Raw genomic sequence first — 72,089 nt, 5'->3', positions numbered from 1 at the left:
TCGATGGTCTGAATGGCCTATTTCCGCACTGTAGGATTCTTTTTGTATAGGGGTAAATTATTTTCAACCCACAGCAATGTGGTTGACTCTTCACTGCCTTCTGAAATGGCCTTGCAAGCCACTCCGTTCAAGGACAATTAAGGATGGGCAATAAATGCTGGTTTTGCCAGTAATGCCTACATCACATGACAGAATAAAAATAAGCGTTACTCACTGAGCCACGGATAACACTGCAGTAGATGCACTGCTACCTTTAGCACATTGACTAATGGCTGAAGATGGACAGAATATTAAACGGCATAAATGAATGTTGCTAATTGTTGGAATTTACAGTGGAAGGATTGTAGATTAGGTATTTCTTTTGATACCAATCAAGTAAACGAACTCAAATTAACTTAGGGATAAATTAAAAGGGGCAGCTCCCCAAAAGAAAGGGGGAACAGCCCGAACCAAAAACAAAGTCGAAAGGAAACTTAAAACGTCAAACCAAAAGGTGATTATCGGGGTCAATAATACACCCCAGCCCCTGCGGTGCCCAGCGGTCGCGGAAGGCGTCAACCGCGCCCGTGGACACCTCATGCTCCCTCTCCAGAGACACCTGGCCGCGAATGTAGCTGCGGTAGAGGGGCAGACAGTCGGGATGGACGGCCTCGTCGATCGCCCGCTGCCTGGACCTATTGATGGCGCGTCTCGCCAGGCCCAGGAGCAGGTTCACGAGGAGGTCAGCATCCTGACCCGCCCCTCTCCGCACCAGGTGCCCGTAGATCAGGAGCGTGGGACTGAAGTGCAAACAAAACATCAGTAAAAGGTGTTTGAGGAAACCAAAAAGGGTGTGCAGCCTAAAACACAGAACGTAGACATGGTCCACGGACTCCACGAGGCCACAGAAAGGGCAGTCTCGGGAGCCCGTGTACCGGAAAAACCTACGGTTGTACGGCACTGCTGCGTGCAGCACCCTCCACCCCAGGTCCCCGAGATAATTGGGGGAGATCCCTCCGCAGAGGGACCTCCACTGGGGACCTTCGCCGCCCGGCGGCAGCAAGGCCCGCCATGGTGTATCCGGGCGACGGGCGAGGACGCGGTAGTGAAAGGTGTGCAGCAGCAGCCCGTACAGGAAACGCCTCCGCGCGGTGGAAAAGGGCACGGAGGACATTTCCGCGAGGCGGCACATGCAGTGGGGCACCTGACCCGGGGGGGGGGAGGTCTCGGCTTCGGGCCAATGTGAAATTCCGTCCGAGCAGGGGAACGCGCGGGCGGGATCCCACCGCACGCCTGCGCCGCCTCCAGACCGCGTGCGCACTCAGGGCCGAGCACGACCGTCCTAAGGTCTTGGATGGCTTTGGCCGAGATTAGGTATGTGGCATTGGCATTTCGTTTTACAATCCACAGTTAACAGGGTGTAACGATTTAATCAGGCAGTTGAGGTGGGCCTGCTTGAATATGAACTGCCTGATTAAGGGCCAAATCGATGGTCCAATCAGGGAGCCCCATTCTCTGTATTTAAACAGGTGTGTCAGTTCCTCTGGCACTCCGGATAGAGACTGCACACGGAGAACATTCTGTATAGTGTTGTCGGATCTTGTAAATAAAGGAATTCTGGTGAAGGGACTTGCGCCTCCGAGGACTTGTCACACAGGGGATTGGGATATATTCCATTAACTAAACCAAAGTCCGGTTGAAAAAAGATGGGCGATAAAAACACTAGCTTAGTCAGCGAAGCCCACATCCCATGAAAGAATAGAAAGATTCTTTATCTGGATAGGCATCAAGACTGTGAAATTACAGCGTAGGTCCTACTTTTACTATTTTTGTTTAAAATTAGCAGCATTTGTGGTTTACTGTTTTTTTCCTTCTAGTTGTGCATTTGTTTGTTCCTAACTATTATGGAGTTCTGACTGATGGATAGTCCGAGTAAGTGATGCATTTGTGTCTAGACAAGACTGATGGTTGACCACAAATGTTAAATTATCGAATGAAGTATTTCCCATTTGACTGTGGAAAGGATGTGTGGAGTTTGATACATAACTCTTCCCTGGCTTCAGACTCACTGATTACCCAGGTATTTGATGTTATGGTGAATGCTGTTAGCTCCCAGGGCCCACATTCATTGCCATGGGGTAAATATAGCAACAATTACAATCTCTCAGTCTCCCAAATCACAAATGGAATCACATCCCAACTCTAATATACTGAAAATGCAAGAAATCTGAAATAAAAACAGAAAATGCTGCAAATACTCAGCAGGCCTGACAGCGCCTGTGGAGAGAGGAACTGTGTTAAGGTTCCAGCTTGACGACCCTCCGTAAAGTAAAGCTTATTTATTTATTAGTGTCACAAGTAGGCTTACATTAACACTGCAATGAAGTTACTGTGCAAATCCCCTAGTCGCCACACTCCGGTGCCTGTTTGGGTACACTGAGGGAGAATTTAGCATGGTCAATGCACCCTAACCAGCATATTTTTCGGATTGTGAGAGGAAACCCACGTGGACACGGGGAGAATGTGCAAACTCCACACAAACAGTGACCCAAGATTCGAACCTGGGTCCCTGGCGTTATGAGGCAGCAGTGCTAACCGCTGTGCCACCGTGCCCTGCAGGAATTTATGTGTCCATCACAGCCATAGGGAATCCCAAAGCACTTTACAGCCAATGAAATACTTATTGAAATGTAGTTTTTTAAAATTAATTTATGGGATGTGGGTGTCACTGGTTAGATCAGCATTTATTGTTCATTCTTAATTGCCCCTTGAGAAGGTGGTGTTGAGCTGCCTTCTTGAACCGCTGCAGTCCCTGAGGTGTACATAAGAACATAAGAAATAGGAGCAGGAGTAGGCCATCTAGCCCCTCGAGCCTGCCCCGCCATTCAATAAGATCATGGCTGATCTGAAGTGGATCAGTGTCGGGAGACCCACAGTGCTGTTAGGGAGGGAGTTCCAGGATTTTGGCCCAGAGACAGTGAAGGAATGACGATATATTTCCAAGATGTGGAGGTGCCAGTGTTGGACTGGGGTAAGCACAGTAAGAAGTCTCACAACACCAGGTTGAAGTCCAACAGGTTTATTTGGCAGCACAAGCTTTCGGAGTCTCGCCCCGTTTTCAGGTGAGTGAAGAGTTGTGTTCACAAACAGGGCATATGTAGACACAAACTCAATTTACAAGATAATGGTTGGAATGCGAGTCTTTACAGGTAATCAAGTCTTAAAGGTACAGACAATGTGAGTGGAGAGAGGGTTAGGCACAGGTTAAAGAGATATGAATTGTCTCCAGCCAGGGCAGTTAGTGAGATTTTGCAAGCCCAGGCAAGTCGTGGGGGCTACAGATAGTGTGACATGAACCCAAGATCCCGGTTGAGGCCATCCTCATGTGTGCGGAACTTGGCTATCAGTTTCTGCTCAGCGATTCTGTGTTGTCGTGTGTTGTTCTCCAAGGCGGCCTTCAGGTGGTGTTCCCAGGTATATGCTGCACTTGTCCTTCTAGATGGTAGTGGTTGTGGATTTGGAAGGCACTGCCTGAGGAGCCTTGGTGAGTTCCTGCAGCCCATCTTGCAGATGGTACACACGGCTACCACTGTGCATCTGTGGTGGGGGGGGTGAATATTTGTGGATGGTGCACCAATCAAGCGGGCTGCTTTGTTTTGGATGGTATCAAGCTTCTTGAGTGTTGTTGGAGCTGTACTCATCCAGGTGAGTGGAGTGTATTCCATCACACTCCTGACTTGTGCCTTGCAGATGGTGGACAGGCTTTGGGGAGTCAGGAAGTGAGTCATTCCTTGCAAAAGAAACATTTAAAAACGTATGGGGTAAAAATTCTGGGAATGTGGCTATGACGGAGTCAGAATAAAGTGGTAAATGCGGGGTCACTTTTAACATTTAAGAAAAACTTGGACGGGTTCATGGATGAGAGGGGTGTGGAGGGATATGGTCCAAGTGCAGGTCAGTGGGACTAGGCATAAAATGGTTCGGCACAGACAAGAAGGGCCAAAAGGCCTGTTTCTGAGCTGTAATTTTCTACGGTTCGATGGTTCTAATAAGCAAGATGGGCCAATTGGCCTCTTTCTGTACTTTAAAATCCCAGGGTTCTAGATTGAATGATTCAATGCTTCATGGGGTGTAAAAGTTACCCCTTACTGTCATTGCTTTTAATCTTTTCTGCTTCTAAGATCAGACCAATTCACATAGCATTCCTGTGTTCTTATGTGTATGTTCTTGGATTTGTTGAGAGATAAATAAAAAATAGATATTTTAGAGTTTAAAATAACTCCCTTTACAGCGGCATTCGTGAAAATAAAAGCAAAATACTGCAGAATTCTGGAAAATTGAAATAAGAACAGAAAATGCTGGGAAGACTCAGCAGGTCTGGCAGCATCTGAGGAGAGAGAAACAACATTAATGTTTCGAGTTCAGAGTTCCGAAGAAGAGTCATAGGGACTTGAAATGTTAACTCTTTTTCTCACTCCTCAGATGCTGCTGGACCTGCTGAATTTTTCCAGCACTTTCTGTTTTTATTTATTAATACAGCAGTATTCTAGAGCTAATTTATAAACTCCATCTTGCAGACTGACTTCAATCTGGACCTGGCTGATTGCTTCATAGCCACATCAGACTAGCACTTACTGCTTTTAAGGGCACAATTCTGGCACACTATCTGATTTACAATTATAGGCTCTCTGGCCAAGAGGAACGCAATTGTTGCCGATGCCTCTATTAAAAGCTGCAATAGCCACTGTCGGCCTGCGAGCTTGCTGCACCTTGACTGATCCTGCAGCCTGCCGCCACAGGGTTATTTTAAAATTTGGAGAGCTGGCAGACATTTATTTTTAGCAGAGTTGTGCAGTGGTGATGTTGCCATGCCAGCAAAACGCTTCTGACTAAATACATGCGAACTGGGTGCTGCAATGGCTTTAGACACAGGCCTTGTACCTCAGGAACTTGGCCGACAGTCCAGCCGAGGCTGATGTGATGTATGTCGGTTATTTGCTGGGTTTTGGAGGTACCGGTGATACAAAGCCGGGGAATGTCAATTCAGATAATAGTGGGAGAGTTGTCCGCAACTTCAAAACTGCCTCCATATTGGCACCTAGCCAACAAATTGCAAATGCAACTTGGACATTTCCAAGAGTGACTCATGTGGGAAACGGGCCCAGAAGAAAGGTCATGAGATTGCAGGAGAGGGTGCTTTTCTAAGGAGGAAGCTTAAGGCACAGAGTAGAGGGAACTTTACTGGCATTTAATTGGGTTCTACTTGACCGGGAAATAGATGGAGAGGCAGATATGGCAAGAGAGAGACAGGCAGACAGACCATGATGGTCATCTCTTTCCTCTTAGTCTTGATTCCAAACTATCTTAATCGAGTGGGCGGCACGGTGGCACAATGGTTAGCACTGCTGCCTGCCAGGGACCCGGGTGCGATTCCTGCCTTGGGTCACTATCTGTGTGGAGTTTGCACATTCTCCTCATGTCTGCGTGGGTGCTCCAGTTTCCTCCAAAAGATGTGCAGGTTAGGTGAATTGGCCATGCTAAATTGCCCCTTAGTGTCAGGGGGACTAGCTAGGGTAAGTGCATGGGGTTATGGGGATAGGGCCTGGGTGGGATTGTGGTCAGTGCGCACTCAATGGGCCGAATGGCCTCCTTCTGCACTGTAGGGATTCTATGACTCATAAAATCATTTAAAAAGAGTTGGGGAAATGGGAGAAGGTGAAGATATTAGTGCAGCTTGATTGTATGTGTTATCTTGTAAGTGATGTTCCTTGTCTATTCCCAGAGCAAGTTTTCTGTATGTCATTTTTCTAACACCTCTAACACCTCCTCTCTGTTCTGTTACCATAGTTGCTCGGCTTAGATTTCATAAATAATATAGAAATGGAAGATTCCACAGTCAGCCTCTTCCAAGCCGACTTTTCTCTTGGAGACCTGTGACCATTCCCAAACTCCCCTTGCCCGGTTCAAGTGAGCACTGATCAATAGATGGGATGGGGCCGAGAGGGGAGCCACAAAATCTGTCTCAAGCTAACGAAGGAGAGAAATCTCTCTGGGATAGTGACAGCTAAACGGTGTTACATCTCAGGCTGTGTGGGATGCCTGAGGGATGACGTCTGCATCATCTATTACAGCTGTAAGCTTACAGCAAGGTGCTAACTAACAATCCAATCCAAATCTTGTTGTCCATCTGCATATTCATTACAGGAACATTGCTTGTCCATTAAAAATCACGTTGAAAAGAATAAGAGAAGAAAAACTACATTGTCACAAAAATTTCACTCTGATTAACTATATATTCAAAACTATTTCCATGCATTACAAATAATCAATGAGACATTAAAGCCTTAGAAATCACATGGATTAAAACATTCCTTAAAATTTCCAAAGATCAGAAAAGCAGTCAGCATAATCAAGGACCCCACGCACCCCGGATATTCTCTCTTCCACCTTCTCCTGTCGGGAAAAAGATACAAAAGTCTGAGGACACGTACCAACCGACTCAAGAACAGCTTCTTCCCTGCTGCCATTAAGCTTTTGAATGGACCTACCTCATATTAACTTGATCTTTCTCTGCACCCTAAATATGACTTCAACACTACATTCTGCACCCTCTCCTTTCCTTCTCCCCTATGTACTCTATGAATGGTATGCTTTGTCTGTATAGCGCACAAGAAACAATACTTTTGACCATATACCAATGCATGTGACAATAATAAATCAAATCAAATCAAATCATCCAGTCTTGGTGCTGGAGGACAGACAGCCTATCCAAAACGTCCTCGATTATGCTGGCTGGTTTTCCGAAGCAGCGGGAAGCGTAGACGGAGTCAATGGATGGGAGGCTGGTTTGCGTGATGGACTGGGCTAAGTTCACAACCCTTGGTAGTTTCTTGCAGTCTTGGTCAGAGCAGGAATCACACCAAGCTGCGATACATCAGAAAGGATGCTTTCTATGGTGCATCTGACATTCAGCCTGTCCAAATCATGCTGAAGCATCTCTGCATCCTCCTCACAGCTCACCCTCCCACCCAACTTTGTATCATCTGCAAATTTGGAGATAATACATTTAGTTCCCTCTTCCAAATCGTTAATATACAATGTGAATAGTTGGGGTCCTAACACAGATCCCTGCGGAACCCCACTAGTCACTGACTGCCAATCAGAAAAAGACCCATTTATGCTGACTCTTTGCTTCCTATCTGCTAACCATCTTTCTATCCATCTCAAGACATTACCTGCAATCCCATGTGCTTTAACTTTGCATAGTAGTCTGTTATGTGAGACCTTGTCGAAAGCCTTCTAAAAGTCTAAATAAACCACATCCACTGGTTCTCCTCGGTCAATTCTACTAGTTACATTCTCAAAAAATTCCAATAGATTCGTCAAGCATGATTTCCCTTTCATAAATCCATGCTGACTTTGTCTGATTATACCACTGCCTTCCAGATGCCGAGTTGTGAAACCCTTGACAATAGTGTCTAGCAAGGTTCCCCAGTACCAACAATAGGCTCACTGGTCTATAGTTCCCTGTTTTCTCTCTACCTCTCTTTTTGAATAGTGGTCTTACATTAATTACCCTAATCTGAAGGAACTATTCCAGAGTCCAAAGAATTTTTGAAAAATAACCACCAGTGAATCTAGTATTTCCAGGGCCACTACCTTATGTACTCTGGGGTGAAGATTATCAGGACCCGGAGATTTATCCACCTTCAATCCCATCAATTTCCCCCAAACAATCTCTCTACTAATGCTGATTTCCTTCAGCTCCTCACTAAAACATGTTTCTCTCAGAACTTCTGGTACATTATTCATGCCTTCCTTTGTGAAGACTGAAGCAAAGTACAAATTTAATTCCTCAATTATTTCTTTATTCCCCATTATGAATTTTCCTGTTTCTGACTGTAAGGGGCCTACATTTGTTTTCGTTAATCTTTTTCTGTTTACATATCTGTAGAAACTTTACAGTCAATTTTTATGTTCCCTGCTAACTTACTTTCACACTCTATTTTTCCCTTCTTAATCAATCCCTTGGTCCTCCTTTGCTGAATTTTAAACTGCTCCCAATCCTCAGGTCTATTGCTTTTTCTTGCCAATTTGTATGCTTCTTCCTTGAATCTGATACAGTCTCTAATTTCCCTTGTAAGCCATGGTTTGCCAAACAGGAATAAACAACTTCTGGAGTTCACCTATTTGTTCTTTAAATGCCTGCCATTGCCTGTCCACTCCCTTTCCTTTCAGTAATGTTTCCCAGTCCATCATGGCCAATTCATGCCTCATACCACCATAGTTACCTTTATTGAGGTTCAGGACCCTGGTCCAGGAATCAACTACATCATTATTCACCTTTACAAAGAATTCGACCATATTATGGTCACTCATCCCCAAGGGTTCTCTCATAACTAGATTGCCAACTAATCCCTCCTCATTGCACAACACCCAGTCCAAGATGGTCTGCTCCATCGTTGGTTCCTCAACGTATTGGTCCAGAAAACCATCCTGTATGCACTCCAGAGATTCCTCCTCTATTGTGCTGTGACTAATTTGACTCTCCCAATCTTTATGCAGATTCAAGTCACCCATAATCACAGATGTTCTTTTAACACATGCATCTCTGATTTCCTGTCTAATGTCTTTCCCAACATTACCACCACAGTTTGGTGGTCTGTATACCACCCCCACTAATGTTTTTTGTCCCTTGTTGTTTCTTAACTCGACCCATACAGATTCCACATCATGTATGCTAATATCTTTCCTTAATATCGTATCAATATCATCTTTAATCAACAATGCAACTCCACCACCTTTTCATTTCCATCTGTCCTTCCTAAACACTGAATAGCCCTCAATATTTAGTTTCCATCCTTTTTCATCTTGGAGCCACGACTCCGTAATGTCAACTATATCAGACCCCTTTAAAACATAGAACATAGAAAGCCACAGCACAAACAGGCCCTTCGGCCCACAAGTTGCGCCGATCACATCCCCACCTCTAGGCCTATCTATAGCCCTCAATCCCAATAGAACATACATCTATCTGTGCAATTAATTCATCCATTTTATTTTGAATGCACCAAGCATTCAGGTACAAAACCTTAAGGTGGGCATTTTTAACATTTCTTTTCCCTTTCCTACTATTTTTTACTCCGTCCTTATCTGACTCTGGCCCTTGATTTCTCTGCCTATCACTTTGCTTATTCTCCTTACTATCTTTTCCTCTTGTTCTTAATTCCCCCACTCTGAATCCTTGCAAAGGTTCCCATTCCCCTTCCATATTAGTTTAAACCCTCCCCAACCACTCTAGCAAGCACCTCCCCAAGGACATCAGTCCAATCCTGCCCAGGTGTAACCCGTCCAGTTTGTACAGGTCCCACCTTCCCCAGAACCGGTCCCAATGCCCTAGGAATCTGAAACCCTCCCCCTCACACCATCTTTTCAGCCACATATTCATCCTATGAATCCTGCTGTTTCTACTGAATAGCATGTGGCACAGGGCAATAATCCTGTGATCGCCACCTTTGAGGTCCTACTTTTCAGCTTGCTTCCTAGCTCCCTATATTCTGCTTTTAGGACCTCATCCCTTTTTTACCTACGTTGTTTGAACAAACATGTACTAAGACCACTGGCTGTTCGCTCTCCCCCTTCAGAATGTCCTGCAACTGCTCCGAGACATCCTTGACCCCAGCACCAGGGAGGCAACATACCATCCTGGAGTCTCGCTTGCAGCCACAGGAGCGCCTACCTATTCCCTTTACAATTGAATCCCCTATAACTATTGCATTCCCACACTTTCTACTCCTCCCCTCTGCAGCAGAACCAACCGTGGTGCAACGGATTTGGATGTTGTGTTTTCCCCTGAAGGGCCGTTCCCCTCAACAGTATCCAAAGTGGTATATCTATTTTGCAGGGGAGTAACCACAGGAGAATCCAGCACTGCCTGCCTAGCTCTCTTGCTTTGTCTGGTGGTCACCCATTCCTTTTCTACCTGTGGAGTCTGAGCCTGCAGTGTGACCGCCTCTTTATACACGCTGTCCACGATACTCTCCACCTCACGGATGCTCCATAGTGTCACCAGCCTCCACTCCAGCTCTGAAACACGGGCATCCAGGAGCTGCAGCTGGAGACACTTCCTGCACACATGCTGACCCCAGACACTGGAAACGTTCCTGGCCTCCCACCTGGAGCACGATGAGCAGACCACGGCTTGGAGCTCTCCCATCATGTCTTACCCCTTTAAATTAAACTTTTGAAAGGTGTTTTATTTCAGATCATATCCAATTCTCTGGAGTCCTTCTTTCCCGCCCCTCGTTACTACTGAACATAACCTTTACAAATTATAAACCACGGAGATTACCTCTGAGACGACAAGTGATAAAATTATTAAATACTTACCCGACCTTTCTACTTACCAATCAGCTCTTTCCCTTGTGTCCTCTACGACAGCAGCAGGGCAAGACCACACCTTGCTTTTACCTTGCTTGTCCTCCTCACAGTGCTCTTTTTGTTGGTTAGAAGAGGTGGGACGGGGGGGGGGGAAACACTAATGTAGTGTTTCGGTTTAACCGCTCCTTGACACCAGTCAGGGTGACTGCGATGACTTCTCCCAGAATGCTCCTTGGTGAAGTCGCTCTGCCCTCTCTGCGGTAATGGGTAAAGTTTTAAAGGAAATGCAGGAGCAGAGGGACCTGGGCCTATTTCTGCATAAGTCACAGGACAGGTTGAACAAAAAAACAAAGAAAAGTACAGCACAGGAACAGGCCCTTCGGCCCTCCAAACCTGTGCTGATCATGATGCCATAACTAAACTAAAAAAAAACCTTCTTCCCTTACTCAGTCCATATCCCTCTATTCCCTCCCTATTCATGGACCCATCCAGATGCCTCTTAAATGTTGCTAATGTACCTGCTTCCACCAACTCCTCTGGCAGCGCGTTCCAGGCACCCACCACTCCTCTGCGTGAAAAACATCCCCTGCACAGCTCCCTTAAACTTTCCCCCTCTCACTTTGAACCTGTGCCCCCTTGTAATTGACACTTCCACCCTGGGGAAAAAGCCTCTGACTATCCATCCTGTCTGTGCCTCTCATAATTTTGTACACCTCTATCAGGTCTCCCCTCAGCCTCCATAATTCCAGTGAAAACAATCGTACTTTATTCAGCCTCTCCTCATAGGCAATACCCTCGAGACCAGGCAACACCCTGGTGAACCTTCTTTGCAATTTCTCCAAAGCTTCCACGTCCTTCTGGTAATGTGGTGACCAGAACTGCACGCAATACTCCAAATATGGCCTAACCAAGGTTTTATACAGCTGCAATATGATTCCCCAACTCTTGTCCTCAATGCCCCGGCTGATGAAGGCAAGCATGCCAAATACTTTCTTAATCATCTTGGCCACCTGTGCTGACACTTTTAGGGAACTGTGGACCTGCACGCCCAAATCCCCCTGGATGTTAATGTTCCGAAGGGTTCTGCCATTTACAGTGTGAGAGCACAGTTAATGAAGCAGATGGCATCCTCAACTTTATCAATAGAGGCATAGGGCACAAAGCTCAGAAGTTATGTTAAACCTGATTAAATTGTGGTTTGATAGCTGGGGAATTGTATCCATTTCTGGACAGCACACTTTAGGAAGGATGTGAAGATATTAGAGAGGTGCAGAAAAGATGCACTAGAATGGTTCCAGGGATGAGAAACTTCTGAAGATAAACAGGAGAAGTTGGGACTATTTTCCTTGGAGAAAAGAAAGATGAGAGGAAATTTGAAGGAGGTATCAAGGACCTGAACATAGGAGATAGGGAGAAACTGTTCCCATTGGTGCAATCATCGAGAACTCTCCCCACTGGTGGAAGAATCAAGGGCCAGAGGGTCGAGGTGAAAGTTAATTAGTAAAAGAAGCAATGGTTACAAGAGAAAAATCTTTTTAATGCAGCAAGTGGTTAAGATCTGCAATGCACAGCCTAAGAGTATGTTGGAGGCAGGGTCAACTGAGGTTTTCAAAAGGGAATTGGATCATTATCTGAAGAGGAAGAATTTGTGGGCCATGGAGGAAAGATGGGGGAGTGAGATTAGGTGAAATGTACCTTCAGAGGGCCAACACTGGCACAATGGGCTGAAAGGCCCTCCTTCTGTGCTGGAACCATTCTATGATAGGTTAAGATGGTTAGGGGTGGCATGGTGATTAGCACTGCTGCCTCACAGCACCAGGGACCTGGGTTCGATTCCCGGCGTGGGTCACTGTCTGTGTGGAGTCTGCACGTTCTCCCCGTGTCTGCATGGATTTCCTCCGGGTTCTCCGGTTACCTCCCACAGTCCAAAGATGTGCGGCTTAGGTGGATTGACCATGCTCAATTGCCCCTCAGTGTCCAGGGGACTAGGCAGGGTAAATACATGGGGTTATGGGGATAGGGCTTGGGTGGGATTGTGGTCGGTGCAGACATGATGGGCCGAAAGGCCTCCTTCTGCACTGTAGGGATTCTCTGACTCATTCTAAGATAGAGTCATAGAATCATAGAGTTTACAGCATGGAAACAGGCCCTTCGGCCCAACTTGTCCATGCCACCCTTTTTTTTTAAACCCCGAAGCTAATCCCAATTGCCTGCATTTGGCCCATATCCCTCTATACCCATCGTACCCATGTAACTGTCTAAATGCTTTTTAAAAGATAAAATTTTCCCCCCCTCTACTACTACCTCTGGCAGCTTGTTCCAGACACTCACCACCCTGTGTGTGAAACAATTGCCCCTCTGGACACTTTTGTATCTCTCCCATCTCACCTTAACCTATGCCCTCTAGTTTTAGACTCCCCTACCTTTGGGAAAAGATATTGACTATCTACCTTGTCTATGCCCCTCATTATTTTATAGACCTCTATAAGGTCACCCCTCAGCCTCCTACGCTCCAGAGAAAAAAGTCCCAGTCTATTCAGCCTCTCCTTATAACTCAATCCATCAAGTCCCGGTAGCATCCTATTAAATCTTTTCTGCACTCTTTCTAGTTTAATAATATCCTTTCTATAATAGGGTGACCAGAATTGCACACAGTATTCCAAGTGTGGCCTTACCAATGTCTTGTACAACTTTAACAAGACGTCCCAACTCTTTATTCAATATTCTGACCGATGAAACCAAGCATGCCAAATGCCTTCTTCACCACTCTGTCCACCTGTGACTCCACTTTCAAGGAGCTATGAACATGTACCCCTAGATCTCTTTGTTCTGTAACTCTCCCCAACGCCCTACCATTAACTGAGTAAGTCCTGCCCTGGTTCAATCTACCGAAATGATCTTGCATTATACCAAGAGAATCCTAACTTATCACCAGTGCAATAATGGAGAAGTATAGTTCGTACATCCAAGGGACAGCTGCCTCTTCGATGTTCTTTCACCCATGGAAAATGTTGGTCCCCACTTAAGGTGACTGAGGTCTGGTGTGTAAGGTGGTAGGTGGAATTTGATTAAGAAGCCTGCATCGCATTACTGCACAATATAATGCAGTGGCACTCCACCACTGCATTACTGTAATCAATTTGCTTTCACTTGCAGGATCAAAGCAATGCACTTCCCACGAGCAACGAGCAGAGACACTGAGCTACATAAAGAGATATCAGGACAAGTGTGCAAAAGCTGAGTGAAAGGGGTAGATTTTAAGAAGACTTATATGGAGACTCATAAGGAGACTCACACGGTGGCACAGTGATTAGCACTGCAGCCTCACAGCACCAGGGACCCGCGTTCAATTCTGGCCTCGGGTGAATGTCTGTGTGGAGTCTGCACGTTCTCCCCGTGTCTGCGTGGGTTTCCTCTGGGTACTCCGGTTTCCTCTCACAGTCCAAAGACATGTGGTTTAGATTGATTAGCCATGATAAATTGACCCTAGTGTCAGGGGGATTAGTCCGGTCAATGTGTGGGGTTACGGAAATAGGGCCTGCGTGGGATTGTGGTCAGTACAGACTCGATGGGCCTAATGGCCTCTTCCTGTACTGTAGGGATTCTATGAATGCTTCAATATAGGGGGAAAGAGCGATTGAGAGGCGGAGAGATTTCAGAGGGAGTCCCAGACCGTAGAGCTTAGGCAAGTGAAGGCACGGTCATTAGTGTGTCAGTAGAAATTGGGGATGTGCAGAAGGCCAGTTTGAGCACAGAGATCCTGGAAGCTTGTAAAGCTGAAGGAGGTTACAGAGACTGGGTCGGGCAAGGTCTCGAGGGGAATTGAAGGATGAGAATTTTAAATTTCAGCTATTGCCGGTCTGGGGGCTAGTGTTGGTCAGAGAGCACAGGGATGGTGGGTGAACCGGACTTGGCGCAAATTAGGGTGTTGGCAGTTGGAAATACAGGTAGATGAGTGGTTGTGGTGACATTGCCATTTCTGGGCATCACCTCAGTTTGGGACCTGTCACCATTAAGGGAGTATAATTCTGGGAAAATGTTGCTTTACAAGGTCACGCAGAGAAATGCTCCGACAGCGAGCTCAGATACACCTGAGCATCATTCGGGAACAGATAGAGCTGTGCCATCCCTGGAGACTCCGGATGGCATGCAGGCTGCTTCTGAGGTGTCAGCAGTTTGAAGCACATATGCATACACACACACACACACACGCACATGCACACGCGCACGCATGCGCACACACACACGCGCACGCATGCACACACACGCGCGCAGACACACACACATGCACAAAAACACACAGACACACAAACATGCAGACACAGACACAAACACGCAGACACACACAAACACACAGACACACACAAGCACACAGACACATACACACACGCAGACACACACACACACGCAGCCACACAAATGCACACACTCGGCACAGTGGCACAGTGGTCCATAGACCACAGACAGTGTCCCAAGCTGGGAATCGAACCTGGTTCCCTGGCGCTGTGAGGCAGCAGTGCTAACCACTGTGCCACCGTGCCACCCACCGCCGTCAACTGAAAACTAGATGCAAAAACAAAATATTGGATATAAAACCGGAAAGTGCTGGAAATGCTCAACAGGTCAGGCAGCATCTGTGGAGAGAGAAACAGAGTTAATGTTTCAGATTGATGACCTTTTGTCAGTAACATGGAAGGCCACAGATTGAGTATTTTCGGTCTGACTTCTGAAGAAGAATCATACGGACTCAGAACAGACTTGACGGGCCGAATGGCCTAATTCTGCTCCTATATCTTATATACATATCTTATTAACTCCACTTCTCTCTCCACAGGTGCTGCTGGACCTGCTGAGTCTTTCCAGCATCTGTAGTATTTTGCTTTTGTGACATTGGATTGCGTGCGTGGGTTTCCTCCGGTTGCTCCGGTTTCCCCCCACAGTCCAAAGATGTGCGGGTTAAATTGTGCTAAATTGACCCTAGTGTCAGGGGGATTAGCAGGGTAACTATGTGAGGTTACGGGAATAGGGCCTGGGTGGGATTGTGGTCGGTGCAGACTCGATGGGGTGAATGGCCTCCTTCTGCACTGTAGAGATTCTATGATTCTATGCACGTTCTCCCCGTGTCTGCGTGGGTTTCCTTCAGATGCTCCAGTTTCCTACCACAGTCCAAAGATGTGCGGATTAGGTGCATTGGCCGTGCTAAATTGACCCTTGGTGTCCCGGGATGAGTAGATTAGAGGAATTAGCGGGGTAAATATGTGGAGTTACAGTGGAAGGGCTGAGGTGGGATTGGCGTTGGTGCAGGCTCGAGGGGCCGAATAGTCTCCTTCTGCACAGTAGGAATTCCATGATACTATGAACATTGGATATATGGTAATATATGACTGCTCTATATTTATCTCCTCAATCTGACAAGTTAAGTTGTAACGCTTGAGGACAAAAGTAAGGCTGCCTCACAGCTTGCGATTTGCATTACAGCAGCTCACTATTTCAGTAGTTGATGTATTTTTGTCACTAACCCCATAAATCTCAACACCACAACAATGGTTATAATTCAGAATTATTTAATTGGATGCGAGATCCTGAGAATGTAGAAAATATCAAATGCAAGTTTTCCCTTAAAGGCTCCAACTTCCAGAATGTGAACCGTACCATGTTCTCTCGATCTAAATTTTGTAAAACAGAATGAACTTATAACAAGGAGTCCTGATGAAAGTTCACTGACTTGAAACTGTTTCTCTCCACAGAGTCCGCCTGACCTGCTGAGTTTTCCCAGCATTTTTTTAAACTATTATTTCCGATTTCCAGCATTTCCACAGTATCTTGCTTTTGAATTTATAACAAGGCTTTAAAGCACTGCTGCCTCACAGCACCAGGGAACCAGGTTTGATTCCCGACTTGGGTCACTGTCTGTGCGGAGTTTGCACATTTTTCCCGTGTCTGCGTGGGTTTCCTCCGGGTGCTCCGATTTCCCCCCACAGTCCGAAAGATGCGCTGGTTAGGTGCATTGACCATGCTAAATTCTCCCTCTGTGTACCTGAACAGGCGCCAGAGTGTGGCGACTAGGAGATTTTCACAGTAACTTCATTGCAGTGTTAATGTGAGCCTACCTGTGATACTAATAAATAAACTAAACTAAACCTATTAGTAGATCACAATCACACATGTCCATGATGCTTTACTTGTTCAATGTGACAAACTAAGGGATTTTCACAGTAACTTCATTGCAGTGTTAATGTAAGCCTACTTGTGACACCAATAAAGAAATTTAAAAGATATATTCCACCTTTAGGGGGAAAAAAAGTGAACAAGTGTTGGATCAGCACAATGAAGCAGAGGGGGATCCAGCTTTCTCACCCATAGTTCACACAGACAAATAGTGTCAAGGATGTGTGAGAGACTAACTTGAACTATAACATGTCAAAACAAGTCGGTTGGTTCAATAGCAACCATGCTAGGATTCATTTGTTTGGTGCTGATGTTTTCCTTGTACGCAAAGGTTTCCGGTCTAGGTTAAATCCGCTTTAAAATGCATCAGTGCAGACGCTCTTGTTACATAGTCTGGCCATGCAGCCCATCTGGTCTAAGCCAGTGTCTCCACAACACCAGGCCTTTTGGCTAAAGTTAAATTTATTTATTAGTCACAAGCAGGCTTACATTAACATTGCAATGAAGTTACTGTGAAAATCCCCTAGTTGCCACACTCCGGCGCCTGTTCGGGTACACCGAGGGAGAATTTAGCATGGCCAGTGCACCTAACCAGCACATTTTTCGGGTTGTTTAAGATCAAACCCGGGATCCGGTGCAATGCCTGGTCTGGTCAGCTTGGATCGCGTTGTCCCTTTTATGGGAACCATAACTTGGATTCAATTTGGATTGGTTTTCGGATCAAACAAGGACATGAATTAGGGGTTTGCCCCATCCACTCTGCGCATTGGCTCTGTAACTCTGGGAAAGGAATAACATTTAATAGAAAAAAACTTGATTTGATTTATTATTGTCACATGTATTAGTACACAGTGAAAAGTATTGTTTCTTGCACGATATGCAGACAAAGCATACCGTTCATAGAGAAGGAAAGGATAGAGTGCAGGATGTAGTGTTACAGACATAGCTAGGGTGTACAGGAAGATCAACTTGGTGCAAGGTAGATCCATTCAAAAGTCTGATGGCAGTCGGGAAGAAGTTGTTCCCTGGTACGTGACCTCAGACATTTGTATCTTTTTCCTGATGGAAGAAGGTGGAAGAGAGAATGTCTGGGGTGCTTAATTATGCTGGCTGCTTTTCCGAGGCAAGTGTAGACAGAGTCAATGGCTGGGAGTCTGGTTTGCATGATGGATTGGGCTACATTCACAACCTTTTGTAGTTTCCTGCAGTCTTGGGCAGAGCAGGAGCCATACTGAGCTGTGATACAAACAGAAAGAATGCTTTCTATGGTGCATCTGTAAAAGTTGGTGAGAGTCACAACTGACATGCCAAATTTCCTTAGTTTTCTGAGAAAGTAGAGGCGTTGGTGGGCTTTCTTAACTATAGTGTCGGCATGGGAGGGACCAGGATAGATTGTTGGTGATCTGGACACCTAAAACTTGAAGCTCTCGACCATTTCTACTTCGTGCCCATTGATGTAGAAAGGGACATGTTCTCCACTACGCTTCCTGAAGTCGATGACAATCTCCTTCGTTCTTTTGACATTGAGGGAGAGATTATTGTTGTCACAACAGTTTACCAGATTCTCTATCTCATGCCTGTATTCTGTGTTGTTATTGTTTGAGATCCGACCCACTACGGTGGTGTCGTCAGCAAACTCGAAAATCGAGTTGGAGGGGAATTTGGCCACAAAACGTTTACACATCACCAGAGCCTCCTTTATCCAGACCCTCACCCCAACCCCTCCCACATCTTCTAATCCTTTCTCATGCATCTATCTAGTTTTGCTTTAAATGCCTAAAATATTCAACGCAACTACTTCCCGTGGTAGCGAGATCCACATTCCACAATGTGACAGTGCATTGGGTGTTGCATTTCACAGTCCCTCCCACTCATCTAAAAGAGCCAGGTGGCTCAGTCAGCCTGTTACACAATTAGAACGATGTACATATGTTCCCTGTAAAATTCTACATTAAAATCCAGCGCTTGCTGCTTCGCACGACCTAACCAAAGCAAAATGTCTTACAATAACTGGTCTTTAACTGCAGAGTAAGAAGTCTCACAACACCAGGTTAAAGTCCAACAGGTTTATTTGGTAGCAAATACCATAAGCTTTCGGAGCTTGCTGCTCCTTCATCAGATGGAGTGGTCTCAGAGAGACGAAGGAGCAGCAAGCTCCGAAAGCTTATGGTATTTGCTACCAAATAAACCTGTTGGACTTTAACCTGGTGTTGTGAGACTTCTTACTGTGCTTACCCCAGTCCAACGCCGGCATCTCCACATCTTTAACTGCAGCACAGGGTCATGCATTAGATATTCAGAGGAAGGAAAAACAGTCTGCATTGATCAGTGATGGGGGGGCCTCATGGACAACCACAGAGACAGAGTCTGGGAACAGCAGTTGCATTGGCGGCTGGTGAGCTTTGCCAAGTTACCATATTCAGGCAGACTGAAGCTGGTCCATCTTTAGATGGTCGGGTGACAGTTGCCAACCTCTGGTTGGATGTATTCCTGGACATTTTATCACAGGGTTGCCTGCCTCCAGTTGGTCCAACAGTTTTTTTGCAAGTAATAAGTGCAAAAAAAACACACCATTTAATAAAAGGATGCCTCTATAACTTTCCCTCATAGGTTGTTTGCAACAGATTAAATTAACCTTTAATTCCTGGGTACTTCAGAGAAATCCTGGAGGGTTGGCAACCCAAGCCTGGATAGAGTGCATAAACCAAAACCCAGTCACTCATAGGTTCAAGAACAGAACAAAACTCTCTTGGCTCCACCTGAGCAGCAAGCTCGGGCTCTGAGGGTGAATTGGTGACTGAACATCTCCCAGCAGTTGCTCATTATTGAGTTATCAGGTTTAGTGTTGGATTCTGCAGAGCACAGAAGGCGATGGCCTAGTTGTATTATCGCTAGACTATCAATCCAGAAACTCAGCTAATGTTCTGGGGACCTGGGTTCGAATCCTGTCATGGCGGATTGTGGAATTTGAATTCAATAAAAAAATATCTGGAATTAAGAATCTACCGATGACCATGAAACCATTGTCGATTGTCAGAAAAACCCATCTGGCTCACTAGTGTCCTTCAGGGAAGGAGTTCTTACCTGGTATGGCCTACATGTGACTCCAGAGCCACAGCAATGTGGCTGACTCTTAACTGCCCTTCAAGGGCAACTAAGGATGGGCAATAAATGCTGGCCAGCCATCAACACACATGACCTATGAATGAATTTTAAAAATGAACATCTTTACGCAGTTGTTCATTATTGAGCGCACAAGAATGTGGGAATCCCCAGGTTTAGTGTTGGGTTCTGCAAAGCACATCAGATCTTCCTGGCAAAATGGATCACCATCCAATCATTTATCTTTTTAATTTATTCATGGAATGTGGTAGTCGCTGGCTGAATCAGCATTTGTTACCCATGCCTGAGAGCATTTAAGAGTCAACCACATTGCTGTGGCTCTGGAGTCACTTGTAGGCCACACCAGGTATGGACAGATTTCATAGATCATAGAATCTACAGTACAGTAGGAGGCCATTTGGCCCATTGAGTCTGCACCGACGCTAATCCCACCCAGGTCCAATCCCCGTAACCCCACATATTCACCCTCCGAGTCCCCCTGACACTATGATGCACTTTAGCATGGCCAATCAACCTAACCCGCACATCTTTGGAGTGTGGGAGGAAACCAGAGCAGCCGGAGGAAACCCACACAGTCACGGGGAGAATGTGCAGACTCCGCATAGACAGTGACCCAAGGCCGGAATCGAATCCAGGTCCCTGGTGCTGTGAGGCAGCAGTGCTAACCATTGTGCACCATGCCACTAAGAGCATTAGTGAACCAAATGAGTTTTTGCAGCAATCGACAATGGTTGCATGGTCATCGTTACACTTTTAATTCCAGATTTTTAAAAAGAAAATTGAATTTAAATTTCACCATCTGCCATGGTGGGATTCGAACTCGGGTCCCTGGAGCGTTACCCTGGGTGTCTGGATTACTAGTCCAGAGCATCCACAACGAGCTCCGAATAAGGACTGGTCACAATAATTTGTTGTTGGCATCGAAAACAATTAATTTATGATAGCGGAACTGTTTACGTTTTAAAGTTTATTTATTAGCGTCACATATAGGTTTACATTAACACTGCAATGAAGTTACTGTGAAAATCCCCTAGTCGCCACACCCCGGCGCCTGTTCAGGTACTGAGGGAGAATTTAGCACGGCCAATGCACCTAACCAGCACATCTCTCGGACTGTGGGGGGAAACCGGAGCACCTGGAGGAAACCCACGCAGACATGGGGAGATCGTGCAGACTCCGCACAGACAGTGACCCAAGCCAATGCTCGAACCCGAGACAGTCCAAAGGTGTGTGGGTTGGGTTAGTTGGCCAAGCTAAATTAGCCCTAGTGTCAGGATATTAGCAGGGTAAATATGAGGGATTACAGGGATAGGGCCTGGGTGGGATTGTGATCAGTGCAGACTGGATGGGCCAAATGGCCTCCTCCTGCACTGTAGGGATTCTACACTTCTATGATACTTTTAAACAATTTTCCATAAGATATTAATATAATTGAAGTGATTTTATGGTGATGCATTCTGGAAACAAGTTACCAAAATAAGATCAGGCACTTTTATTTTCAAACCTTTTATTGCAAATAAATTAATTCCAAACATTTTGTTAAACAACCTAAAATCGGTGTTCATGTTAGTACACCTGTGTCACAAAACCAGCTCAGTCATTCCAAATGGATACAGGAGCAGAGGGAATGGGAGGGAGATGCAGCAATGGTCTGACTTGGGAATTGTTACAAAGAAATTCTTGGTAAAAGCTATTGGAAATTGGGACAAGGGAAAGACGCACATAGGTAGAGGGTGCAACTCAAGGATTGCAATGCATTATCACAGTGTTCTGCTGAATGCTTCAGAACTGTGAGAAAAGCAGAGGTAAGGACTCTCCCACCTGCCCTGGATCCAGCAGATACATCTAGAGTTACCGTATTAAAAAGGTTCTCTGACACGGCCAAATACAGTAGTCTTAACATTTGCCTGTCACTTTTAATGCCTTTTCCCTTTGGATTGTTGCAAATGCTGGAGTGTAGTAAAGCTTTTTAAAGAAAAGTAAAAGTAAAGTTTATTTATTAGTGTCGGCTTACATTCACATTGCAATGAAGTCACAGTGAAAATCCCCTAGTCGCCGCACTCCGGCACTCATGGCCAATGCACGCAACCAGCACGTCTTTGGACTGTGGGAGGGAACCAGAGCACCCGGAGGAAACCCATGCAGACACGGGGAGAACGTGCAAATTCCACACAGACAGTGACCCAAGGGAATCGAACCCCGGTCCCTGGCGCTGTGAGGCAGTAGTGCTAACCACTGTGTTACCGTGCCGTCCACTTGCTAATACATTGCTGATCAAATGTTTTTTCAGATAAAATTGTATGAGATCGCAGCTTGTAGGCACAGACTGCATTTAGTAGTTGGGTCCTTGGCTGGAATGTCTCGAGACATTTCCGTATGAATGCAGTGTCATTGGATTCCATCAAACCAAACCATTCTGGTGCAGTCTACTAGACTCACCAGCCTGCTTATACCCATTGCTTATACCCATCTGTCTGGAGACAATACACATCTCTTTAACCTGTGTTGAATGCTCCCTCCACCCACATTATCTGTACCTTTAAGACCTGGCTGGCTGTAGAGATTTGCATTCTAATTAGTATTCTGTAACTTGATTTCTGTGTCTGTGCACTGTTGGACAACAGATATCCACCCCACCTGACGAAGGAGCTGTGCTCCGAAAGCTTATGGTATTTGCTACCAAATAAACCTGTTGGACTTTAACCTGGTGTTGTGAGACTTCTTACTGTGTATACCCATTGACAGCAGAGACATCTTCTCCTCAATCCCCTGTGACAACCTTTTAAATGGACTGAGCCAGTGAAGCTGCTGAGATTACACAATACAATGAGGCAACTCAGTGTTCCGTCCTGGCCAATACTCCATTCTATCTTTTAAAATAGAATTCTATCATCCAGTAAAACTGCTGGACAATCACAGAATCGTACTTCACAGGAAGTGGCCATTTGACCCATTGTGTTTTCCAGTCTTGTCAAAGGCCAACGAGAGGGGCAGAGCGAGGAGGGGAGAGGGAGGCCGCCGAGGATAAGGCGAGGGGGGTCGGTAAAAGGAGAGAGAGAGAGAAAGGGAGCCGGGGAGGAGAAGAGGGGGTGCTGGGGAGGAGGGGCGGGAAGAAGGGAAGAGAGGGGGGGCACTGGGGAGAAGAGGAGGGGCAGGAAAAAGGGGAGAGAGGGGTGGGGACTGGGCAGAAGGAGAGAAAGTAATGACATGGTGCGTAAAAGCTGGACGGGTGAGAGGGTGGGGGGAGTGGGAGGGGTGCAGGGGTAAATCTAAAACTAGGTAAAACGTCCATTTTTGATTTGAGTTGAATTGCATCATTTACAAATCAGGATAGCCAATAGCTTTTTTTTTAAAGCCCTCTACTATTCACCTCCCCACCCTTACAACCTGAGCAGTCTGCAGGGAACCTGGGTGAGAGTCTGAGAAACGAAGTGGGCTGATTTTCTCAAGGCCATGGCTGAGTGAATGCATTCCACACGGGTACATTCATCAGTCATTAGGTGACTTCCCAGAGCACACGAGATAAAGGTCAGAAGGAGTGGTACCTCCTCAACGCTGGATCTTCTGGTGCCGCTTATCAACAGGAGATTCGACATCTGAGCAATTTGGCCGCCGAATGTGTACTGTCGGCTTCTGGAAGCTGCAGCACCTTCCCGAACTGGAAAGGCTCCAACTGAACCACCAACCTGGCTCTATGACAAGTCAAACTAACTCTCAGAGGAGCTACATGACCTGGAGCTGCTGCTCTGAATCTTGGAGAGTGGCAGTGAAAATGGATGATATACTCTGCTGACATGAATTCTGATGTGGAGTTGCTGGCGTTGGACTGTGGTGGGCACAGTAAGTAGTTTCACAACACCAGGTTAAAGTCCAACAAGTTTAGCTGGTAGCATGAGCTTTCAGAGCGCCGCTCCTTCATCAGGTGAGTGCCACAGCAGTGCCAACCACTGTGCCACTGATATATATTTGCAGAATTAAATATGATACAGAAGAGATGAGAAAGTGCCAATACTGCATCGGAAAGGAACATGGGAACAACTTGCGAAAGCAACACCCATCTGAAGATTGTGGCACAGTGGTTAGTACTGCTGCCTCACAGCGACAGGGATCCGGGTTCAATTCCCGGCTTGGGTCACTGTCTGTGCGGAGTCTGCATGTCCTCCCCGTGTCTGCGTGGGTTTTCTCCGGGTGCTCCAGTTTCCTCCCACAGTCCGAAAGACGTGTGGGTTAGGTGCATTGGCCGTGCTAAATAAGCTTACTTGAGACACTAATGAATAAACTTTAAAAGTTTTAAGCAAGGAATCACGACGGGCTTGGTTTGCCCTGAATCCAATACTGCAGCATCAAGTTTGAATCTTAATTCCCCATAGGAATTCAAAATAAAGCAAATAAAACCAATCCTCTGGTGTGGTCAATGCAATTGTACATTTCACACACATAAAACATATCACTAGTGATTGGGACAAGTGCGAAGAAAGCTCACACAGCATCAATCATTTTTCATAAAATCAGCAAGCGTGGTTACATTTTTCACAGAATCCCACAGTGCAGGAGGCCATTCGGCCCATCGAGTCTGCACTGACAACAATCCCACCTAGGCCCTATCCTATAACCCCATGCATTTGCCTAGCTATTCCCCCTGACACTAAGGGGCAATTTAGCATGGCCAATCCACCTAACCCGCACATCTTTGAACTGTGGGAGGAAACCAGAGCACCTGGAGGAAACCCACACAGACACGGGGAGAACGTGCAAACTCCACACAGACAGTGACCCAAGCTGGGAATTGAACCCGGGTCCCCGGCGCTGTGAGGCAGCAGTGCTAATCACTGTGCCACCCTTAGCCCACTTGCTCCATCTCCAGGTAAAAGATGAGAGAGATGCAGATGACATATAAATATTCAGCACAGTCAGAGAGCACGAAATCAGAGTTAGAAGTGGTTGAAGTTAAACACATTCCGTGAGGGAATGTGGCTCTTCCTGCCTTTACTCAATCAGGATGATAGCTGGAGGCACCACTTTGAAAGTAAGATTGTCAGTCTCTTCACACCTTTTCTATTGAAAAATAAAATCCAAATCAACTCAAGCTTCCACAGACCAAGTCAAACAGTCTTCACTCACTTCAAAACTAAGGTTGCTTCCCATTTAAAATAGCAGAGGCAAAACTATGACTGACACAGAAGGGTGGCACAGTGGCTCACTGACGCCTCACAGCGCCAGGAACTTGGGTTCAATTCCTGGCTCGGGTCTCTGTCTGTGTGGAGTTTGCACATTCTCCCCGTGTCTGCGTGGGTTTTCTCCGGGTGCTCCGGTTTCCTCCCACAGTCCAAAGATGTGCGGCAACTGTTTGGGTCCACAGAGGGAGAATTTAGCATGGCCAACGCACCCAACCAGCACGTCTTGCAGACTGTGGGAGGAAACCAGAGCACCCGGAGGAAACCCACGCAGACATGGGGTGAATGTGCAGACTCCACACAGACACTAACCCAAACTGGGAATTGAATCCGGGTCCCTGGCGCTATGAGGCTAACTCCTGTAAGAGGTGACTCCATTGAAATATACAAAGATCCTGATGGGTCCTGACAGGGTTGATGCAGAGAGAGAATGTTTTCTCTTGTACCAGTATCTTGTATTGGGGGTCACTGTTTAAAAATAAGGGGTCACCCGTTTAGACCCACGCAGTCACGGGGAGAATGTGCAAACTCCGGACAGCGACCCAAGCCGGGAATCGAATCTGGGTCCCTGGCGCTGTGAAGCAGCGGTGCTAACCACTGTGCCACCCAAATCTCAACAATAGATCATTTCCAATGAATCCAGAACAGCTTGAAACTCAATAATCTAGGGAAATTGACTAAAGGTTGCTTTTAGAATTCATACTTCATCCCTTCATTTTATAGACCCTACTGAAAGCGCCAAAGTACAAAGTTCCATAGTGGTTCAGCCAACTAGAATCGCGATTCATACTCAAAATCCCTTGATTGGCTCAGTTAACATGGGTACTTGGAATCATGAGCAGGATTAGCCATTTGAGATATCCTATAACAAAGTGGACTTAATCATTCGGCAAAAACGGAGCTCCAAAGGTACATTTACTCAATCGGTGATCCACAAATCAGGAGGTTTATTTCTATCTGTGGGGCAGCAGAGGGTTGTTATGTAGCGCCTGGGGGTTGGAGTGCTGACGGCAAAATATTGCTAACATGGCAACTGGGTCATAAACAACCAGCACATTGGGAATGTGCATTTCACAAAGCACAGGCCTGGGCCCTGCTGCGTCAAATCAAAAACAGCAAAACTTAGCAAACTCAACTTGCATTTACACAAAACATCTCTCAATCTCAGGGCATCCCAAAACACTTCCCAGGCAATTAGTATCTTTGAAGTGTAAAGTTTTGAAACTTATTTATTAGTGTCACAAGTAGGCTTACATTAACACTGCAATGAAGTTACTGTGAAAATCCCCATGTCGCCACACTCCGGCGCCTGTTCGGGTACACGGAGGGAGAATTTAGCATGGCCAATGCACCTAACCAGCACGTCTTTCGGACTGCGGGAGGAAACCGCAGCACCCGGAGGAAACCCACACAGACATGGGGAGAACGTGCAGACTCCACACAGACAGTGACCCGAGGCTGGAATCGAAGGTCTCTGGTGCCTTGAGGCAGCAGTGCTAACTAGTGTGCCACCATGCCGTATAGTCATTGTTTTAGAAAAAGTGGTGGCCAATTTATGCACATGTAATAATGACTACAGCATCCATTTGGTGTTGTGACAATGCTGAGCATTTAAGAAATGTATTAATCATGTTTCTCTGCTGGTGTTTCAAGCAGGTCCCAGCATTTTATTGGTGCCGTGATGTCTGTTAGCGGTGTCCTCCAATTGTTACTAAACAATATAATGGACATCATGCTGATTTTAATCTGGACTAATGCAGTGTCCTGTGGTTTTATGGTCCTTTGGGGATTGTGGAGTGGAGCTCGATTTGGGGGATGATTGACAGGTCAGGTGTTATGCCTGTGGAGTCTTTTTTCCCCACAAAAAAGTCAAGTTTTTAGTTTCAGTTTAGTTGCTGCTAGCAGCTGGTGCAAGAAGGCAGTGTCTCTGCCTCTCCAGAGGCGTGCTGAGTGTTCCAGGACTGGAAAGCCTCAGAGATTTGTCCCAATAATCAAAGGACCAATTCACTGCAGGTGTTTAAAAAGCTGAAAACCCAGCATCACGGGAGCATACTTGCTTTTTGGGCCAAGTCTAGAAAGGGGTGTATGCCTGTGGAATGGGGTTTGACTTGGAACAGCAGAGATAGCTAGCTATTAAGGTTTATACTATGTTATGTTTAAATCTTGTAAAAGTTATGTTAATTCTTTTCATTGTATTTTAACTGTGTTCTTAAATAAGCTTTGTTTGATAAAAGTTTCCTAGTGGGTCATTTGAATCATATCTGGAGTGAAACACCTTATGCTCACCCTAATCATAGAATCTACAGTGCAGAAAGAGGCCATTTGGCTGAACGAGCCTGCACCGACAACAGTCCCACCCAGGCCCTATCCCGTAACCCCACGCATTTACCCTGCTAATCCCCACTGACACAAAGGGACAATTTATCATGGTCAACCAACCTAACATCATTGCACATCATTGGACTGTGGGAGGAAACCGGAGCACCCGGAGGAAACTCACACAGTCAACCGAGCCTGGAATGGAACCCGGATCCCTGGCGCTGCGGGGCAGCAATGCTAACCACTGCGCCGCCCAATGTAAAACTTAGGGTCTAGGCTAACTTCATAAAATGCCTTGGAGTTTCTGGCTTGGATCTTAACAATGATGCCGGAGTTGAGTCATCAGTATTGTCCAGGGCACCAAGGAAATGTTCCCAACATTCCTTAAGAAGAGCACCATTATTTGCAATGGCAGACAGGACCTTGGTTTGACATCTCCAATAGGGGGCAGCAGTGACGCAAGATAGTATGTCAATGCACACCCTCACCAATGTTAACGTTGTACAAAATGAACAAGACACGGGATATAACCTCGCTTTTGGGAGGCCATTCAATTAATCTCGTTCTTTCTAGCATTAGCATTTGACTAATTGATAACTGCTGTGTCACAGGAACATGAAACAGTGTAAATAAATGTATGAAAATTTAAAAGAAAAATGTGAAGTTTAATTGAAGGGCTGCAGTCCTTCATCCTGGTTGAAGCAACTGGAGGTTCAAGAAGTGACTAGGCAGCAAGTCTGGATTTCAAATGGTACAGGAAAGGTGAAAAGTTACACATTTCAGATCCTGATAAAGAACATGATAAAATTGGAGATGGTTTGAGGAGTCTTCTTTGCAAGGTGACAGGGAAGAGGGGAAGTCATGTTGTAGCTTTATAGAACCTTAGTTAGGCCGCATTTGGAATGTAGTGTTCAATTCTGGTCGCCACACTACCAGAAGGACGTGGAGGCTTTGGAGAGGTACAGAAAAGATTTACTAGGATGTTGCCTGGTATGGAGAGCATTAGCTATGAGGAGAGGTTGGAGAAACTTGGTTTGTTCTCACTGGAACGACGAAGGTGGAGGAGCGACCGGATAGAAATCTACAAGATTATGAGGGGCATGGACAGAGTGGATAGTCAGAAGCCTTTTCCTAGGGTGGAAGAGTCAATTACTACGGGGCATAGGTTTAAGGACGGCACGGTAGCACAGTGGTTAGCACTGCTGCCTCAATTCCTGGCTTGGGTCACTGTCTGTGTGGAGTTTGCACATTCTCCCCGTGTCGGCATGGGTTTCCTCCGGGTGCTCCGGTTCCCTCCCACATTCTGAAAGATGTGCTGGTTAGGTGCATTGACCCGAACAGGCACCGGAATGTGGCGACTAGGGGAATTTCACAGTAACATCATTGCAGTGTTAATGTAAGCCTTACTTGTGACTGATAAATAAACTTTAAGGTACGAGGGGCAAGGTTTAAAGGAGTTGTAAGGGGCAAGGTTTAAAGGAGTTGTACGAGGCAAGTTTTTTTTTTTACACAGAGGGTGGTGGGTGCCTGGAACTTGCTGCCGGGGGAGGTAGTGGAAGCGGATACGACAGTGACTTCTAAGGAGCATCTTGACAAATACATGAATAGTATGGGAATAGGGGGATATGGTCCCTGGAAGGGTAGGGGTTTTAGTTCAGACGGGCAGCATGGTTGGTGCAGGCTTGGAGGGCCGAAGGGCCTGTTCCTGTGCTGTAATTTTCTTTGTTTGTGTACAGGTTGGCATGATTGGAGCTTTGAGGGAACAATCAGATGAACGCTGATCACCGTGGATCCAATAAGACAAAGAAAGGATAAGAAAGGTTGCGAGAGAGAATGTGTAAGTATGAGTAAAGGCTACTTCCATTTTTAGAAAGCACCCAATGTGTTTCCAGCTGCTCCTCCCCTCGGTGCTGCAATCAGACTTTCCACACTTTGTCTCTGTCACTGGATAAATGCACCACTGGCACAATTTTTAAATAACTCTGGACATTAAGATCACATGAGACAGCATGACTGCACACTTTGGCTAAAGACCATTCCATTTAAAATATATCGCTGCGCCTCAATGCAGGGATAAAACTGCATTAATTACCATACCTCAATTAAAATTCCATGCCACTTTCCATCAGAACCAACACTGCAAACAGCCACCTGCCACACTTTCCGGAAAATCAGGTTAAAACAAAATACTCAAAATAAATTTTCCCATTTTCTACACATTCCTACATGGATATGTCATCTATGTTTAAGAGAAAGTGGGAGCAAAAAGGATTTTCCTCAGCGGAACAAATAAATATATATGGTGGTACTGCTGCCTCACAGCACCAGGGGCCTGGGTTCAATTCCAGCCTTGGGTGACTGTGTGGAGTCTGTACGTTCTCCTTATGTCTGCGTGGGTTCCCTCCGGGTGCTCCGGTTTCCTCCCACAGTTCAAAGATGTGCAGGTTAAGTGAATTGACCATGCTAAATTGCCCCTTAGTGTCAGCGGGATTAGCAGAGTAAATAGGAGAGATTGAGGGGATAGAGCCTGGGTGGGATTGTTGTTGGTGCAGGCTCTACTGGCTGAATGGCCTCCTTCTGTACAGTAGGGATTGTGTGTGTGTATGTGTGCGTGTGAGTGTGGGAAGGTGTGATGTAATGTAGGTTTGTGGGGATGGGCTGAATGACCTCATTCACATTTATGGTGGTCAATTCTTACAAATATTTTCAGCTGCAAGATGGGAAGGAAACAAATCAAAGCACAACTAAACAAGCTGAGACTTCGACTGAACCGTCCGCCAACTGGATTAAAGAAAGATCTCCATAAAGGTTAACACAATAGTCTATTCAACTACTTTTGGGGTTTAAATGAAAAAGAGAATCTCAAGTACAAAATGTCGACTCAATGGTAGCACTCGCACTTTGGTCAAAGGGTTGTAGTTTCAAGGATTTCGGCACCTAATTGACGCTGATATGTACTGAAGGAACACTGCATTATTTACAGGTACCTTCTATCAAGCTCGAGTTAAATTGAAACCTTGGCTACCTGTTTAGTGGGATGTAAACAATTCCATAGAACGATGACCATACAAACAAGGAGCAGGCATAGGCCATTCAGCCCCTCGAACCTGCTCCATTATTTAATAAGATCATGGCCCAATAATTTAATAAGATCATGGCCCAATAAGATTGGGGGGCATGGTGGCTAGCACTGCTGCCTCACAGCGCCAGGGTCCCGGGTTCAATTCCCAGCTTGGGTCACTGTGTGTGGAGTTTGCACGTTCTCCCCATGTCTGCATGGGTTTCCACCGGACGCTCCGGTTTCCTCCCACAGACTAAAGATGTGCGCGTTAGGTTGATTGGCCATGCTAAATTGCCACTTAGTGTCTCAGGCTGCGTAGGTTACAGGGATTAGTGGGTTAAATATGTGGGGTTACGGGGATAGGACCGGGTTGGGATTGCTGTCAGTGCAGACTCAATGGGCCGAATGGCCTCCTTCTGCACTGTAGGGATTCTAGTATTCGATAGCTAATCTTACAGTGCAGGAGGTGGCCTTTTGGCCCATCGAGTCTGCACTGACCACATTCCCACCCAAGACCTATCCCCATACATTTACTCTAGCTAGTTACCCTGACATCAAGGGGCAATTTAGCATGGCCAATCCACCTAACCCGCACATCTTTGGATTATGGGAGGAAACCAGAGCATCTTTCTGATGATGAATTGCAGTAAACTGCAGCTCACGCAAGATTTGATGTCAAGCGGCTCCCTTCAGTGCAGCAAATTGTCGACCCTTCAACTCAACGAGAAACCGGCTTCAGCAGGATTGTCGCCAGAAGCCCAAGCTTTTAATCTAATACAAATATTAAATTCAGCATCAAAACTACTAAAATGAACTATAAATTTAAGAAATTCGTTTTTTCTGGTTAGCCCCCTGAACTGCAATCTGAGCCAATCCTGTGTCTGACTAGTCACAGCAAATCGTCTCAAAACACCAAGTTAAAGTCCAACAAGTTTATTTGGTATCACGAGCTTTTGGAGCGCTGCTCCTTCTTCAGGTGGGTTTCAGGATGCCCTCAATGTCGCCAGAGAGATTCTATCACAGGGTCCCATTGCCTGATACGATGGGACAACCGGGTGTGTTGGTTTTGTGTATTTTTGGGGGGCAGTAGAGATCTCCAACTGAGTATGTGGGATAAGAGCACAGAGACTGCTCTGAAGGTCTGGATGAAAGGTCTTGATCAGTCTGTTGAGTTGGCGGGTGTGTTGCTTGGTTGGATCTCCAGCTGTCTGTAGTGTTCCTGGTTGTTCAGTTGTCGGTACACTTCTTTGCAGCATGAGCAATCAAGCAACCTCACCTGAAGGAGCTGCGCTCCGAAAGCTCATGGACTTCGACTTGGTGTTGTGAGAGTTCTTACTGTGCCCACCTCAGTCCAACGCTGGCATCTCCATATCATAACTAGTCATATAACTCAGGTTTTACAGAATTAAATGATAACAGTGCCCACCTAAGAATTGGGGTACTGGCTGAGAGTGCCTGCAACAATTCTGCAGTCTGGTGGTACCAGAAAAACCTTCTGTAATGGTCGAGGGAGATGGTGGGTTAGTGTAAAGTCACTGGGTTAGTATGCCAGAGACCCATCCTGATGCACTGGTTCGAATCCCACCACAGAAGCTGGTAGAATTTAAATTAATTTATCAGTAATGATGACCATGAAACTATCATGGGTTGTCATAAAAATCGACCTGGCTCACTAATGTCCTTTAGGGAAGGAAGACTGCCATTCTTTATTGGTCTGGCTTATATGTGACCCCAGATCCATAAAGTGCGATCGACTCTTAACTACACCTCCAAAATGGTCAGTGGAGAGAGAACTTGACTGGTGGAGGCAAGACGGCAGCACGGTGCCCTGAGTAAGCTACTCAGTTCAGTGACAATTGGGGATGGGTAACCAATGCTGGCCTTGCCACTGATGCCAAATAAAATCTGCCGGTGGTAGTTCAAATTTACTGAACTAAACCAAAACTCACCACCTTTCCTTTCACCCACCCACTCACCTTCCACAAAAGTATCTCGATTAGAAGTAAAATTAATAATTCTGGAAATCAAATGAAAACCAGATCGCATGCGTCAAACATCTGAAAGAGAACAAAAGGTTCACATTCTAAGTTAGCCTGCCTTTCCAGTATGGAGTTACCTTCTGGACATCTGCAGTATCCTCTTCGGTTTATGATGATTAGTCTTAAAAAGGCTGCATTCCTGCAGCAAATTAAATCTGCAATTAGCTCCTGGCAGCAATTTCCAGGACCATAAAGTCGGCATTGTGCGGCCACGAACCAGAATAGGGGTGAGGAGAGGTTAGAAGGTGCGAATTATTAACGTCTTAAAAGATCCATATAAAAACTGCCAATTAGAAATAAAATATTTTATTTGATGGCACTCAATTTGAAAGTTCATAGAATAGATGACACTTTTCACTAAACAATCACTTGGCAAGAGGGGAAAAGTGACACTGCAAAGTTCACAACGGTTTATTTTAACATGACACCACTCTGCTTTGCTTTGTAACGTCTACCTCTGCAATAATAGATCCACACCACTCTATATCTGTTAGCCAAGTACCAGGCTGCACCCAGGCTGAATAAATAATAGATGCCATATTAAGGAACACCATTGTCCAACTCTATATGTTCAGGGAATAGGTCAGGCGAGGTGGGAATAGTAGTTTGCCAAGTCTTTACACAAATGACTTTAGTAGTAACATGCACACAACAGAAATTTATCATTTCGCCCTGCAGATTACAGTAGACTGTGCTGTAGAAAGGGTTGCACATGTCAAAAAGATGTCAGATCGCCTATACCCAGGAGAGACAGCTGTGGAACATTTAATTCTCACTTAGGGAGCAAGTTTCAAATATTCACACATACGCATCTGCCAGAGTGAAGTTTGCTACTTATAACTCACCTGTTTGATGCAGATGACAGAAAAGGGAATATGAAAAATAAAACCACCTGACAATCCATTCCAAAGCTGTAATCTCATCAAAGACCAGCAATGGATATTACTTGTGGAATTGTGAAAGGACTGGATTGCCCTATTTTTCCTGTGTATTTAAAAGATTAACTTTGGAGTGGAGACACAGCAGAGTAGTAAAAACACGCTGGCGTTGTGGAACGGTGGGACGTGGGGTTCGATTTCCCCTGATCAACCAACTGCTAGGGGTAGGGCTCCTCCTGAGGCAAAAAAAAACACTAACAGCACAAATCAAGGATTGCACCAGACTCCTGCTTAATCCGTATGGCTCAGTCCGCTCAAAGAAAATGTCCGTGTACACAGAAACACAAACACACCAACGGTTCAAGGCGAATCCCTGCGATGGTTCAGGAGGTTGACCAAGTGAGGAATGAGTGACGTTTCGAAGACAAAACTGTGGACCCCCCCCCCCCCCTCCTCCCACCCCCAACCTGGCACCTAAATTACCTGCTGATACCCCTTGTTTGGGCTCATACAAGAATGATTGTCACATTGGTGAGATACACAAGGGAATTAGGCACCCTTAAGAGAATGTCTCAAGCGAGGAATTGACATCCCCTGGAAGGAAAGAAGGAAGAAAATTTGGAGAGAGAAAACAGAGTCAATTTGGGACATAACTCAAATTAAGTTGATAGTGGTGGAATGCAGAAAATAATTCAATTTGTGACATCAAGAAGTTGTTCAGTTCCTGAGACACACCAGCATTTTTCTTTTTTTTTAAAAAAAAACATTGCACAACTCTTAGTTAACAATTCTAAGCATCATTTCGAAACTGTGCTTCGGACAATGATCGCTGTCTCCCTGGGTAACAAAGCTGAGGTGGAAGCAATTCGGAAGCAGGCTAGCCGATCTGTTCTTTATGGACAATAACGGTAATGAAACTTCCGAAAGAAACAAACAGTCAGAAATTAAAAGCAAGTCGACCAAATTTCAAAAAGCAGCCAGCTAGTCGCAAGCCTGGCATCTCTCCCTTTAATGCAAAACTTTTGACAATTTTTTTTATAGCTAAAATAAATACTCAAAAAAAAACCTTTCACGCTTGGCCATCTTTTAAAGCATCGCTAGTCTCACACGCCAAAGTACAAACCCAAGAAAGTCTTTCGCCAGATGCTCTGATTACAGTGAAGTAGGCATCATCAGCCTTTAAAATAGTCAGCCCCTGATGGTTTCGGTACAATTCTTTTGTGAAAGGAGAACACTTATAAAACACAAGCAAGCACCTTTGGGGAAGAACTGCTTTCGTCTCCATGCGTTGTGGCATCGTTAGCACTTGCAAGAACAAGCAGCTCACGATTTCACTGCACAGAGGCCAAAGCACTTCTTCCTCCAGGTGTCTTCATTTTGACCGAGTCTTAGTTGCGTTTATTAAAACGCCGCTGCTCTTAGACACTCTGTGCCACCGAAAGGTAAACCTCAGCAACTAACTCACTTTCCTTTAGTATACAGAGCACTCCACCGGTATTCAAACCCTTGAGGCCAGTTTTAGTATCTCACGCATTGCGGTAAAGCAAAAGTTCTTAATTTGCTCAGCGCAATGGTCGATTCCGGTGGACAAATTCTTCATCCCACATATTATCTACCAGGTTTTCACGTTTTCCTCATTTTGCAGACTGTGGGCTGGTACACGAGAACATCTGGGTTGTCACAGGTAAAATTTTATCTGTACATGGTCTCCAAATAGACCATTCTATAAAATCAACATTTATAGATTCTTTATACATGGTGGTAATGAGCATCAAGGTATCATAGCGAGAAGAGTGGCTTTTTTCCAAAGCTGCAAAAGAAACATTGCTTTTCGATACTGAGAGAAAACCTTTTCTTTAAAACAAAGCAAACAGCAGGAGGAGCATTCCGTATATTAAACAGACCCAGTTGGCGCCAAGTCTTTTAAATGAGGAGATCCCACACACTGATGACGTTGGGTGCATCAAATAGCACCCAAACTTGTGTAGTGATGTATAAAGAAAGCCTCATTTACCTCAAGCATGATCTTTTACTTGCAATCACTGCTAGCTTGCAGAACTGCCCCCCTCACTACAAAGCTCATTCCCCTCACGACATAGCTCATTTGTAATAATTCTTGGAGGAGGACAAATGATCTTGACTAATCAAGTATGTCACTGCTCTCCACATTAACGATTTTTCCAAGTTTGCTTTGGTGCAGACGAAGGAACAACTGTTCAACTGTTTACCAAAACGTTGTCCATTCCTTTTTTCCAAGGAGAGGTACAGGGTTCCAAAACTGAGACGCAGTCAAACAATAGTAAACATTTAATTAGTGGACGCCATGTCTTTTACCCTTTATTCTTTGGCTGTTCTTAAAACAAAAGCCCAAATGCCACAAGACACAATTGTTACCTTTTCCCCCAGCAAAGTGGGATGACTTTCTCCTTCTGTATTTTTTTTTTTTATAAGTGTTCTCTTTTGCGTGTCAAACTGTACAATTTACTAACAGCATTTACTTTAAATTAAAAACCTCAAATCAAGGCTGGTTAAGCACTAGATCCAAAGGCAACAGTAGTTAAGTGGATGTAGTTGCAAGCTACCCATAATAGAGTACAAACAGGGCCCACGAGTGAATAATCCATGGACGCTCTTCTCAGGAAATGGCACCCTTTTCTGCCGATGAGCAGCTGGAAGCACCTCTGTCAGAGGCAAACAGTTTCTCTACGTGCGATTCAGAGTCTGGAAGATTCTAGAAATCTGCAACATCACAGGGCCCGTCTCAGGATCATTCATCCACTGAGTGCTGTTCAACGGATTTTCCAGCATATCTTCAAATGCTGCAAGAGAACACATTTAAGGGCTGGTGGTGATTGGGGAATTGCAGAGCAAACATAATGACATCTGACAGCAGACAATTCATAGAATCCCTGCAGTACCATTCGGCCCATCGAATCCGCACCGACTCTGACAGAACATCTGACCCAGGCCCTCTTCCCACTCATTTCCCATGGCTGATCCATCTAACCTACACATCTTTGGACACTAAGGAGCAATTTAGCATGGCCAATCCACCCAATCTGCACATCTTTGGTGTGTGGGAGGAAACACACACGGACACGGGGAGAATGTGCAAACTCCACACAGACAGTCACCCAAGGCAGAATTGAACCTGGGTCCCTGGCGCTGTGAAGCAGCAGTGCTAACCACTGTGCCACCGTGCTGCCCATTGCATAGAATTAGAAGATAACCTGTTCCTGATTGAAAACCACAAACAATTCTGGCGATGAAATGAATTTTTACACTTTTTAGAAAACGAGCTCTTATGATCAAGTATTTTGCAATTCTCAAGCCAAATGAATACAGTATAATCTGCATAATTTACTAAAATACAGCAAATTTAAGATTCACGAAGGCGCATATTCCGTTTGCATTACTCAGCACCAAAGGGAAATTGAGAGACAACTTCTGCTGAGAAGAAACTAAGCAGAATGCGGTCCCTGGAAAAGTCATAGAAACCCTACAGTGCAGAAACAGGCCATTCGGCCCATCGAGTCTGCACTGACCACAATCCCACCCAGGCTCTACTCCCATATCCCTACACATTTACCCGCTAATCCCTCTAACCTACACATGGTCGCTACTTCACTGGAATCTCGCTGCTGGAAGACAACAGGTCTTCTTTAGAAACTGGAGATGGAAAAATGCGAGCAAAGCTTAAGCACCAGAATCCCACCGAGGTTGGTGGGCGCAGGGCTGAGACTACTGACAAATCAAATACCATAAAAGACAAGAGTCAGGTGGCAGATAAAACTCACTCCGATAAAATACAAGCCTTTAATTGTAATATAAACAAGATGAAGTTTTGCATCACCAACAGTACTAAAGGAAAGTGACTGGCTGAGGTCACTCTCCTACTCCTCCAGAAATAGAGGGACTTTTAATCATTGCACATTTATTCAGAAGGCCAGAAGGTATTCGGACATGTTGTTGGTTGCCAAATTCTGCCAATTCTCAGTTGGGCTGCAACACAGTAGCTTGGATGGGGAGGGTTGAGGAGAGGGGAAAAAGGAAGATCAAATTTCTCCCAAGACATATTTTGAGGGAGTATCACGGTCAACAACAATGTGGAAATCCACAGGCCCGAATCTCCCACTGTCCAGACAATAGTACAAAGCAGCAATTCATTTTTACATTTTTTTTTAAAAAAGGGACATCAAAGGGGACACAGTGGTTAGCACTGCCGCCTCACAGCGCGCCCAGCACTGCCGCCTCACAGCGCCCAGCACTGCCGCCTCACAGCGCCAGGGACCCGGGTTCAATCCCAACCGTGGGTGTCTGTGTGGAGTTTGCCATGATGTGGAGATGCCGGCGTTGGGCTGGGGTGGGCACAGTAAAAAGTCTCACAACACCAGGTTAAAGTCCAAATGGTTTATTTGGTATCATGAGCTTTTGGAGCGCTGCCCCTTCACTTACTGTGCCCAAAGATGTGTAGGATTGGGGGATTAGTGAGGTAAATGCTGGGTTATGGGGATAGGGTGGGGGGGGCTGGGTAGGATGCTCTATTGGAAAGTCGGTGTAGACTCAATGGGCCAAGTGGCCTCCTTCTGCACTGTAGGAATTCTACGATTCTATCTCGAAAATTATGCTCCTATGTGCTTGGTATATTTTACTCATCTATTAAATATGGCAAAAAACAAGCTGGCCTGTTCCAAAGGTTGGTTGGTCTGTCAACAACAGCTGCTACGGAGAATCAGCAGGTCCAGCACAGCCGTCATTTTACTGTACACATCCACAGGGCAAGTTATTTCTGTACCCACGTACGGCAGGTTTCTGCACTGAGGTTTCAATCATTCAAAAACATCAGCACTCTTGTTAGCTGAATGATTTAAATAATGTTACAATAGCACAGACATCCACTGCCACAGACTGCTCTCTTAACATTCATGGTTAGCAGCAACGTATTAAGTGTAACATGAGATTGTGACCTTTGAGGGACATTTAAGTTGAAGTGCACATTTAACATCTGAGCTCAGACTTGAGGATCTTACACTTTGATACACAGCAAGACATCCCTGCTTTTGAAATAAACACAATACTCCACTCAGTAAACAACTAGGGAATGCCTGATAGGAAGTCAGAAAATGCTGGAAATAGTCAGAGGGTCTGGCAGTATCTGCGAAGTGAACAGCTGAATGGTCACTGGCCTGAAATGTTAACTCTGCTTCCCTCTCCCCAAGGTAGCACACGGATGCGACCAATGTCCTAGGTTACCGAGGGGAAAATCAGGCACATCAAAAGGAACAAAAGAGCGGCACGGTGGCACAGTGGTTAACACTGCTGCCTCACAGCGCCAGAGACCTGGGTTCAATTCCAGCCTTGGGTGACACTGTGGAGTTTGCACATTCTCCCCGTGTCTGCATGGGTTTCCTCTGGGTGCTTTAGCTTCCTCCCGCACTCCAAAGATGTGTAGGTTAGGTTGATTGGCCATGATAAATTGGCCCTTAGTGTCCAAAGATGTGTAGATTAGGGGGATTAGCGGGGTAAATGCTGGAATCTGCTGCTGACCATTATTCAGCAATCCCTGAGTGCATCAGAAGGACAGGATCAGGGCTGGCTGCTGAATAGTCTGTCAACACTTATTAGATCTTGTATGAAGAATGTGCACTTAGGGGAACTGGAGAGCACAAGCACCTTTGAAAACAATCTCAGGAAGCAACTAACGCCTTAGAGGGAAAAGACTTGGAGAGAGGAGTTACAAAAGAATAATAAAAAGGAAAACTATAATGGAACTCCTAGCCTCACTTGACAGATCAAAGCATTAAGAACACTTACCAAGCAGTGTTTTAGGATTAATCAGTCCCAGCTGTACAACAGGGTTGTCCAGAATGGCTTGAAATAATGGACTCTCGGTGTCAATGCCCCTATCTAACTCCTCAGGGGAGGGCTTTCGATCACCCAGCAACCATTCACACTGAAAAATAAAGGTTGCTCATTACTGATCAGGAATTTGCTCGATCAAACCGGATCTCAGTGTTACAATACAATGAGGGGTTGAGAATAGGGTTACAGCCGCATTGTTGCTTCAGGGATAGTTTTGTTTACAGAATCTACAAAGTAATCTCAGCACGCTAGCCAGAGCAATCCTCTTTAAATTCTTTGTCCCAGCAACCCTTCCTGTAGCTGCTGATTCGCAAATAACTGGGAGGCTCAGAGTGAAAGTAAAAATATTATTCTGGCATAGTAATTCAGTGGGGCATGAAGATTTAGGCAACATACGCAAAGAATTTCACAGTTTACTTAACCATTTCTTAGTTAGGGCTCTTTAATGTCGGGTGAGAATCCCATCAAAACATTATAACCACTTTGTCCTTTGTAGGGTGGGAGTAGAAAATTCAAAGCATCCTAATTTAAATGTTGGGGGGGGGAGGGGGGGGGGGGGGGGGGAAGGAAACCTTTATTCCACGTAAGCACTGCTCTCAGCAGCAGTACAAGGGTTCAAATGCCACAAGAAAGTAATTCATTTTTAATGACCCGTCTATACTTTCACCAATCCTTGCCTACTCAAGTTCCTCCTCTGAGGCTATCAACTCTTGCTGGGATGTAGTTCCACCATTAACGTTTGGTTTGCACGGATATCACATGGAGCGTTACCCATTAAACCGCTCAGGAAGCCACATGGGATTTTTCGAACACAAAACATGCAGCAATCAGCACTTATGACCTCTGCTATTTTTATTCTACATTTATCTTCTATTTTAGTAAAGGTGCTGGGGATTTCGAAGGGAACATCCAGAAATAACACTTGTTCTGGGAGATCAGAAAGAGTAGGATGAGGCCATGGGGACATGAGTGCACTCCTCAGAGAAGGCAACAATATAATTTCCCCATGTTGGCTCACCCATCCCCTCCCTAAATTCATATGGGCCTCATATTTTGCACAAAGATCCTACCTCCCCCTCCTACGCATACAAGCTATATACTATGTGCATGCTGCAGATAAACTCAATGACGCAGATTAGGAATTCAGCAACTCAAAACAAGAACTTTGAATTTCAACACAACATATAAAGATTAGGTTTAAGTAGCTTTCGTCTGATAAAATAATCTGCTCCATTTGTACTTACAGCAGCATCTTGTTGGTTATTGTTGACTCGCAAAGCATCTATTACCTCCTTTTCATCGAATCCCATTTCCATCAGGGCAATCATAGCCTATAATAAAAACCAACCACCAGCTATTCAACCGTGTGCATATTACTTGTATTGGCACTACTGTACATTTAAACTAGTAACTTTTGGAAACTCCCTGTTACTTACAAAAGCATATACAGTCCGTCTAGGATCAGCTTACTTTACATTCAGTGCTCCTTAACAGCACTCTAAGAGTGATCTTGGGAACAAAACACTCTGCTCACCCCACATGTAGCAAAATCATGAACAGATTCTTTCTGAATATACAATGTCACAACACGCAATAACCAGAGGAGGTCTGCCATGACCCACTGCTGCAGATTAACACAATTCAGCATTGTCCTTCAGCCCTCCCCATACATACAGATGTGCTTAGAGACCAGTGCAAGTAACCGTCACCCAGCAGCAGGCCGAGGAAAGCCCGTAGGGATATTTAGAGCAGCAGTTCCCAAGCAGCGATAAGACCCTCAGACTTGGATCACACACCTTTGGCCCATGATGTTGCAGCCAGCATGCGTGCAGCTGACAACTCAGCAAGTGTTGGAATGCAGAACCTTCAACATCAACTCCAGGCTCTTCACCAACTCTACCGCTGCAATCATTTTTCTTGCATCTTACTGCATGCCACTTTAACCCACCCTGTGAAATAAAGAATCCTGGCAAGGTTGGGGAAAATGCCCTTTAATACCATTTTGACTCACTCTTACTGGGATCTTTGGCCACTGTTTGCGTCATTCAAATGTACAGCACCTCTGTATTATAACACCTTTGAGGTACAATGGTTTACATGGGAATGTGTACATTGATTAGAATCAGGGGGATAAACCATCAGTGATCAGCTTGATCATGTAGGAATTAAGAGCTGAAGTCGGCAAATTCAGCCCTTTGAGCCGGCTCCGCCATTCATTCAGATCATGGCTGATCTGTCCCTGGTCTCAAATTCACCTCCCCACTTGTTCCCCAAACCCTCTTACATTTTTTTCATTAGAAATATATCCATCTCCTTCCTGAAACCATTCAACAATTCAGACTCCACCGCGTTATAGGGCAGCGATTTTCACAAATTCACCATCCTTTGCTAGTTCCTCCTGATCTCATTTTAAAATCTACAGTCTCTCAACCTATATCTGTGACCTCTTGTTCGAGATTGCCCCATAAGAGGAAATACTTGGTCTACATTTATTCCATCAATCCCTTTTGAAATTTTATATACTTCGATCAGATCCCCTCTCATCCTTCTAAACTCCAGCGAGTACAAGACCAAACTGTTTAATCTCTCCTCATACGTCAACCCCTTCATCCCCGGGATCAATCTGGTGAACCTTCTCTGAACTGCCTCCACATTGCCGCAACCTCCTTCCTCAAATAAGGAGACCAGAACTGAACTCCAGATGTGGTTTCACCAACCCCCTATACAATTGCAATTGGTCTAATAACAATAGGTGTCTCATGTAACCTAGAGGAAAAAAATGGGAGATTTTGAAGTGAAAAGCAGCAGTTCTCCTCATAACTCAGTAATAATTTATTGATTTTCTGTGAAAGTGTTACACTCTAGTTTTCAATTATGAATAAATGTGGCATTGTGTCAAGCTTCAGAAAGCATCTCAAATTACAGGAAAGGCACTGTTCAGGTAAAAGGAAAATTCCATTCATGCCACATGCATTGAAATGAAATTCATTCGACTCACTCTGGGTTCTGGTCGGAATTCCCGTTTCCGCCGAATTTTCTTAAAGATGTCAGTCAACTCGTCCTGTTTGGCAATTTCACCGACAGCTTCCGGCTTTGCTTCCTTTGCAGCTGCTCTTGACCCTCCGGCAGTCGCATCCCCGGGTAGCGGCGCGTCAATTGTGGGGTCCTCTGCGTGTTCAATCAGCCACTCCATGGCCTGTGTCACAGACATACTGTGGGTAGAAGGGAAAACCTGCAAATTGGAATCTGACAACAAATATTGGTGCAGCTGTATAGATTAGCACTGCACACTCTAGTTACGTCACATTTCCACTGATAACAATTCAGATCTTTAATAAAGTTTAAAGATTTTAGAAGGGGAGTTGAGTTTGGAAAGAGAATTCAACTCTTATTCAAATACCACTGATTTAATTACAATAAGGCACACTCCCCTTTTCATGGAGTCAGAGGGTTACAACCTGGAAACAGGCCCCTCGGCACAATTTCTCCATTCCGCACCCTTTTTTTAAAAAACCACTGAGGTAGTAATCCCAGTTGCTCGTGTTTGGCCCATATCCCTCTACACCAATCTTACCTACGTAATTGTCTAAATGCTTTTAAAAAGACAAAATTGTACCCGCCTCTACTACCACCTCTGGCAGCTTGTTCCAGACACTCACCACCCTCTGTGCGAAAAAATTGCTCCTCTGAACACTTTTGTATCTCTCCCCTCTCATCTTAAACCTATGCCCTCTAGTTTTAGACTCCTCTACTTTTGGGAAAGGATATTGACTATCTAGCTGATCTATGCCCCTCACTATTTTATCGACTTTATTTTAGGTTATAATTTTATTTTAGGTGCAGTAATTAATCTTTAGTCTCTTGGAATATTTTCCTTTGTTCCAGTCTCAAAATAATGATCAATCTCACTTGGACATATAATCAAGATCAGCAAAGCAAACTGGAGGGAGGCAGATTATTCTACAGTTCCGGTACTACATTAAACTTAGCATTTTTTTTTAAATAAAAGATTTGTAACCAGGCTATTTTCTTCTTTAATAGGCAGGGAGGATAGAACCATAGAAAAGTTACAGCAATGAAAGAGGCCATTCATCCTATTGTGTCTGCGCCGACTGAAAAGAACCCGCGCCCATTCTGATCTCACCTTGCAGCACCCAGTCTGTAGTTACAGCACCTCAGGTGTAGATCCAGATACCTTTTAAACGAGTTGAGGGTTTCTGCCTCGATCACCAATCCAGCCAGCAAATTCCAGACACTCACCACCCTCTGGGTGAAAAACTATTTCCTAATATCCCCTCTTATCCTTCTACCAATCACCTTATATCTGTGCTCCCTGGTAACATACCTCTCTGCTATAGGAAACAAATATTTCCTGTCTGCTCTATCTAGGCCCTTCGATTTTGTACACCTCAATCAAGTCACCCCTTAACCTCCTGTGTTCTAAGAAACCGACCTTGGCGTAATCAATCTTTCCACATGACTTCAAGTTTCCAGCCCTGGCAATGTTCTTTTAAATCTTTCTATACTCTCTCTACAGCAATTATGTCCTTCCTATAGCGTGTTGATCAGAACGGTACACAAAATTCCAGCAGTGGCTTACCCAGCATTTTATACAGTTCCAGCACTGCATCCCTGCTTTTGTTTTCTATACCTTGTGCAATAAAGGAAGGCATTCCATTTGCCTTATCCACCTGTCCTGCCACCTTCAGGAACTTGTGGACATGCACTCCAAGGTGTCTCACTTCCTCAAACACTCTCAATATCCTGTTTAGTGAGCACTCCAAAGTGCACAACCACACATTTGTCCGGATTAAATATTATGCCATTGCTATCATTCTGTAGTCGACAGCTATCCTCTTCACTACATCTACATGGCTAAGTTTTGTGTTAGCTGCAAATTTCCCAATCGTGCCTCCCACATTTAAGTGAAAATGATTAATTTATACCAAAAGCAGCAAGGGACCCAACACTAAGCCCTGTAGAACGGGGCGCGGTGACACAGTGGTTAGCACTGCTGCCTCATAGCACCAGGGACCCGGGTTTGATTCCCAGCTTGGGTCACTGTCTGTGCGGAGTCTGTGCTGAGTTCTCCCAGTGTCTGCGTGGGTTTCCTCCAGGTGCTCTGGTTTCCTCCCACAGTCCGAAAGACGTGCGGTTAGTTGCATTGGCCATGGTAAATTCTTCCTCAGTGTACCTGAACAGGTGCCGGAGTGTGGTGACTCAGGGATTTTCACAGTAACTTCATTGCAGTGTTAATGTAAGGCTTACTTGTGACAGTAATAATAAACTTTAAAAGGACACTGGAAACCGCTTTTCATTCACTAAAATATCTGCCAATCATTACCCTTGTTTCCTGTCTGAGCCAATTTTGGATCCAACTCCCCGCACTCCCCTTTATCCCATGGGCTTTCATGGCCCTGATCAGTCTGCCATGTGGGACCTTGTCAAATGCCTTACTAAAATCATATAGACCACATCCACTGCATCACCCTCATCAATCCTCCTTGTTCCTTCCTCAAAAATATCAATGTTAGTAAAACATGACTTTACTTGGACAAAACCATGCTTTCTATCCTTGACTAATCTGTGTCTAAGTGACAGTTTATCCTGGATAGTGGGAAAAGCCCTTTGATTAAATAGTCCACTGGACCATTCTTCTTTCAAGTGCCTTATGATTATGTAAATAAAATATAGGAGGTTTCCCACATAACTCCATCACAAACCTCTCCCCACCAACAATTGTAAGATCCTAACTTGTCAACGCTCCATACCTGGTGCTACCAAAAACTATGCAACCCAAAATCACTATAGTGCGTATGGCACAAAACCTTCAAAAAAAGCATACACACTGTATAATAACTGTAGATATCCAACAGCGATGGCTACCTAAAAAGACCAGTTTACAAAATGATGTCCAAAACAGACTCACTGATTCAGCCGTAGTGCTTTCACTGCTCGACTCTCAGGGAAGCCCATCTCAGTCAACTGGCGCAGTGCTGCCTCGTCTACCCGGTCCTCCTCATCTTCATCCAACATTGCTGCCAAAGGGGCAAAATCCATTAGCAACACTTGCATCTAAATGTTCAGTCCGCTGTTAAATAAATAAAAACAGAAGTGCTGGAATACTCAGCAGGTCCGGTAGCATCTGTGGAGAGAAAAACAGGGTCAACGTTTCAAGCGCAAAATGACTCTTCTTCAAAGAAGTCATAATGGACTCAAAATGTTAACTCTACGACTTGGCAAAAATATACATAACTCAGCCTCCTCTGGAGGCTTCAGCATCAGAGGTGCCAGTCTTCAGCTAATTTGATTCACTCCATGTGACATCAAGAAAAGGCTGGAGACACAGATACTGCAAAAGATCATAACATACCGGCAACAGTACTGAAGATTTGTGCTCCAGAACTTGCCGCACCCCTAGTTAAGCTGCTCCAGTATAGTTACAACATTGGCATCTAGCCGGCAGTGTGGAAAATTGCCCAGGTATGCCCTGTACACAAAAGCAGGACAAATCTAACCCGGCCAATTACCACCCCATCAGTCTACTCTCAATCATCATTGAAGTGATGGGAGGTGTCACCAACAATGCAACCAAGCGGCACTTGCTTAGCAATAACCTACTCACTGACGCTCAGTTTGGATTCTGTCAGAACTACTCAGCGCCTGACCTCTTCATAGCCTTGGTTCAAATATGGACAAAATCACAGAATTGTTTCAGCACAGGAGGCCTTTTGGCCCATCATATTTGCATTGGGTCTCCAAGCAGACATCATGGATTAGTGCCATTCCCGTCTTTTCCCCATACCCCTGCACATTAATTTTATTCAAGTAATCATCTAATACCCTCTTGAATGCCTCGATTGAACCTGCCTCCATCACACTTCCAGGCACTGCATTCCAGACTCGAACCGCATGTGTGAGAAAGGTTATTTTAATCACAGCACATTTGCTTCTTTTGTAAACCACTTTAAATCTATGCCCTCACACTCTTGATCCTTTTCCGAATGGGAACAGTTTATCTCCATCTACTCTGTCCAGTCCCTCATGATTTTGAACATCTATATCAAATTTTCTCTTAGCCTTCTTTACTCCAAGGAGAACAGTTCCAACTTCTCCAATCTCTGGAAACATTCTCGTAAACCTCTTCTTCACTCTCTCCAATGCGTTCACGTCCATCCTATAGTATGGCACCCAGAACCGTACACAATATTCCAGCTGAGGTCTAACTGTCTTCTTTCTGATTATTCATTCATGGGACATGGGCGTCGCTGGCTAGGCCAGCATTTATTGCCCATTCCTAGTTGTCCTGGAGAAGGTAGTGGTGAACTGCCTTCTTGATTCGTTGCAGTCCATGTGCTGTGGTTGACCCATGATGCCATTAGAGAGGCAGTTCCAAGATTTTTATTCAGCAACTGCGAAGGAACAGTGATATGTTTCCAAGTCAGAATTATAAGTGGCTTGGAGGGGAGCTTATAGATGGTGTTCCCATGTCTTGCACAAGTCAAGCTTAACCTCCTTGCTCTTGAACTCTATACCACTATTAATAAAGCCCAGAATACTATATGTTTTATTAACTGCTCTCTCCACCTGTCCTGCAACCTCCAATGATCTATGCAGATACATCAAATCCCCCTGCTCCTGAACCCCTTAAATTTTACCCTTTATTTTTATATTCTCTCTCCATGTTCTTCATACCAAAGTGCATCACCTCAGACTTCTCTGCATTGGACTTCATCTGTCACCTATCCTTGCAACCTTTTTTGAACAAGGGTGATACATTTGCAATTCTCCAGTCCACCGGCATCTCTCTGAGTCTAGAGAAAACTGGAAGATTATGGGCAGTGCCCCTGCAATTTCCATTCTCACTTTGTTCAATATCCTTGGATGCATCTCATCCAGTCCCAGCGCCTTGTCGACTTTAGTGACAATCTATTCAACTTTCCTCCATATCAATTTTGAACCCTTGCAGTGACTTTCCTCATTTGTCACCATGCCCTAGGTAGCATCTACCTCCTTTGTAAAGATGGATGCAAAGTATTAATTTAATACCTCAGCCATGTCACCAGCCTCCATGTCTAAATTCCCTTTTAGGTCCTCAACTGGCCCTACTTCTTTTATTATTTATATGCTTTTAGAAGACTTTGGGATTCCCCTTTATGCTGGCTGCCAGTCCTTTTTCACAGTCCCTCTTCCCTTCTCTAATGTGGTTCCCCACCTCCCCTTTGAATCTTCTGTATTCCTCTTGGTTCTCAACTATATTTTCTATCCAACATGTCGTAAGCACGCTATTTCTTCTTTACCTTAATTTGTCTCCTTTCTCATTCAGGGGAGCACTGGATTGGTTTGCCTTACTTTTCCCTTTTAAGGCAATATACCTTGACTGTACGTGGGCCATTTCTACTTTGAAGGTAGCCCACTGTTCAGCTACAGATTTTCCTGCAAACCTTTCATTCCAGTCTAACCAGTCCAGCTCTGTTCTTACCCCCACTGAACTTATCCTTTTCTATCATTTTAAAACTTACAATACAATGATCACTGCCTCCTAAGTGATCCCCCACTGACACTTGATCTGCTTAATCCACCTCATTTCCAAGAACCAGGTCCAATAGCGCTTCCTTTCTTGTTGGACTGGACACACACTGCTGCAGAAACATTTCCTGAATACAATTTCGGAACATTTTCCCTTCTACCCCCATTACACTATTACTGCCCCAGTCTACATTCAATTGGAGTCCCCCACTATAACTACTCTATAATGTTTACATCGCTCTGTAATTTCCCTGCAGATTGGGCTCCATCGAGGCAGCATTTGACCGAATGTGGCAACAGGGAGTCCCAACAAAACTGGAGTCAATGGGAATCATGGGGAAAACTCGCCACTCGTTGGAGTCATACCAATCACAAAGGAAGATGGTTGTGGAGGTTGGAGGTCAATCATCGCAGTTCCAGGCCATCAGTGCAGAAGTTTCTCAGGGTTAGTGTCCTAAGCCCAACCATCTTCAGCTGTTTCATCAATCACCTTTCTTCAATATTAGTCATAAGTAGGAATGGTCGCTGATTATTGCGAAATGTTCAGCACCATTTGCAATTCTCAGATACTGAAGTAGTCCATGTCCAAATGCAATAAGACCTGGGCCATATCCAGGCTTAGGTTGATAAGTGACAAGTAACATTCGCATCACACAAGTGCCAGGCAAAAACCATCTCCAAGGAGAGACAACATAACCATCACTCTTTGACATTCAATGGCACTACCATCATTGAATCCCCCACTATCAACATCCTGGGGGCTTACCATTGTGTGGAGATGCCGGTGTTGGACTGGGGTAAACACAGTAAGAAGTTTAACAACACCAGGTTAAAGTCCAACAGGTTTATTTGGAGCAAAAGCTTTTGCTACCAAATAAACCTGTTGGACTTTAACCTGGTGTTGTTAAACTTCTTACTGGGCTTACCATTGACCAGAAAGTGAACTGGACTAGCCCTATAAATACTGTGGCCACAAGAATGGGTCAGAAGCTGGGAATCATGCAGCAAGTAACATATCTACTGATTCCCCAAAGCTTGTCGAACATCTACAAGGCACAAGTCAGGATTGTGATGGAATACTCTCCAGTTGCCTGGATGAGTGTAGGTCAAACAACACTCAAGCTTGACCATCTAAGGCAAAGCAACCCATCTGATTGGCACCCCATCCACAAACATTCACTCCCTGCACCATTGCAGCACAGTGGTAGCAGTGTGCATCATCTACAAGATACACTGCAGCAACTCACTAAGGTTCCTTAGACAGCAACCTTCCAAACCCACGACCATTACCAAATAGAAGGGCAAGGGCAGCAGATACATGGGAACACCACCACCTGCAAGTTCCCCTCCAAGCCATGCACCAACCTGACATGGAAATATATCGCCGTTCCTTCACTGTGTCTGGGAGAAAATCCTGGAACCCCCCTCCCTAACAACACTGTGCACCACTGCGGCATTTCAAGAAGTGCTGTGTTCATAGAAGTTCATAGAAATGCTGTGGCATCTCCACAGCATTTGAAGAAGGCAGCTCACCACCACCTTCTCAAGGGCAATTAGGGATGGACAATAAATGCTAGCCTAGCCAACAATCCCCACCCACGTCCCTCGAGTGAGTAAAACTCCTCCACTCAAAAGCAACCATTACTCAGTTAAATAATTTCTTCCTGTCAATTGACCCATTACTTCCTGGCTTAGCTTGGATTTGAATGGAATGATTCAGTGGCAATATTGATGGCAATAGAAATTATGAGCTCTTCAACGTGGTTGAGTTTACATTCCTCTACTTTAAAACCCATTGACTTCTGACACCTTTTGCAGAGCGCATTCTGACTTTTTCCAACTTAAAGGCATTATAGAAATGTAACCCATAAATACACTCCACTTGACAGGTTAAAATCTATTCAAATACTAAGATCTGTTAAAATAGGTGAGCGGATCAATAATTGCAGCATTTCAAAGTTCGACAGTACAAGCACTCGGACAATCAGCACAATATGATAATCAGGGTCAACATTTTGTAAAACACGCATAGAACTTTGTAGACATTCTGAACCGGCTCTGACTGCTTTTGCTACATCAATAAAGGTTAAAAGGGAAAGGATCAATCAGAACTACCCAGAGTTGTATTTCATAAGGGCAGGCAGCTCTACATTTCCTGGGTCAACCTTCTCTCATTTGTTTTGAGTGTGTCTATTACACAGGCAGCCTGGGAACACGCAGTGTGTTACTTTCCTTTGGCACTAACATGACTGGGGAACAGTGCGCTTTGGGTAACACTTTTCTATGGGTCCTATGATCGTATATTCTAGGAAATGCTCTGTTTCATGCGCTGACACTCATCAATATTTTTAACAGGGCAAGAATGAAAGTCAGCAATTTACTGCTTATACCCACAGGCAGAACACAGCGGCAAATGGAACTTAACCCTGAAAAGTGAGGGGTGATGCATTTTGGGAGGACTAACAAGGTAGCAGAATACACAATGAATGATAGGACAGAGGAGCAAAAAGACCTGGGGGTACATGTCCAAAGCAGGGTAGCTAAGTGGTTAAGAAGGCATACAAGATACTTGTCTTTATTAGCCGAGGCATAGAATGTAGGAGCAGGGAGGTTATGATGGAGCTGCATAAAACGCTCATTAGGCCATAGTTAAAGTATTGTGTGTAGTTCTGGTCACCACACTATGGGAAAGATGTGATTTCACTAGAAAGAATGCAAAGGAGATTTACCGGGATGTTACCTGGGCTGAAGTTACCAGCTATGAAGAGAGGCTGGTTAGGCTGGGGTTGTTTTCCTTAGAGCAGATAAAGCTGAGGAGGGAACCTGATGGAGATGTACAAAATTATGAGGGACATAGGTAGGGTGGATAGGAAGAAATTTTGCCCCTAGTAGAGGAGGCAATAACCATGGGGAATAGATTTCGGAAAGGGGCAGGAGATTTGAGGACACAATTTTACACCCAGATGGTGGTGGAAAACTGGAACTCAGTGCCTGAAAGGGTAGGAAACACTGGAACCTTCACAACATTTGAGCATTTAGATGAGCACTTGAAATGCCATAGCATCCAAGGCTATGGACCAAGTGCTGGAAAATGGGATTAGAATGGATAGGTGTTTGATGGCTGGCACAGACACGATAAGCCACAGGGCCTGTTTCTGTGCTGTAAATTCTATGACGAGGAAGAGGACAAATCTCTCCCCTTATAACTTCCCGAATTCTGTTACAATACAGATGACTACACTACCCTTTTGGTTAATTTTACACCTTTTATCACCTCACGTCAGATTCAGCTTTTGTCTCTGGTTTGTACCTCATTCTTTCTCTCAAGGTTAATGACACCTGGTTGAGTAAAATTCAACATGCACCTCACTTCCCCGGAACAACGTCTAAGTGCATATTCATGTAGAAGCATCCACTGGAGTGCTTCTAATGCTAGACAAATAGTTCCCAGTAGCAGGTTCACATCCAAGTCCAGTGCAATCATTCACCTAGTTACCACACATTCACCTCTCGGCAGCTGTTGCTGGCCAACAATCCCCCTCTAGGCCCGAGACATTGGAGGCTGGGTGCACTGCTCTGCCACTGGACAGCTGAACACAAACCATTGCCCTTCCCGATCTACACTTAACCACTGAGGCATCAAGAGTGTGCATAAATAACAAAGTTTATAGTCAGGAAGGTACAGCGATAAGAGCAGAGCCAGACCATAAAAAGCTGCATTGGCCACTCAAGCATTCGATTTGTGTTCTTACCATTTGCCTTTTTAAATAGTTCAACAGCATCTGGATTTAGAGCTAGCAGCTTCTGTGCCACTTCTATTAGGGAAACAAGGATTTTCCTGAGTTCCGTCTGAAACTAGAAATTACATGTCAGTTTACAAATTATTCTCAATTGATGAATTACTGCTATTGCCCACTTCCCTCCCACACATCCAATGTCAGCCCAGTAGCTAATGCTTGCAGTTGATATCATTGCTCTCGTATATCGATATCATTATTCTCCAAGTACCTGGGATTCCAAACATTGTCTACTTCAAACAAACAGTTACTGGCCCCTAACCGGGTCATAACAATTTACCCCTGACCTCAGATGCCGAGTTTGGTGGGGGTGAAGCAGGGGAGTCAGTTGGCCCCCAGCTGATTCCTGCTCCAAATTAAAAATGTATCTACAATAGTTGCAATGACAGTGAAGGAAAACTGAGACACTGTGAAGAAGCATAACCACTTAAGTGAAGCTCAATTACCTTATCCGCATTGCTTAAACCTAGGAAGATAATGAATGACCCATTCCTCAGAACGCATGCATTGGCTGAGTCACAAATTACAATTTAAAGTATTTCACCCCACAACAAAATGGTACAAACACAGGAACAAATTTACACCTTACTGGTATATGGTTATGTAATATTGACACTAAACTAAAACAAATATCAGATAATAGGCACTAATTGGCTGGTATTTTACCAGCAGCTGTTAATTAATCATAGCCTTCTTGCAAGATCTATTGTTCATTTAGTTATTTTGTGTCAATGTCTTTTTAACACTGCAACTGAGCATCCAACAATATTCCCCGCCTCATCTACGCGCCACTGATTCGAACCTTCACCGTATCTAATAACCAGGTATTTCCATATCAATACAATCAGATAACCAGGTATTTCTCCTCACCAGGGGCGGCAAGGTGGCTGGCACTGCTGCCGTACAGCACCAGGTACCTGGGTTTGATTCCCGGCTTGGGTGACCATCTGTGTGGAGTTTGCACATTCTCCCCGTGTCCGGGTGCTCTAGTTTCCCCCCAAAAGATGGGTGGGCCACGTGGATTGGCCATCCTAAATTGCCCCTTAGTGTCAGGCTGGCTAGCTAGGGTAAATGCATGGGGTTATGGGGATAGGGCCTGGATGGGATTGTGGTCAGTGCAGACTCAATGGGTCAAATGGCCTCCTTCTGCACTGTAGGATTCTATGATTCCATATCAATACAATCAGTCCATTCAATAGTTCATTTCTTGGAGCAAAGCACAGTGGCTACCCATGTGATACTGACCAGAGGCAAAAAGTGTTTTAGGTTTTGTTTGTGCAGTCATTTAGCCATCATGAGTTAGCATACAAATCTCTGAATATAGTCAACCTTGCTATTTCACTGAGAGAGGTCATCTCACCAATTTAAACAGAGCTCCGGCTTCTATCAGCATAAGTTATTTATGTCCAAAAATTAACTTTGGGATGACAGGCATGTTTCTAACATGCACTGTATTGCTCCAGTTTCACAATCACTGAGAGACTTTCATTTGGTAGGTCTCCTGCAGCAGTGTATCTGGAGAGCTGGAATCAAACGTAGTCCTTGGGTGAAATCTTAGAAACCCTACAACACAGAAAGAGGCCATTCGGCCCATTGAGTCTGCACCGACCACAATCCTACCCAGGCCCTACCCCCATATCCCTAGATATTTACCCACTAATCCCTCTAACCTACGCATCCCAGGACACTAAGGGCAATTTTTTAGCATGGTCAATCAACCTAACCCGCACATCTTTGGACTGAATGGGTGACTGAATGGCTTTTGCTGTGGCCTGTGTTTAGTACAGCATCCTCATTGCTGTCCTGTGAACACCTAAACCAACTACTGAATCTACCAGTAAAGAATAATTTGACGATGGTGCTCAGGAAGAATTCAAGCTCCATTTAATTCGGTAATACATCCCGTCAATTTTATATTTACATTATAGATTCCTATACCCTATATAAACATGTCACACTCCAAGCCACACAATCATGAGTGTGATGACGCTGAATAGGAAACCGAGAAAAGCTCATCAGAAGTCGATGTAGGAGTACGGGTTTCAATCTATTTTAGCTATGTTGTGAAAGGTGTTAGGCTTTAAGAATAACATTTTTCCAAACATGATGCAAATAAAATGAGTCACGTACATCTCGCAGGTTGTGCTGAGTGACCATCCGATCAGCTTGCCGCGTAACAAGTTGAGCCGTCACCTTCATGATGGCCTCTTTATCTGGTGCCTTTTGCTCCTGTTTCTTCTGGCAGAAAAAGGAAAGGAAAAAAATGAATTAAATGTGTTGATTGTATTTTATGAAAAGTGAGCATGTGTCGCAGGCAACCAGCGATACAGCACTCAACACCGAGTTGAGATAACCAGATTTCAAATACCCAGGGACAGAGAAGCAATCAATCAGTCATTGTTCCATCACCCCCTGGCCCACTTGTCCTTCTGTGGGAAATGTTGACAGCTGTATAGAACTCCTTCAGATTTGGCACCTTCCCAACTTAACAGAGTATCAGAAAGGAGAAATTGGAAGAGTCATAATAAAAAGCACTTGCACGTTCCAGGAACTTTTGTGGCTAATGAAATTCAAGCAACCAGAGGTTACACAGTCCAAAGATATGCGGGTTAGGTGCTTTGGCCATGCTAAATTGCCCCTTAGTGTCCCGGGATGCGTAGGTTAAAGGGATTAGTGGGGTAAATATGTGGGGTTATGGGAATCGTGCTTGGGTGGGATTGTTTTCGGTGCAGACTCAATGTGCCGAATGGCCTCCTTCTGCACTGTAGGGTTTCTATGATTCACAGGGGGCGGCACGGTGGCTAGCACAGCTGTTTCACGGCTCCAGGGACCTGGGTTCGATTCCCGGCTTGCATCACTGTCTGTGTGGAGTCTGCACGTTCTCCCGGTGTCTGCGTGGGTTTCCTCCGGGTGCTTCCCACAGTCTGAAAGACGTACTGGTTAGGTGCATTGACCCGAACAGGCGCCTGAGCATGGCAACTAGGGGAATTTCACAGTAACTTTATTGCAGTGTTAATGTAAGGCTTACTTGTGACTAATAAATAAACTTTGAAGTTTCCTAGATTGGCTGCTTTAATGCAAAAAGGTGGTTTTAGGTAGGTTGAAACAAAAATTCAAAGAGGGGCTTACCTTTTCTTCAGCAGACACGTCAGCCATCTTGGGAGGGGCAGCGGGTGCTCGCTTTTTAATTAACAATAAAACATCTGGAATAAAAGAGGACAATGTGGAAATGGAGTTGGGATAACAGCAACCAATGCTTTCACTGAAGACATTATCCAGTCATCTCACCACTTGAGTATACAAAATAATGGGCTGGGGTTAATTAAGAAACATCACAGTTCAGCATCAAGAATTATCCACAGCATATTAAAATACCCTCATTTGCTAATATTTCACACGGGCACTTTCTGGAGATCAATATTTTACTTTGAGAGATATTGGCTTAGTTTCAAAAGTTGCTGTCCTGGGTGTGAAAAGTCCAATTAGAATAACCTTTTTGCTGTATCATTTGGATTATTCTCCTGTAAATGTTTCCCTCTCATAAATGCCCTACAATGCTAAAAATGTGCTGGTGACTCTTAATCATATGACCACTATGGGCTTTACAACCAACACTGATTCGATTCTCAACACAGCTGACCACAAGACTACCCTTGTAGCTGCCCACACCAGGTATCGGTGAGCAAGAACCCAAGACAATCCCTCCCTAACGCAAGAATGCAGAGACCCATTCTAGCCTCACCAAGACTAAAACCCGAGCTCAGCATCTCACCACCACTCCTTTCTTCACCTGCTCCTTGCAATTTCAATGGTTTGTTTAAGTTTCTCAATACTAATGCCACCTGAAGCTGCCTGGCAAAAACTCAATAACTGCAACAGAAGATTGAAACTCAAAGTTACAAAGGAGAAAAACCCAATAAAATTAAAGACCATCACAAGCATCTTTAAGTCGCAACACATTCTCCACTTCTAGTTGACTGAATCAGTTGCTTAGTTGATCTAAATCACTGAAGCGCATGACCCATTCCAACCATCTGTTACTCTCCATGCAATACACGCCCAGCCATCTGTTACTCTGCAGGTTATTGTAGCAGGAATAAGGCCTAATATAGAGTGGGCCACACAAATGAACTTCTTCCTCGTCCAAAGCAGAGGCTGCATGATTTCAGAAATATAACATGGTAAATGTTTTCCCCCACACACCCTCTCCCTCCATTCACTTGCTCTGACACTCACCTTTGTCCTGGAGGTTCTCCTCAATGACAGTCTTTGTGTCTGACAGGGCCCTCTCTGCGGTAGCATGAAGGAGTTTATGGTGCGTTACCGTCTTTGGATCTTCTAATCCTCCTTGTACACACTGCAAGACATCCCATACATGTTGTTAAAAAGTGACATAAGGGTACAATGCACCGCTGGCTTGGATCAAACCCATTTACCTACCTATTACTGAAGCAATAACCAGTGTTGTTGCTAGGTCCAGTTAGCGCACTGGCAGCAGGGAAAAAGGAAACACAAAATCATACATAAACCTACAATGTTACCCCAATATGCTTCTCATAAATGTTCCCTTCTTTACCAACTAACTCTCCTGCCTTCCTATAAGTACAGTAAGAGTTTTAACAACACCAGGTTAAAGTCCAACAGGTTTATTTGGTAGCAAATGCGATTAGCTTTCGGAGCGTTGCTCCTTCGTCAAATAGAGTGGATTTCCACTCCATCTGACGAAGGAGCAGCGCTCCGAAAGCTAATGGCATTTGCTACCAAATAAACCTGTTGGACTTTAACCTGGTGTTGTTAAAACTCTTACTATGTTTACCCCAGTCCAACGCTGGCACCTCCACATCATTCCTATAAGTAGCCAGTTGTTATCAGACGATAGATGTGTTGTCACTGGGAATCAGGAAAAATCCCACCCTCAGTTGATTACATGCACTTCCTACAAGGATCACTGAAAAGCAGTTGGGTACAAATACCCAACCGGATATTTCACAAGAACGTAAGAAACAGGAGCAGTAGACCACCATACAGCCCGTCGAGCTTACTCCATCATTATGATCCTCCCCCCCCCCCCATATTCCTCAATTCCCTGAGACCAAAAATATCCCTCTCTTGTTCCTGTTCCCTCAATAGCATCCATGCTAATGCCTCAGCTGGAATCTCACAAGTCTGCACTCAGCTATTCATGATTAATCTCAGCAAACCACTCAATAACATTATGCCCAATCCTTTTAACAAAGCATCTTATGTTGTTGCAATGTTTTGTGATAGCTTTGTCAGAAACAGTACTTCATTATAGTCTTGAAAAACTACAAAACGATCTAGCCAAATAACCTAAGTTTGGAATGAAGATTATAATTATACAGCAGCTATGAAAATTTCACACACACTCACTCTTTAGAAGTCCGAGTGGCAAGAGGGGCACATACATGTCAGCTCACAGTGCCTCCCTGCCCCATTATCTCCACCAGCTAAAACTACAAGTGTTGCAATCCCATGACACCAATTATACCCCACCAACACAAAGCCACCAACTTGTGCAAATGTCACTATTCCTTTGGTGTCATTCGGTGAAAGGGGGCGAGAGAGAGAGCCCAAGTGTGCATGTATGTCTGTACTTTTGGTTTCTCCCAGTGCAGACTGTGTTAGAATATAGTTACTGGTACAGGTGTGATCTACTTCCAATGACTCTACCACTCAGGTAGATTTTATTACATACTATCAATCAATTCAAGTTCTCATGCTCAGCTTTCTCCTCTGAGGGGTTGAGTTTTTCTTTAAAAAATGGTTATCATTCACCAAACACTGTAGACTGCATGGCTTCAAACAATAAATGGGCCATTTGTTAACTATGGAAGGAAGCTTTTATGTTCAACCAGGTGAGGAATCTTTGTTATAACAAGAAACATTCAAGTCAGGCAGCTTCAGTGGAGAGAGAGAAACAGGGTGAAGGTGTTGGGTTAATGACCTTTCATCAGAAGTGGATGTTAAGTGTTGGGGTTTGGGACATTATCCTGTATCAGATACCCAGTGGCAAAAAAAGGTCCCCATTAGGCATAATATGAATTAAGAACTTAACATAACATAAGAAATAGGAGGAGTAGGCCATCTAGCCCCTCGAGCCTGCCCCGCCATTCAACAAGATCATGGCTGATCTGAAGCGAATTAGTGTGGGTTAAAGCTATACCACTACTGCTCCCAGTTATGTAGCACTAACTGTAGCAAAATATCCAAAGGCAATTCAAAAAAGCATAATCAGACAAAAAAAATACTGACACAAACCAAGGAAGGGGAAATTAAGAAGTGTGAAACTTGGTCCAAGAGATAGGTTTTAAGGAAGGACTTAAAATGAAGAAAGAGACTGCAGAGCTTTGGTCTCGATAGCTGAAAACATGGCAGCACTGAGGAGGCAAACAGAGTGAGGGATACACAAGTAGCCAGAGTTGGAGGGATGTAGAGTTCTTGGAGAGCTGTAAAGGCGAGAGGAGGTTAGAAAGAGAGTGTCCATGGCGGGGTTGGGACACAAGGATGAGACTGGAAGCCAATGTAGGTTATCAAGCACAGGACAATGTCTGAAAGAGACTTGACAAATTGTTTACGATATGGCACAGTTTTAGATGAGTTCAAATTTTAGTGTAGAGGTCTGGTGGTTGGCCAAGAGGACGACACCAATATCTACAACATCACTTAACTCAAGACCAATACAGATGAGGAAGGTCCATTTTAATTCATTCAATGTGACAATGCCTTGAGCATCCTACCAACCAGAGAATCCATTTCTTAAATTCCAGCACCTCTACCTTCAGATAGTTCCTCACAAATGATGATATTCAGCCATCAATCTTCAATTTGGCCATCACCAGACCTTCTTGTCCCCATTACCCTTCAGCAAAGTGGTGCTTCAGATTCATGTTTGTCTGCAGTGTACTATCTTAGACATCTCTAGTAAGTTCCACGTCCTCCTTTCTCTAATTTCCACACAACGCCCCAAACTCTGATTGGCACTGCGACTGCACTGATGCAAATATTAGCATTCCCGAAAGCAGCTAACCTAAGGAGTTTATAATCCAGACTAAACAGCCAGGGGCTGGTTTTGAACTTGCACATTTTAACCAAACTTGACATCTCCAACCCTACGTATTTACCCTACTAATCCCCCTAACCTACACATCATTGGACACTAAGGGACAATTTAGCATGGCCAATCCACCTAACCCTGCACATTGAGGGGGGAAAACCGGAGCACCCGGAGGAAACCCACTTAACTATAGTTAAGAAAGCCTACCATCACCTCTACTTTCTCAGAAGGCTAAGGTAATTCAGCATGTCTGCTACAACTCTCACCAATTTCTATAGATGCACCATAGAAAGCATCCTTTCTGGTTGTATCACAGCTTGGTATGGCTCCTCTTCTGACCAAGACCACAAGAAAGTACAAAGGGTTGTAAACGTAACCCAGTCCATCACGCAAACCATCCTCTTATCCATTAACTCCATTTACACTTTCCACTGCCGCAGGAATGCAAGGATCCCACGCACCCCAGACATACTCTCTTCCACCTTCTATCAGGAAAAAGATACAGAAGTCTGAGAATATATACCAACTGACTCAAAACAGTTTCTTCCCTGCAGCCATCAGACCTTTGAATCACACGTTAAGTTGAACTTTCTCCTCACTATCGGTAACTACAACACTATATCCTGCACCCCCATCCTTTACTTCCCCTCCATCTACTCTATGAATGGTATGTTTTGTCTGTAACAGCTCGCAAGAAACAATACTTTTCACTGTATCCCAATACATGTGACACTAATAAATCAATTCAATTCAAGGCACAGGGAGAATGTGCAAATTCCGCAGTCACCCAAGGTTGGAATCAAACCTGGGTCTGTGGCGCTGTGAGGCAGCAGTGCTTACCGCTCTGCCAGTCAAAAGTGGATTTTTTTAAAAATGGCAATGTCCTTCTATTTCTGCATAAATCACGGAGTGATTTTTTTTCAAATCACTGCTGAAAATAATCTCTGAGCCACATACAGCAGGAAGTCTGATCACTATGTTGTGCTGAGATAACCCGTTTTATCAGATGAGTGCCAAGATGCTATAATTAGCCACAACACTGTTGACACAGAAAGGTTAAAAAGTTAGGCAGTGCCAGCATCCCCTCCTGGAAGTGCATGCTGGACAGTCAATAAGGACAGGGTTGTATAAGGCAGTGGAGTCTCCCTTATGTTGATAATGGTCACTTGGACCAGAGGGACTAGTATCCTCGGTACTCTAAAATCAGGTGTCAATGAATTGTACAGGGAAGAAGTGGCACCTTACAGCTTTGCAAATCCAATGGCTTCAATACATTCAATATGGTGTAGACCTACATTGCTAGAGGACATCTGATCCAGGTGTGAGGTTCGATAATTCTTCCATCTTTTCAGGAGAAAGATATCTGACAGCATTCTTCCTCAGGTGTTATAAAGGGTTGAGCAGAAAACCTAATAAAGAGTAATGCACATGGTCCGTCCAAGGAACGAGCTTGATGGGTGATAGTATTTTCCCGGTTTGTGTTTTATGGTCTGTACACATCCTTTGGGGTGCATTCGAAGCCACGCATCTCTTAGGGTTCAGCATTTGCAATTCCAGATGGCCATGAACTAGTGGGTAGTTTTGGTAGAGAGCAGGGCCTAATAATGCTTGCCATGGCCAGAAAAGCAGGTTCTGACGAATGGATCAACCAATTGCCATATATATTCAGGTCTGTGCCTTTTGGACTTAAGGGAGAATTAATATGGTGCCCACATTTGGGGAAGGTGTAGGGGACATCCGGTGGAAAGATTTTGCTGGGAATAACTGCAAAGGAACACAGGAAATGCTGCCTGGAAATTTAGCCCTGATTTTTAAAAAAAACACAAAGGAAACTAACTTTTAAAACAGCCTTTCCAATTGGCTGTCATAGCAGAAGTTTGTTTTAGCTAGTCAGACCATTACACAGCTTTCTCGAGAATGATGCCAATCAGGCAATGTGGGCATCCAACTGTGGCCAAGCCACAGTTCAACAAGATAAAACCAGAATTTCAAAAAAATAGCACCTAGTCAGGAATAGCCAGTTATAGTCCAGAAATTACAGCAGAAAGCACATCACTCCAAAGAGCAGAGGTCTGCTTCCATTTGCACTGTTAGGATGTAATAAACTTCTATTTTAAATGTGGCCAACATAGATGAAACGTGTGGGGAATGGCAGCATTGCAATGTGGGCCAGCTGCTAAGTTATTGAAGTTTAGCAAGACCCAACAACGATACTCAAAGATAAAGGAAGGATATTCCAGCACCCAGCTCAAGACTTATAGCAAACCTCAAAATATTAAAATGCAGCAGCAAATTGGAGAAAGAGGAAAATCCAGGTTCCAAGATGGAAGGACGAACACATTAATATCAATACTTGCTACACTCTCAAACTGCCAAAATCAAGAACCGATGACAATATTTCAGCTCATTTGGAAATTTGGTATGTCAGCTACGACTCTCACCAACTTTTACAGATGCACCATAGAAAGCATTCTTTCTGGTTGTATCACAGCTTGGTATGGCTCCTGCTCTGCCCAAAACCACAAAAAACTACAAAAGGTCATGAATGTAGCCCAATCCATCACGCAAACCAGCCTCCCATCCATTGACTCTGTCTACACTTCCCGCTGCCTCGGCAAAGCAGCTAGCATAATTAAGGACCCCATGCACCTCGGACATACTCTCTTCCACCTTCGGGAAAAAGATAGAAAAGTCTGAGTCACATACCAACCACTCAAGAATAGCTTCTGTCCTGCTGCTGTCAGACTTTTGAATGGACTTACCTTGCATTAAGTTGATCTTTCTCTACACCCTAGCTATGACTGTAACACTACATTCTGCACTCTTTCGTTTCCTTCTCTGTGATCGGTATGCTTTGGCTGTATAGCGTGCAAGGAACAATACTTTTCACTGTATGTTAATACATGTGACAATAATAAATCAAATCATTAACAAAACTAAAACCATCCTCTGTCTCGCACAGGTAGCTTTGGATTCCATCAACCTCATTGGCTGTTGAGGCAGAGAACGTGGAACCTGGGTGTGCTGCTTGACTTCAGGTTCTCCCAAGTAGAATCTGCTCCGCTACTGAAATAACCTTCTTGCAGCTCTGCCAAAACACTAAACCATGCATTCAGCATTTACAGGCTCAACCTCTCCAGTGCTCTCCTCACATTTCTATTTAAAAAGGTACAAAATGTTCGGCCACATCCTCACACCCAAAGTGTACAGCTCCATCCTCTCCAAGGTCCACTCTGACCCAGGGACCTTGCACCCATATTTTCAAAGTCACGATGATCTTCGTTGCCGTTGCATCTCTCAATCATTCCCCCATTTCTCTAACAATGTCCCCAGTCCTGCAGTGATGATACTTCAGTCATTAAGCTCCTCGGCCCTGCAACCCCTCCCCCACTTTAACCAAACTCCCCAAAGCCCTACTTTTCATCTGACCCCTCCCCTCTGCCACCTTGATCCTCAGTTTTTTCCCTCCCCTTTCAGCATCCACTCATTTTTCCTAACTGTAAAAGTGAACCGAGATATTTTCCTACACAAACTTCTCTTGTTTCAACCTCGGCTGACCGCGGATCACTATTACTTACAGTTTGCAACCTTGATTTATTGCTGCCCTCATGATGACCTGAGGTTAGCTATATTTAGTTGTTTATAAGATACACTAATCCAGGACTGTTAAGATAATTTGTTGATGAGTGAAAACGATACTTGCAGCTCAATACTGCTACACACAGGTCCTGCTTACTCTTTGAGTAATCCCAAGAAATTATTCTCTTCTTTCATACACTGGCTAAGACTCAGGTAAAGTTATTCATATGTGAGCTTAATGTTGCAATGAACACATCAGAGCTTCAGAATTCTCTGGATAGCTATTAATGCTCAGGCTGATAAATCCTTTTTGTAGCCCAGAATGTGGAGGCCAATTGTCGCACTTACCTCAGGACACTACACTGTTTAGTTACACACAGCAAATCATTTACCTATTGAACTGTCACAAGCAGCTATATCCTAAACCCCCAAGACCATCAAAACCAACTTTAGAATAAGGTACACTTCCGAGAATGACAAAAATGCAAATATGTAGAGAAGATTTTTATTTTTGTAGAAACTAGAAGCAGGAGGAGGCCATTCAGCCCTTCGAGCCTGCTCCACCATTCATCTTGATCATGGCTGATCATCGAATTCAATATCCTGATCTCCCCCCCCCTCCTCCCATATCTCTTGATTCCTTTAACCCTGAGATATATCTAATTTCTTCTTGAAATCACACAACATTTTGGCCTCAACTACATTCTGTGGTAGTGAATTCCACACATTCACCACCCTCTGAATCATAGAAACCCTACAGTGCAGAAGGAGGCCATTCGGCCCATCAAGTCTGCACCGACCACAATCCCACCCAGGCCCTACCCCCACATATTTTACTAATCCCTCTAACCTACACATCCCAGGACTCTAAGGGGCAATTTTTTAACCTGGCCAATCAACCTAACCCGCACATCTTTGGACTGTGGGAGGAAACCGGAGCACCCGGAGGAAACCCACGCAGACACGAGGAGAATGTGCAAACTCCACACAGACTGTGACCCGAGCCGGGAATCGAACCCGGGACCCTGGAGCTGTGAAGCAGCAGTGCTAACCACTGTGCTACCGTGCCGCCCCTGGGTGAAGAAAATTCTCCTCATCTCATTTCTAAAACGTTTACCCCCTTTCCTCAAACTATAACCCATAATTCTAGACTCCCCCACCACTGGGAACATTCTTTCTGAATCTACCCTGTCTAACCCTATTAGAATTTTTTCTATAAGATCCCCTCTCACTTCTAAACTCCAGTGAATATAATCCTGATTTAATTTCTCCTCACTTAGCCGACCTGTCGTCCCAGGAATCAGCCTGGTAAACCTTCGCTGTACTCCCTCCATAGTAAGGGCATCCTTCTTCAGATAAAGACACCAAAACTGCACACAATATTCCAGATGTGGCCTCACCAATGCCCTATATAGCAGTAAAACATCCCTATCCCTATACTCAAATCCTCTCACTATGAAGGCCAACATACCGTTTGTAAAAGTAAAGTATAGTTTATTTATTAGTCACAAGTAAGGCTTACATTAACACTGCAATGAAGTTACTGTGAAATTCCCCTCGTCGCCACAGTCCGGCACCTGTTCGGGTCAATATACTTAAAAAGCATGTCTTTCAGAACGTGGGAGGAAACCGAAGCACCTGGAGGAAACCCACGCAGATACGGGGAGAACGTGCAAACTCCACACAGACAGTGACCCAAGCCGGGAATCGCACCCAGGTCCCTGGCGCTGTGAAGCAGCAGCGCTAACCACTGTGCTACTGTGCCTTCCTTACTGTCTGCTGCGCCTGCGCGCTTACTTTCAGCGCCTGATGCACGAGGACACCAAGATCACGTTGAGTATCCACCTCTCTCAATTTACACCCGTTCAAGTAATAATCCGTCTTCCTATTATTGCTACCAAAGTGGGTAACCTCACATTTATCCACATTATACTGCATCTGCCAAGCAGGTGCCCACACACACAGCCTGTGCAAATCACGCTGAAGCAGCTCAGTAATGTGGATTACCCGTCCTCTGGGCAACAAGATCAATCAACGGCATTATGTACAAAATAATCAGTCTTCCAAATTACAATATTAAATTCTACTGAGATGCCCTCCATAGTTTTTGACAGAAATACATAACTAGCGGATCAATACAAAATCAATAAAGAACTCCTTGATATAAACGCACCGCACTCCAAATATTACACTTCACTCTGAACAGGAACTAAGTGCATATATTATTAGCAAGAGGAGTGTTACAACTTTGGATAAACTGTGAACACAGATTACTTCTAACGCTTTGTTTTGTAGCACTGTAAGCACATGCTTATATATCACACTCACTGTCAGTGGACAAATAAAACTAGGAATCCAAATCATAAAACAAGTTTTCCCAACAGTGAAAAGATCGCATCCCAATCTCCTCACATCCTAAATCAGAGATCAGTGGGTAAAAGAACACTGCTGGGAATAAACAGTCAGTAATTTAATAGCAAAAGAGCAACATGCTAAAAATAATTTCAGCACTGATTCCATCTTCCCTGTAAGGACAGACATCAGGCCAGATGAAACTTTGCATCGCTCCTTGGACTACACTTCCCATACAACGAACCTAGGTTGTACTAACCATGTTCATAACTGAAATAGCTCAGACACATCCAAGTTAAGGCGGCACGGTGGCACAGTGGTTAGCACTGCTGCTTCACAGTGCCAGGGACCCGGTTTCGATTCCCGGCTTGGGTCACTGTCTGTGTGGAGTTTGCACATTCTCCCCGTGTCTGCGTGGGTTTCCTCCGGGTGCTCCGGTTTCCTCCCACTACTGAAAGACGTGCTGATTTGGTGCATTGACCCGAACAGGCGCCGGACTGTGGCGACTAGGGGAACTTTACAGCAACTTCATTGCAGCGTTAATGTAAGCCTTATTGTGACTAATAAATAAACTTTAATAAATAAATAAACTTTATATTTCGCTTGGGTAGATCGAGGATCATTCATTTTGCACTTCAGTTTAGGAAAGAAAGAGCTTGCATTTGTAACGTCCCTTCAAATGTCCTCAGGATGTCCCAAAGCACAACACAGATAATGAATGACACTTGGAATTGTAGTCTTTGTTGCAATGCAGGCAAGTTCAGAAGTTCATTTGCGGACAGTAAGGTCTCACAAATTGAAATGAGATGATGATTTCTGGTGCTATGCATTTGTCGGATGATTGTTAGTCAGGAGACTTACTTTTAAATTCTTTCACAGGGTAGGCCAGCATTTGTTTCCTATCCCACACTGCCCTCGAGAAGGTGATGGCGAGCCATTTTATGAACTGCTGCAGTCCATGTGTTGTAGGTACAACCACAGTGCATTTGACCCCAGTGACAGCGAAGGAATGGCGATATACTTCCAAATCAGGGTGGTGTGGGGGTTGGAGGGGAACCTCCAGGTAGTAGTGTTTTCATGTATCTGTTGCCCATGTCCTTCTAGGTGGTAGAGGTTACAGGTTTGGAAGGTGCTGTCGAAGGAGCCTTGGTGAGTTGTTGCACTGCAATGTGAACAGTGCCACTGGTACCTGAACAGGTGGATTCGACCTTAGTTTAAAGGCAGCATCTCCAACAATTTCTCAGTTTTGCATTGAAGCGTCAACACATATTAAGTACGCTCAAGTTTGTGAGTAAGGTTTGAATGGCAATCTTCTGGACCACTAAACTAGGACCAACACTTCAGCTCTATACTAGGTAAAAGAGTGAAATCTTTATTTACAATTAAAAACTGACTGTATTGATGCAAGGTGCACTGCCAAGCCTATACAGAACTGAACAATTCATCCAACTCTTCCATCTAAAAAGGGGAAAACAACCATATAGTCCGATACGTCAGATGGCAACCTCTACAATCTATCAAGACTGAAAGCAAAGGTAAAAACACACTGTTCCTGATCAGGGAACTCCTTATGATGCCGTGCTAGTCACCCACATGATAACTCAGCTACAAAGACTCATGCACTATCTCGCCCCTGTCTGTAACTGTAAGGGGCAAGGTTGTCAATGTATCAGCAATTGCCTGCTTTGGCGCTTACATTGTTAAAGACAGGTGATGATCACTGGTACAACCGCTAAGAGTATAAATGAACACAGCTGGAACAGGTGGGTGTGGGGAAGCAGTCAGAGGCTGCCTCTGTATCCTGAGCTGCTCCGAAAATAAACTTGCTTAAGGTAAAGACATGCCTCAGGTTTATTCTTTCACCATATACTATTACTGGAGTTAACAGAGGTGTTAAATCTCTGCCCCAGATCACAGCTGGAAGGGGCCAGTAAATTCTACTACCTTGAGTCGACAGTGAAGCTATGTATCCCTTGATGCAGAACTCGACACGCATCCCAAAAGCAGTACCATCGCCGGCTGATGTGCAAAAACATGATGATGGTTTCAACACCCGAGCTCTCAGCACCTTGCTGCATGGCTGTGAAACATGGGTGATTTATAACCACTGGGAAAGAAGCTCAGTAATTTCCATCTTCGCTGTCTGTGGTACATTATTGGTATATTCTGGCAGGAGCAAATCACCAATGAGGCAACCCTCAGAGCAAGCAGAGTTCCCAAGTGCGCTAGCACAAATCAAACAGTGCCAGCTTAAACCGTGCCATCTTCATGGATGGGGTACATCCGCAGGAGTGAAGATGCTCAAATACTCAAGGGCTCTCTGCATTGATTTGATTTGTCACATGTATTGGGATGCAATGAAAAGCATTGCTTCTTGCACGTTATACAGACAAAGTACACTGTTCAGAGTATATAGGGGAGCAGGAAAGGATAAGGTGCAGGATATAGTGTTAGTCATAGATGGGGGTCGAAAAAGATCAGCTTAATATCAGGTAGGTCTATTCAAAAGTCTGATGGCAGCGGGGAAGAAGCTGTTCTCGAAATCAGTTGGTACGCGCTCCGAGACCTTTGTATCTTTTTCCTGAAGGAAGAGAGAATGTCTGGCGTGCATGGGGTCCTTGATTATGCTGGCTGCTTTTCCACGGCAGAGGGAAGTGTAGATGGGAGGCTGATTTGCGTGGTGGATGGACTATGTTCACAGCCCTTTGTTTCTTGTGGTCTTGGACAGAGCAGGTTGAATACCCAGCCATGACACAACCAGAAAGGGTGCTTCCTATGGTGCATCTGTAAAAAGTGGTGAGAGTCGTAGTGGACATGCCGAATTTCCTTAGCCTGAGAAAATAGAGGTGTGGGTCAGCATGGAGGGACCAGGACAGGTTTTTGGTGATCAGGATACCTCGAAACTTGAAGCTCTCGACCATTTCCATGTCATCCCCATTGATGTAAACAGGCGCATACCCTCCACTACACTTCCTGAAGTCGATGACTATCTCCTTCGTGCCTATAAGATAATGAAGGGGCTGGATAGGGTAGAGGTGGAGAGATTCTTTCCACTTAGAAAGGAAACTAGAACGAGAGGGCACAGCCTCAAAATAAAGGGGGGTCAGTTTAGGACAGAGTTGAGGAGGAACTTCTTCTCTCAGAGGGTGGTGAATCTCTGGAATTTTCTGCCCACTGAAGTGGTGGAGGCTAGCTCGTTGAATATGTTTAAATCACGGATAGATGGATTCCTGATCGGTAAGGGAATTAGGGGTTATAGGGATCATGCGGGTAAGTGGAACTGATCCACTTCAGATCAGCCATGATCTTATTGAATGGCGGGGCAGGCTCGAAGGGCTAGATGGCCTACTCCTGCTCCTATTTCTTATGTTCTTATGTTTTACTGACTTTGAGGGAGAGATTGTCATTGCACCAGTTCACCAGATTCTCTCTATCCTGTACTCCATCTCATCATTGTTTGAGATCCAACCCACTATGGTGATGTCATCAGCAAACTTGAAAATGGAGTTGGAGAGGAATTTTCTCTCACAGTCATAGGTGTATAAGGAGCATAGTAAGGTGCTGAGGACACTGTCTTGCAGAGTACTGGTGTTGAGGATAGCCAAAACCAGAGACCAGTGGGGCACCAAGGCTGCTATTCAAGGATGTTTGTAAGTGTGGCACGAAAGCCCTAAACATCGACTATTGGGTCTGGGAATCAATAACTGGTGAAAGAGGAAAAAGCTTGGCAACAGGTGCCAACACAGAAAACTGACAACGTCACTTGACAACTTCATGTGCAGTGCATCTCAAGGACTGGCCTTCACAGCCGCTGGCACCAAATGAAGACAGCCCATCGAAATGGATTATCCGCTGTGTATGCATCATCTCGCAGAGTGAAAGAACGTCAACCACTCCAACTAACCTATTACAGTGCTTACATTCCAGTTTGTGAATAACAGCACTGGTGACACCAGCGAGTTTATAATCTCCAGACAGTGCAGAAGGCAAATTTCTCCAAAAATCTTTCAAACCCGATGATGAATTGCAAAACTTTGCTTAAAATAACTAAAATGGATTCAAATGCACTAGTTTAAGAACCAAATTGTAATGTACTGCTAATCTTGGTATAGTACCAGATGTGGAGATGCCGGCGTTGGACTGGGGTAAACACAGTAAGGAGTCTAACACCAGGTTAAAGTCCAACAGGTTTATTGGGTAGCAAATGCCTGTTGGACTTTAACCTGGTGTTAGACTCCTTACTGTATAGTACCAGATGACCATAGGCCGCTCTCTCTCCACTGCTAATCGTGTGCAGTAACTTGTTCAAACTTATTCTAACCACAGAGAAGAGTTAATTAAATCCTTTAACAATGGGTAAATCACAGCCAAACATTGCATTAGAAAGAAAGTGAGGTAGTTTTTTAAAAATAATATAGCATCTAGTTTCTAGTACAGAAAGTAGGAAGGCTGACTTACACTGTGCATGGGGGTTTATAAGGAAATGGTGCAACCTCAAGGAGATAATGGGGCAGATTCCCTCAGGATCCAGCGCGCAGGGAAGCCCCTGCCCACCCACATCTAACTCAACTCTCCAATCCACTCTCACGCTGCCTCCTCCTGTTCCCACATCAACCAGTCCACTCCTACAACCTGACCTCCCCCATCCCTTCCAAAATTCCACCGTCGCCCCCTCATCATCAATTCTGCTTTGGTTGTGTCAGCATCACGGAGTAACCTCTGTATTCCACCAACATTGACGAATGGGAGTAACAATGTGACGACCACTAGATAATCTTGTTTTTCTGATGTTGATTGAGGGATAAATATTGGCCTGGGCACTGTGGATAGCTCTCATGCTCTTCGTCCAGATGGTGCCATGGGATCTTTAACATCTACCTGGATGGGACTTCAGTTTAACATCTCATCTGGAAGGCAGCCCTTCCGGCTGTGCAGTGCTCCCTCAGTACTGTACTGGAGTGTCAGCCTTGATTTTTATGTGCCAAGCTCTGGAGTTGGACATGAACCTCGACCCGTGTGTTCAAAGGCCAGAGCCCTACCAAAGGGGCATTGCCACCCCCTTCCCAACATTTCACCACACCTACTATCCCAATTATCCATCCCCCTAACTCTCCCCCAACTCCTCACATCCATCCCCACTAAACAACATCCCTCAACCTCTTGCCCTAAGCCGTTTCGCCCTTCGCGCAAATTATTTTCCACATCCCCCACAAAATCTCTTCCAAAGAACTCCAAAACCCTTCCCCACAAACCCGCTCCCTCACACCCTTGTCCCCATCAGGCACAAAACCCCTCCCCAAAGATCACAAACCCCTCCCCCAAACCCTCTAAATCCCCAAATTCCTCCCAGAAATCCCAGACAAAAGCCCTTTCCTCATCCCCATAAACCACCTCAACCCCTTCCCCACAAAGCCCCTCAAGCCCACAAACCCCCCTCACTGACAAAACCCTCACCTCATCCTCCATAAACCCCCTCAACCCCACTCCCCCAACACCCTCCCCAAACCACCCTCCCGCATAGACGCCGTAAAAACTCCCCTCCCTCATAGACCCCCCAGCCCCTACACCTCACAAACTCCACCCCCACAGCCCCTTCCCCCCCCCAAGCTCCTCAGCCCCTTCCCCCCACAAACTCCCCACCCACAGCCCCTTCCCCCCACAAGCTCCCCTCAGCCCCTTCCCTCCACAAACTCCCCACCCACAGCCCCTTCCCCCCACAAGCTCCCCTCAGCCCCTTCCCCCCACAAGCTCCCCGCCCACAGCCCCTTCCCCCCACAAACTCCCCGCCCACAGCCCCTTCCCCCACAAACCCCCCCACAGCCTCTTCCCCCACAACCCGCTCCACAATCCCCCCCACAGCCCCTTCCCCCCACAACCCGCTCCAGAAACCCCCCCACAGCCCCTTCCCCCCACAACCCACCCGCAGCCCCCTCCCCCCACAAACCCCCCCGCAGCCCGTTCCCCCCAAACCCCCCCAAACCCCCCCCACAGCCCCTTCCCCCCCCAAACCCCCCCCACAGCCCCTTCCCCCCCAAACCCCCCCCACAGCCCCTTCCCCGCCAAACCCCCCCACAGCCCCTTCCCCCCCAAACCCCCTTCCCCCCACAAACTTCCCCCCATCCCCCCAGAAACTTCCCCCCCATCCCCTTCCCCCATCCCCTCACAAACTCCCCCCCCATCCCCTTCCCCCATCCCCTCACAAACTCCCCCCCATCCCCTTCCCCCCCACAAACTCCCCCCATCCCCTTCCCCCCCACAAACTCCCCCCCAATCCCCTCCCCCCATCCCCTTCCCCCACAATCCCCTCCCCCCATCCCCTTCCCCCACAAACCCCCCCACAGCCCCTTCCCTCCCACAGCCCCTTCCCTCCCACAGCCCCTTCCCTCCCACAGCCCCTTCCCTCCCACAGCCCCTTCCCTCCCACAGCCCCGTTCCCCCACAAACCCTCCCCACTGCCCCTTCACCCCACAAAGTACCCCCCCACCACCCCCTCCCCACAAATTCCCTCTCCCCATATCTCCCCCCTGTTTCCCCCCCGGGCCTTACGTGCTTCAGGCAGCGCTCCTTGAGTTGCTCGATGCTGGTCTCCTCGGTCACCTCCTCCAGCCACTCGACCCCCTCCATGGTGCAGATGTGGAGCCTCAGCACCTTCCCGGCGAAGATTTTCTCCTCCTGCACAAACATGGCCCCCCCGGGGGTTGGATCTCACACGCTCTCTGTGCCCAGCATGGCAGCGCGCCCGCGGGGCCCTGACCTCCTCCCTCTGCCCGATCCCACCGACCAGTCTGACCTTTCACCCGCGCTCCGCGGATCAGCTCACTGCGCATGTGCTCCGCGGCTCAGCTCATTGCGCATGTGCGCCGCGGCTCATCCCACTGAGCATGTGCGCCGCGGCTCATCCCACTGCACATGTGCTCCGCGACTCATCCCACTGCGCATGCGCCCCACGGGCTCAGCCCACTGCGCATGTGCCCCGCGCGCAGTGCGTTCTGGTCTTTGTAGTTCTCTCCAGCCATCATCTGCAGCTGGGACCATTCACATTGTCCTCTTTTTAGGTCAAACCAAACCAAGTAAACAAACTCAGCTTAATTCAGGACAAAGTAAAAGGGGCAGCTCCCCAAAAAGGAGGGGGAACAGCCCGAACAGAAATCAAAGTACAAAGGAAACTTAAAAACATCAAATTAAAATGTGATTATTAGGGTCAATAATGCACCCCAACCCCTGCAGTGCCCAGCGGTGCCCAGCGGGTGCGGAAAGCGTCAACCTCGCCCGTGGACACCGCATGCTCCCTCTCCAGGGACACCTGGCCGCGAACGTAGCCGCGGTAGAGGGGAAGACAGTCAGGATGGACGGCCCCCTCGATCGCCCGCAGCCTGGACCGGTAAATGGCGCGTTTGGCCAGGCCCAGGAGCAGGTTCACGAGGAGGTCGCCATCCCAACCCTCCCCTCTCCGCGCCGGGTGTCCGTAGATCAGGAGCGTGGGACTGAAGTGCAGACAAAACATCAACAAAAGGTTCTTTAGGAAAACATAAAGGGAGTGCAGCCTAAGACACTCAACATAGACATGGTCCACGGACTCCACAAGGCCGCAGAAAGGGCAGTCTTCGGAGCCCGTGAACCAGTGAATCCTACGGTTGTGCGGAACTGCTGCATGCATCACCCTCCACCCCAGGTCCCCGACGTAATTGGGGGAGATCCCTCCGTAGAGGGACCTCCAGCGGGGAACCACTCACATCGTCTGTACCTTTAAGACTTGATTACCTGTAAAGACTGG

General features: G+C 45.4%; 1 protein-coding gene across 5 annotated transcripts; it reads right to left on the bottom strand.

Annotated features, from left to right (window-relative positions):
- Positions 1–33,880: 33,880 nt before the first annotated feature.
- On the bottom strand, positions 33,881–71,144 carry ubac1 (UBA domain containing 1). 5 transcript variants are annotated; one of them, XM_078226274.1, is made up of 10 exons: positions 70,862–71,144; positions 55,546–55,666; positions 54,439–54,512; positions 53,440–53,547; positions 51,265–51,367; positions 44,913–45,021; positions 41,982–42,195; positions 40,228–40,314; positions 38,936–39,074; positions 33,881–35,940 (listed from the first exon to the last, which is right to left on the bottom strand). In XM_078226274.1, exons 1-10 carry the CDS (start codon positions 70,997–70,999, stop codon positions 35,825–35,827), a joined length of 1,209 nt encoding a protein of 402 aa, XP_078082400.1. In that variant the 5' UTR covers positions 71,000–71,144; the 3' UTR covers positions 33,881–35,824. The 5 variants fall into 5 exon arrangements, with proteins under 5 accessions (XP_078082400.1, XP_078082401.1, XP_078082402.1 ...); XM_078226275.1 differs by having other exon boundaries at positions 53,440–53,544; positions 70,862–71,118; XM_078226276.1 differs by lacking the exon at positions 70,862–71,144 and adding an exon at positions 64,292–64,390.
- Positions 71,145–72,089: the final 945 nt, after the last annotated feature.

This window comes from Mustelus asterias, chromosome 13 (assembly GCF_964213995.1).
Source record: "Mustelus asterias chromosome 13, sMusAst1.hap1.1, whole genome shotgun sequence".
NCBI classification, from domain to species: Eukaryota; Metazoa; Chordata; class Chondrichthyes; order Carcharhiniformes; family Triakidae; genus Mustelus; species Mustelus asterias.
Note: the sequence above shows the minus strand (reverse complement) of the source record. Positions and strands in the feature narration are given on the sequence as shown.

Coding starts and splice junctions, on each gene's coding strand:
- ubac1 (XM_078226274.1), bottom strand. CDS start 70,999: ATGTTTGTGCAGGAGGAGAAAATCTTCGCCGGGAAGGTGCTGAGGCTC. Junction 45,022..51,264: donor ACTATTTAAAAAGGCAAATG/GTAAGAACACAA, acceptor CCCCTTTGGCAG/CAATGTTGGATGAAGATGAG. Junction 42,196..44,912: donor AAAGCACTACGGCTGAATCA/GTGAGTCTGTTT, acceptor TTCTACCCACAG/TATGTCTGTGACACAGGCCA.